This window comes from Chenopodium album, chromosome 25, assembly GCF_948465745.1.
Source record: "Chenopodium album chromosome 25, dcCheAlbu1.1, whole genome shotgun sequence".
Taxonomy (NCBI): Eukaryota; Viridiplantae; Streptophyta; class Magnoliopsida; order Caryophyllales; family Amaranthaceae; genus Chenopodium; species Chenopodium album.
The window spans coordinates 11,751,414-11,823,502 of NC_137858.1; the positions used below are offsets into that span (position 1 = coordinate 11,751,414).

The window sequence follows — 72,089 nt, forward strand, 5'->3', positions numbered from 1 at the left end:
CTTCCTTTTTCCAAATTCTACCAACTTAGGCACCAACTCATTGAGCATTTTCATCTTAGGTCCCTGTGAGTAAGAGGAGCATAAGGTTTCGAGTCTACACTCTGATTGTAATAGGTGTTACAAATTTAAAAAAAAATAAAAAGGTATTACCTTTGATGCAAGTCGAGAGGTGGTTGAAGTGCCTGGATTTTTCTTCTTGCTTATGTCATGGCCCTCTTTTACTACCTTGGATGTGACCTTCTTTGTAGTCTTTCTATTACCAACCCTGATTGCCTTGTCTTTGGACGAATTTTTTGGGCCTGTCTTCTTCTTATTCAAATTGTTTGTCCCCTCATTTGATTATTTCTTGACGAGGCTAGTAGGTTTCTTGAACCCCATCTCAGCTAGAGTTTTATTCCTAGAGCCCTTAGGCCTTCCACGCGACTTCTTAATCACCAATGGATCTTGTACTAGGACATCACCAGTAGGAGGGCATAACGCTGAACCTAGCCCCTCCATATGATACTCATCTGAACTCGTATTTCCAATATCAAATAAAAGCGATCCCGATTCATTTGTGTCTTTCGGGTACGATAAATCTACACTTTCCTCGAGCTGGTGTCGCCTGTATTGATCAACTTCTGCCCGGAGTTGCGATAATCCATTGGTCACCAACAACAAAGCCTCTTCACTTAACGTAGCTGCTTCATCGCATAGTGTTTCAAAATTAGCAATAAGCTGATTGTACCTAGTTACCTCAGCACTTGTACTAGGGTCGTCGTATGACACACGAACTAGAGTATGCTTTCTTATGATATCCTTCCGCCAACGGTTAACAATGTACTGCTCTGGTAGGTCTACCACAAAATTTTGATCCAGTATCCTCATCATATGCTTGCAAATAATTCCATGAGTTACAAACTTACGACATTCACAGGAGACCTCCTTCGTGTCTTTGTAAAAAGTTGCTGAATAATATCTCCTTCTATCCGTAATTACTTCCTCACTCTTCCCTTCTGGTACAATCCACACCCGGTCTTCAACGAGATATTCAATTGTGTTTTCATTCAGCATCTTTTCCTCCTTGCAGTAGCAATACATCATTCTTGAACATTCAGACTGTATTTCTTGGAACTTAGTATCAGTATATAGCCGCTGGAAAACCTTTTCCAACTTGAAACCGGTTACTAGACGCCTCACATATTTGGCGCAGTTTGCATCGGCATCTGTCTCGTCACGCAGACGTTTCTCCAAAGCCTTTGCGTACTTTTGAGGAAACTCATACAGCTTTGTGTTTCTGTTAACAAATTCGTCAAAGAAACTATTTATGCTCTCAACCCGCTGCGTGGTCTTCATACCTGCCCAAAAATAATCTCTCATATACGCAGGAATCCACATATGGCGCTCATTATACAGACTAGCCAACCAATCATTGCACTCCAATTTATAGTCACTGATGAATGCATTCCAACGGCTCTCAAACTCTGGCACGGTCAAACTCTCATAAACTACTGACTTCAATACGCCTTTGAAATCTTGGTACCTGCAAAAATAAAGGTGAACAAAATTTCAAAAACAATCTTAAATCATCTTTGGCATAAAAATATTTAAAACCAAACATATGTTTCAACCTTTCAATTTTCCCAATTTTTCGGGAATCTTCCTCATAATATGCCAAATGCACCAACGATGTCGTGTAAGAGGCATGACCTCCTCGATTGGCTTACGCATTGCAGCGGCTTGGTCAGTAAGGATGGACTTAGGGGCCCTGTTATTCATACAAGATAACCATTCTTGGAAAATCCATTTAAAGGTGTCACAATCTTCATGGGAAACCAAAGCACAACCCAACAAAATAGATTGGCCGTGGTGATTTACCCCCACAAAATTTACGAAAGGCAGTTCATATTCATTTGTCAGATATGTTGCATCGAAGCATACGACGTCCCCAAATTCTTCGTACGCGGCACGACTGCGAGCATCAACCCAAATTACATCTTTCAGCCTCCCAAATTCATCTACGCGTTTTGAATGATAGAAGTTTGGGTTGGCCAACTGCATTTTTTGGAAATAGGACATCATTGCAGTTGAATCCCCCCCTTGCATTTTCAACTGACGAGCTTTATACACCTCATGCGACAGATCTTTAACCGTTAATTGCACTTTAGCTTGGGTTCTTATCTCATTGCCCAGGCAACCGTGGATTTGCGAAACAGGAACACCTTCGTCAAAGAAGTGTAACAACTTCCTCCTAACTCTTTTAGTTAGCCCCTTCATTCGATATTCTTTTACCATATTGGCCTTTCGTGGTGTTGGTGTATGATTAGAATGCTCCAACTCCACTCCCCTCACCACCCATTCGCCTTGGCGATTCACACTTGCATACAACTTTGCCGTACACTCACACTTTTTTGACTTCCGCTTACGTTGACTCAATTCATCCGCACACACAACCCCATCTACTGTTCCTCCTGAACAGGATACATCCATAGCCTTAGCCCTCTTTCGTGCTTCACGCAACGCCCTCATGTCTGGTCTACCCAACACTCACACCTCCACGTAGTGGAAATACGATCTCTTCCCTCCCCTTTGGAATAAACACCTTGTGCCCTAGTTACTCCAAAACCCGTTTGTTGGGCGTATTCTTTGTAGTAAGCCTCTACATCTTGCCACGTCTTAAATACCATTCCCACCTTTGGAGGTTCAATCGAGGATGCGACACTCAAATGATTACTGTCAACGACTGTGCCTACTGTGTCAATTGTGTTAATTGGGGATTGGAATTGTAGGACATTAAGATCATCACACCCCTGGGTCATTCGTGATGTTTGAGTTTGGCCATCACCCACACCGGAACTTGCATTGCAAGGACCATCATACCCGTCAGTTAATATGTCTTGAACATCCATAGCTCACGTTCAGGTACGTGCCAAGTTAACCTGTTCAACATAATAAATTTCGCGTCACAAATGTGTGCTACCTTGATCGGTTCCACAAATAATAATCTACAATTACCTAGCAAACCTAGTACTACAAACAAGATTCTATACTTGATTATAACCATAAAAATTTATATACATACGCCACTAATGCTATGGATGCTTTCTAAGTTAATATTATTTACGATTTTATGTTTGACAATAAACACATTCCTACCAAATCCACTTATTGACGTTTACTTTTTTCAACTTACATTGTAAATCAAGAAGGAAAACAATTGAAAAACATGAAAAAAAATTATTAGCACTTAGAATTCGAACATCGGACCTTCAAGTCCTAAGAAAGCCCACACCCTTAATTCTATATGTGCTCTAAAATTCCTTTTATTTGTATTTGAATTCTTACTCTTGAACCCATTGTTGAAATGGTTCGTAAATTTGTATTTAAATCCTTACAATTGAATACATTACTCACATAATACATAACAACTCCTCGTGTTTAAATCAGATCATAAATAATAAATGACACTTAAACTTTAAACGTGCTACTTTTTTTGGGACACGATAATCGGGTTCTAGGAAAATTTAAAAAAATAAATCAAATTTCTTTTAGACTGGAAAATTTCAACATAAATATAAGGCCTAATATGCGACCAATAACCACAATTAAGAGGTTTGAACATATGTAACATAGTATCTTAACAGATCGTCTTAAGTTTAGATATCAACGCAATTAACATAGTACACAAGATTGTAAATTCACACTCAAAATCGAACTACCATTTTATCATCCACACCCGATTGATTGAAACTAAGATACGTAACCTAACTATATTTAACAACATACTTAAAAAATTATTATTAACAACAACATGTAAGCAAAAATCAAATTTGAAGGTAATACCTTATAAAATTAAATGTATGTATTGCACTAAACAATCGCAGTGAACAGATCTGATTGTGCTTGATCAAAAACTACAGATACATCGACTATAGATCCAACTTTTTTTTTTTTTTTTGTGTTCCTGATTTTTGGTTTTCTCCAAACTAGTTATCCAAGAAAGGGTTCATGGAGCAATACTTATCGGGGCTTGTTTAACTATCAACCACACAATTAATTTCAAAATTTCAAAATAAGCTTCTCTGATAAGAAACATGAGTATAATATCAACGGCGTTAACATATTTGAATGTCGACGTTAACAAATAGTTGACATCCGTGAGCTTTGTCATCAACGTGACTCATACTTGCTTAATGACGTGAACTTACATGTACAAATGACTCATCCTACGGTATTGACGAACGCTGAGTTGGCGATGAAGATTAACAATCTGAAAAAATCATAAAGATCAACCGGGCAGCCCTCATTAAAAATTAGCTATTGATGGAGTGTTCAATGGTGAGGCTTCTAGCGAAAGATCAATTTGCTTAGCTTATATAATAGGCGGCGATGGCTTTGAGTAAATTTACTTGCATTTTCAGGTAAGTTTTACATTATTGTGAATGTTTGATCAAATTATGAAATTATATTGCATGTTTATAAACAATGTATCTATCTTTTTTAGATCATTATCAACGTAATCATTTATATTAGTGATACTCCGTAGTATAGTCGTCTTAATGTTGACACTATTAGAGTTCATACAAACTAGACTTTACTAGCTAGGAAATTTCGCTATTGTTCTACTCATCGTTGTAATTTTGTAAATTTGATTATAGTGAATTTTTTTTTTTTTTTTTTTTTTTTTGTAAATTTTGAATAATTTGATGGGGAAAATAAATTAAAAACGCGATTTAAACTGTGTCTGCATGTTCTACAATAGTAGCAGCATTTCGAGGAAATACAAGTTTATAACAGTTATCAACATATGTCGTTTATAACATGGGCAGCACCGTCTTTTCCCCAATTAAGTGAGGGGCACGGAGGTCCTTTTGTAAAAAGCATGTAAAGTCCCCGTAATATGAACACCGTTTTACGAACTTGTGTTGGGATTTATTTTTGACGGAAAATACAATGCTATTTTTCCGTTAAGTCATCTCCTTCTTTCTTCTCTATTTTGAGAAAACCCTATTGAGAAATTGTCCAGTAATTGGGTTAATTCATTCCCAGAACTCGTCAATTCGTTGAAGGTGCAGCGCAAGAGTTGTGGAATTCAGCGGAGGTCAGGCAACCCATTCCCACCGCCGTACTGAGAACACCCTTGGCAATTGTAGAAATGGCGAAATTCATTCCCAGAAGACTTTGATCCGTTCAAGGTAGAGTTGCAATTGTCCAGTAATTGGGTTAATTCATTCCCAGAAGTCGTCGATTCGTTGAAGGTGCAGCGCAAGAGTTGTGGAATTCGGCGGAGTTCAGGCAACCCATTCCCACCGCCGTTAGATCAAGTTAGTTCGAAATTTATTCAGGGCTAAATTCTGTTACCCAGAATCGCAGCAACGGGCATGTTTTCCCCGAAGAAGGTACTGTACTGAGTGTTAAAGTAACTTAATTTTTGATTATCGGGTTGGTTTAGAACTGATATATGGACGCATGTTGAATTTGTTATTCAACTATTATCGACTTTAAATTTATATGTTATTTCTTCGTTATGATGTTTGATGAATGCATTGTTCATATATGAAAGCGTAGCATGATTGTTAATGGTTGTTATTTTGAGGTCCTTTTATCTGTGTTTGTAGGATGACAGTGTGGAGGTAAGGAAAGGTACGAAGAGGAAGTTCAATGTAGGCAATGGGCAGGATTTGACAAAGGTATATGAAATGTGTAAATGAACAGATTGATGTGGATTTATGTTTGTGTGATTGGTAATTGATTGGTTCAATTGATTGGTTCCATCTATTTGGTTTTGATAGGAACTCAGACCGTATACTGTATCTGAATTAAAGTCTTTATCCCCTTATTTGTTTGAGGTATGCATCTTATTTGTACCCTAGTTTAATCCCTCTTATTTTGTGTATACTTCCAATGTGATAGGGTAGTTATGGTTGTGTTGTAGGATGATTCGTTAACTGTTGGTGGAATTGTTAAATCTAGAGGCGAGGTGTTAATGCAACGAGAAAGAAACAGTACAAGGGTTAGTTATGAAATTAAAGTTTAGTTTTTAGTTATTTCATAGTTAATTATAATTTGATTTATGTAACGTATTCAATGCAGCCACCCAACACTAGTTGTCGGATTGAGACATTTGCGAGAATGTGTCAAAGTTTTGATGGTAGGAGAAGGTGTTGGGTTGTAGAAATGGGTTTTGGGGGGTTGTTGAAGTTTGTAGGAGACATGCACTTGCCAAGGCAATTGTCTTATTGGTTGTTGACTCGTATAGACCCATTTAATCGCACACTTAAAAGTGTAGACGGGAAATTGTTTAATATGTCAAAGAACCAAGTACATTGGGTGCTGGGTATTCCTAACCGGGGTATTGTAGTTCCTACGTACAAGTCATTGTCAATGGATCAAAAGGAGAAGATTGATGAGATAATGGCCAGGTATGGGAAAAATTGGGTTAGTAAGTCAAGCAAGAGTGGTCGGCAGTATAAGTCATGTGGAATCCCTGTGACCAGGAAGTTATTGGAGAGGATGGAAGGGGAGTGGCAGCAGCATGAAGGTGAGGAGTTCAAGTTGTTGTTTTTATTATTGTCGTTAGAGACGTTGTTATGTCCCACACAATCATCAAGGTTGGCTTCAGAACTTGTTCCTGCACTCACCTGTGCTAGTAGAGCATATGAGTATGACTGGTGCAGCCTTGTGCTGAACAAGCTTATGGATAGCGTAGCTACATTTGCGCGTAGATTCTACTGTCATGGCTATGCTAGTGGTTGTGGTGGTTGCCTCATCTTTGTTGTGGTATGGTTATTTACAGAATTTGTGTCTTTTAGTTAAGTATTTTCCATGTCTTTTTTTAATGTGATTAAGATTTCTGCAGATCATGTACTTGGATAGGCTTGATAGACAACCGGTCCACTGGGGGGTATTCCCAAGAATAGAAGTTTGGAGTATGGACCAGATTGGAAGGGCTGTTAAGGCTGATCGTATGCCAAATGGTGATTTCGGCGGAGTTGGGGTAAGATTGTATGTCATTTAAGTACATTTCATTGCTCATCTTGGTGTCTCTACTGACAGTTATATCATTGCCAGACCTTGGATGTGGCATACGGTGAGAAACATCCTAGACTGGCAAGGGACACAGATGGTCCTGAGGGACGTGTCGAGGTAATGTAGGCTTATAGGATGTGTGTTTCACGTGGAATTTCGTCTTGGAGACTTAAGTATTTTGGATATGGCTTCTTAACAGGCTATGACTGCTTCTGTTGCTTTAAAAAGTAACAACTGTGCTCCGAGACGCATGTCGAACACTAAGAACCTGAGACAGTACAAGGCACGGGAATCTGATCGATCGGCGATGTGTAGTTGGGACTGTGAACTGGATACCGATTTAATGAAGTTGAATGGTCGCAATCCAACCGGTTTGGTGGTTTTGGTAGGCTTTGAAGTGGGAAAAATAAGGAGGTATATATAGTCGTACTTGTTATTATGTTTGTTTAAGTTCCATGTTGTTGATCTCATAACAGGTGTTCATTAGTTGCAGGTGGATGTACTGTGACGCTTTTGTTTATGTGAAATTGGTAATTTACATTTTAGACAATGGTGCTTTGTAATTGTATTAACCTTGGCTAGTTTTGTATATTTGTTAGAGTTTGTAAATTATTTGGTTATTCAATTCTATGTAGGTGAGTGATATTATTACCCGGTTTCCTTCGAACTCTGGTTGGGGCCTTGTTAAGTACCCCTTCTCGTTGGTGAGTGTGATGACCATGGGGTATTATGCAGTTCTTTTTCTTTTGTTTATAGTAATTTGTAAATGTTAGTAATGGTGACCATGGGGTATTTTGTTCACAGGCCGTATTTGTAACATTCCCGGGGGGTGCAGCATTCCCAAATGAAGGCGTGTTCCCCTTCATGGACCTAGTGAAATCTTTCTTTATTGATGGTTGTTGCTGTGTAATGGCTATTGTCTCGCATGTGAGCCTATCTGTTCGGATTCATTTGTCATGTATTTGATTGCTGTTGTTGTTGTTGTTGAAAAAAGAATTGCTTTTTTGTTTCCCAGGTTGGAGATAACTGTCCGACTCTAGTAGATTGGGTGTTGATTCTCAAGAATTGTTCCGTAGGAGTGGTGTTACATAGTACGGGTTCTCCAGCAATGAGTACGATCACATCTGAAGTGAGTTCATACCCACCACCATTTGATCTACTCCTGTAATTGATTTGTACTGACATTTATGTTGTTGGTTCTAGGGAGCTGTATTTGAGGAATTGGTGGTTATATTGAACAACATTTCAAGGTTGAGAAGGGTTGTGATCATGGTCTCGGACATGGTATGCGTACAGTATTGATGGGGTACTATTTCCCTTATCTTTCATTTACAATTGCAGTAGATTAGTTGTTGTTTGTATGAGTAGTTTTTTTCTTCCCTTAATTTTTTTCGTTACAACACCTGAGTGCTGCTATCTGAAGCCCGAGTGTACACTATTGATGATTTTAGTACTTTATTCGTTGGTAATTTGGTTCAGTCGGCTCATTTATTAGATTTTTGCTCAATTTAGTTATTTTCCATAGTTAACGAATAGGTACTCCATTTGACGTATAGGGGTGTTATTATGTTCGTAAAAAGGAAAACGAGTTAGTTTCATGCTTTATTTCGGACCAAATAGTACTCAATCTCTTTCAGTTTAGTAATATGCGTGGAGTAATTATTGGGCCCATTTTTTGTGTTTGAGCATTTGGTTGCTATTGCCTTGGGCCCATTTTTTTGTTTGAGCATTTGGTTGCTATTGCCTTGGGCCCATTTTTTTGTTTGAGCATTTGGTTGCTATTTCCTTGGGCCCATTTTTTTGTTTGAGTATTTGTTTGCCATTTCCTTGGGCCATTTTCATATTGCAATTTATGTTTACTGACAGTATTGTTTCTGAATTGGGCTTAGTTTTGGGGTATTGGGCTTAGTTTATGGCTATGAATACATTGGTCTTAATAACATAATGATGAACAACCTATAGGAATTTTAACATAATGAAAATTCGTGACACTACGTAATGAGTTGAAGACAAAGAACTTATTTCAAAACAAAATGATATGACATTTTTAAGTCCAAACACTAATGGACTAGGAATTTTAACACATTACATTCCGAATGAAATCGATAAATAAACTAGGAAACTAAATTCAAGTAATTCAAACAATTAACTAACAACGGCCCATGTGTAACAATGACTTTTGCTGCAGCATAACATGTAGGTAGGTTGTTTTTTGAAAGTAATTATCACATATCCACCTTCTTTATTGGCTTTCGAGACCCCGGACACGCGGTAAGGGAACAGACTGTGCAGTATTAACCGTGCCATGTTGACCGAAACCCTAGTCTCTGTTAAGACAATCACATCAGGCATATGTAATTCAACTTCCTCTTTCAAAGAATGGAGAAAACCTTCTCTGCTCATATCCCGACAGTTCCATAACATAAACCTGGTGTGGGTTCCCATCCCCATCTCCATCCCCTGATTATCTCTGTTGGTAACATGGACATGTAATGTTGCCACTCTACCATCCAAGTTGTGGGCTGTATTAGTAGCGGTTGATAAAACTAATCGCGTCACTTCTAATGGTGCTGCCACATTGAACAACTTAAAGTCGTTTCTGTAACTTTGTAGCTCCATTGTGTGCTCTCCTTTTTGCAACAAACATAACTCCTTAATAACTGGTATCTCAGAACATGGGTCCACCACATCCCTTACAATGGATGGTAACACATTCTCAGAACCAGGACCCTTTACACCTCCAGTACTTGAAATTAACCACTGCACAAACACCTTGAACACCTTCGGATGTAATGCAAGGTCTGACAAATCCGGTAAGTGGGCCGGCCTGACTGAATTACCCGGTGTTATTCTGACCAAATCGCCTACAAAACCTTCTCCTGATGTAATTATCCTAGCAGCTTCAACTGAGGACATTGCGATCAGCGTTACCTTACCGTCCGCCGTTAACAGAGGGTCCTTAATAACTGCAAGAACCCCCCTCTTCATTGGCTTTTCCGTGTACAAAGTGGGATTACAAGTATTCAATACATTGAGTTTTGTTGATTGCACAATAATTGAGGATTTTGGGGCTTGTGATCTTTTTTTAATGGTTTGTTTATACTTATTGCCACATATGTTGTGTTTGAAGGGTTTTACAAGTGACACTGGTATTTTGAATTTTCCCTTCACCATTTTTTAGTATCAAGAGAGTAATATAAATTGCTGACCTAGGGTGGTTTGTTTATATAGGGTAGCTGAGAGCGGGAAAGTGAAGCAAATTTTGGCGCAAAATCCCTCATACAATTCAACCTACCCCGCCATACAATTCAACCTACCCCGCCTAATTTGTATGATGACTCATATATGCTAGTACATATATGTATATGTCACTTTTCAGTAACCCAAAACCAACTAGGGAAGTACTAGTACATCAAACTACATGGATTATAATTAATATACGACAGCAATATTTAGCACCACTAATCGCTATGATATTACATTTACATATCACTAAATGGATTATGGTGTATTACAAACATAATATTTTCAACTAACTTTAAGAAGAGTTAATGTACTAGAATATTTAAAACACACTGCGTAGACTACAATTATTCGTAATACTACCGTATTACAAATAGTTAGATAAATGCGGATATTTGACGAGAGTCAAGACCTGTTACTGCACATCGTTATCCTCATCGATGCCGTCGTAGCAGCTTAAGTAGCAAGGGAGGAGGGAATTTTGTAGGCGGGGCTTTGCAATAAGAAAATCAAACATGAAACAATCACAATCAGGAAAAGTCACGTACTGATAAGATAAATGAAACAATTGGTTAAAAAGAATTTACCACAACTTCAACGCCTAAGCAATGCCCAATTTGGTTTGATGACATCTTGTAGAAATACGGAGTTGTTGTTGTGTAGTGGAAAAGCGCTGCACCACCAACCCCATTAGAGGTTGTTGAAAAAATAGAGTAATCTGCACCCAAGCCCCTCCTCACACTGGTCAAGTTACTTCCAACAGATCTACAATTGGTTACAATAACAATTTTGGGAGAAAACCTCTCCAACAAGTGATTAAATTTCGGTACAAACGACCGGCTGTGAATCCCCCTTGCATTCCAACACACTACGGTGTCATAAGCCTCGAAACTTTGATACCGTGCTCCGACGCTTGATCGGAATCCTCGTATTGAGACCCTGTAGTTGCCGATGCCAGATCTGTTGCACATTGCGACAACATCACACTTCACCATGACTGTATTCTCTTGTAGGTTGAATACCCGAATATCTTCTTGTTGTGTGTCAAACATGATTGTGTTATCCCCCTGAGTAAGCAAGAATGGCATTACACTCCACACAGTAGCCATTCTTGTGTGCTCTTTTTATGCACTTAACTCAAAGGGGCTAGTTATGTCTGAAATGCTTAGTTTGGTGTGGGGACTGGTTAATATATTTTGATGGGGAGTACTATGTTTTGTCCTACTCGACGTTGTGTACTTTTTAAATAAATTCAAGTGCAATCTGTAAACGATTTATAGTCTTTTTTTTTTCCTTTTTTTTTCTTTGCATTTAAACTTTTTTTTCTCAACGTTTAATATTTCATTTTCTTGAAAACCAAAATAATGTATATTTTAAAAAAAAAAAAAAAATCACGAAATTTAATTAATGCAGGGAATTAAATTATCGAGTACATCAAAGTACATGAAACAAACACAGGGTGCCAACATTAAAATTACTTATCACATGGACAATACTAATCCATCACAACTACAGCGAATATAATTTAATAGTGAAGACATTAATTAAAAGCAAAGCCGGGTACATCCAACTATCTCCGGCCTAATTAGGACATAAATTATAAAACAAAAGAGTCTACCACCAATTAACTCCGGCCTCCCCCCTGAAAAGCTGGACCTCCTGCTGCATCATGTCGTTTCTCACTGACCGTGGCCCTACATACAAAGTTTAACACCAGATCAGATTAATGTTGTGCAATAAACCAATTTATCCAAATGGACTGTAAATACCATGAGATTAACATCAAGCATGCATTGGGCTGCAGCAGGCTGGAACCGTGGTCGTGCCTTAACATAAGCGTAACGCCAAAGCACTGCAGCTCCACCGGCGTAGAATCTCATAACAGAGTGAGCTAAATTGTAATTTCCAGGTAGCATTCGCACAATTTCATTCAAATTGGTCACTGTGTTTCGGACCTCAAACAGAACAACAATCAGAGGACGATACATTTTCCACACCTCGGTAAAATTTGGAATAAAGGAAGGGCGAGCAATGTCCCGTGCATTCAAGCAAACTAGAGTACTATTTGGTGGGAGGCTGGGAATTTGAGGGGCTGGGGATGTGCTGTACGTTTCAATGACAGCAGTTTGGTGTTTGGGTTGGTCGTTGTGAAATTGAGAGAAGACCATCAAATGAATGACATACGGGAAATTGGTGGGCAGCATAACGGCTTGAACCGCATCAGTGAAGGAGGCCATTTCGACGCGCAAATCACCATCATGAAGGAAGAACGGTGGAGGCGTAAGGTCGAGAATGGGATAAGGGTCGAGCAAATGCAAAAGATACGAGGGAAACAACCTTTCCGCACCATCAGCTCTGGCTGTGGCAAGGTGATGATCCACCAGGTGGCCATATACCAGTGAAAGGGAGACAGAGTCGTGAATACTTGGTATATGACCTGGACAGCAAGGACCACGACCATCAGTCCTCACCATTCGCAGACTAGTACCTTCCTCGAACCTCTGATCAGGATTGAGATAGATCTTCCACAGAGACTCTCTTGTTGCTGGGTAGGTGCGGGTGTTAGTTTGCCAGAAGTAGTCGTATTCATTGGGGTTCATTTCAGGTATAATACCAGGTTTTGCTTGTGGCGGTTTGTAAAACATAATAACAGGGCTGCCTGTAACGGTTGTTCGGTACACAGCCATTTTTGGGTTTTTTTGACGTGGGTGTGGTGGGGCTCCGTTGAGGGTCTTGTAAAATGAGTTGTAGGAAGATGAAGTGTTAAAGTGATATTAGCAATTTTACCCAATTGCTAATGTGTTATTTGCAGTTCATACCAAATGAACAAAGCTGTTCGCAATTTGAAGCTCACAGACCTCACATAATTGGACACGTGGATCTACGAATTTTAATCCCACAAGAGCTTTTGCAGTACAATATTAAAAAAAAAAAAATTAATCCAAAAAAAGGGCAAAAGCTTTTGCAGTACAATATTAAAAAAAAAAAAATAAATTAAACAAAAAAAAGGGCCAAGACGTGATTGATGGTTGATTAGTTTTGTATGAAGAGGGGTTGCTTTATTGATGTTGTGACACGTGGAAGACATTGGTTGGTAATTTGGCATTGGTAAACCTTGATTATTTTAGTTCAAATAATTATTCAGTTTTACTACACTTTTTTTTTTAGACATAATTACCGGATATGCAAATTACAACCCTCGAGAACCTCGAAAACCGGATTACAGGCTAAAACTTCAAAATCGCAATAGTTGTAAGATTCGATTTTACCTGTTAAGAAACCAATCCATCAGCTGTGATACGAAATGTACAACGCCGGCCTTGTATGTTCCGGTTTTGGCTTTTCAGAATGAACAACTCATGATTCCACGACGTCGAAGAACGATATTGTTTAGACATAAAGATTTTGTTTGGCATCAACGATTCCCAAGTCGCACCCAATGCGGCTTTCACCTCTCTACCTGAAGTTAATGCTCGGTAATTGAGGTCGCATATTTCCGACGACGGATGCGTTACATCACATACCTCATTCACAACAACAAATGCTAGATTGTAATTTGATGCAATATCTTTCATTTTGTTTGCAACGCGTTGCAGCAACCTTTTCCTAATTGCAAAACTCGCCATTGTATTATCGTGATAATGTCTGAATAAAACAGCAATTGAATCTAAAACCACTACTCGGGTGTGCCGGCAGCCTACATGGGATTCCACCACAATACGTTCTACCTGGTTCAGTACCAGGAATATGCTTTGCACATCATCTATTTTTTTTTACCTTCACTAACCTAAGAGGGTGTTCATCTATGAGATGATTGTTGAAATATGTACTTCCAATTTGTGCTAGGCGCTCTGCAGGGAAAATAGATCCGGCTTCCAAGTAAATTGATTGACCATATAGCCCCTTGTATGCAGGGTCAAACATGCTTGTTAGTAGTAGTTGCAAACATAGTTGAGTTTTCCCCACCCCGCTTTCTCCAAAAATTTCTGTTACCTGACCGACTTGTATACCTCCTTCTAATGCTACGTCTATTGGCTCGCAATTTGTTAAGCATTTTTGATTCATTGCGTTCTATGGGGTTTTGGAAATAATTATAGGTCTATGCGTGGTATAATATTTAGAACTCAAGATGATATTGGTCCATGTTCTAATAGCAGTAGAGAAATTGAAAAATACAACGCTCATTGGCCACTAGTTCAACCAAAGCCGTGCCAAAAATTTTAAAGGCCACCGGTGGTAAGAGGAAGCCCCGGTTTCTCAATTGAGATACCGGGTTGTGTCTCAAATGCCTTTTTTGGCAATTAATTTACCAAGTGTGTGGGCCCCTTTGCTGACTTTGATGAGAAAGTAGCTTTTATTGTGTTAACGGTGTGACCTACGGCAAATTCTTTTTAATAAATGTTTCATTTATTCTTCTTCATCCTTCCTTCTTCTTCGTCTTCCTTCTTCATTTTTATACAACAATTATGTATAATATCATTCCCGACCCATCCATTATTTACTACCACGTGGTAAAAAAAATCCCGACACTACCACATCCATTATTTGGTAAGGGGTAAAAATGGAAAATCAAAAAAAAAAATGCGAGCGATACCTAGTAAAAGGGGAGCGACGTTTAACAACTCCTTTTTTATGTGATTTCAAAACTTTCCCACCTAAAAAACTAAGAATTATTGACATTTAATGACAAAGAATTAGCCCATTAGTTATTGATTATTATCATTATTATTATAATTATTAATATTATTATTATTATTATTATTATTATTATTATTATTGATTATTATCATTATTATCATTATTATTATAATTATTATCATTGTTATCATTATTATCATTATTATTATTATAATTATTATAATTATTATTATTGTTATTATTATTATTATTATTATTATTATTATTATTATTATTATTATTATTATAAGACCAATCTCCTAACCACAGTCATCTCTTCTTCTATTTAAGTTACCACCAGTTGACACTATACCTCACTAGATTTTAAATTAACTCCACCAAATCCTCCTAAATACCACACTACTCAATATCCTGTTATGGCCTCCCTATACCCTCCAGGCTTTTACGAAGCCTCTATGGAAGAGCAATCCACACACTATTACTTTGAGATCAACTACAGCACCGAGCCTGAAATGAACTTCAATGACTTTGTGTATTTCTACCCAACTGGTAGAAACCGTAGGCACGTGGTGAACGAACTCATCCTTCGTGACTTAGTTGCGAACCCTGAGGAAAGGCAGAATAGGATGAATAATCTGCTGATGGTGAATGCGGATGGGGTTATTTTCCCGGCTCACCTGCCTAATATCGCTGATGTTGTTGGACGCACTGATGTTCAAGAAATTATAGTCCAGCTTGAGCATGATCCTGCATTTGAGTACGAAGGTGTAACTAAGATCATTCCCAAGTTGCTGACTAACAAAATCGACCCAAAGCCAGTGATCCCACGTGCAGGACCCATTTACACCCTCAAAATGCATAATGCCAACACTCATTTTGGCTCGTACTCTGACTCTGTTCAATTTCTGAAGGTAAATCTATTCTGCTAATTTATCCAATTTCATTTATTTTATTTATCTGCTTTAACAACACAAATTAACATGCGTTGGGGTTGGTTGAATTGGCATTCCTCGAAATATTTCTTAGATTGGGTGTGAAATGACTGCGATCAACTTCTCTGTGTTTCGCGATAAATTAATCGACGAAGACCCGTCCAGTAGGTACCAAGGCGTTAGGATGCAGCCTCAACTCGACCACCAACGTCCTCGTCTTCCAATTGGCTCTACATTTGTGTTATGGAATGCAAGGCGCTTCACCAGGCCATCCTTCCTACTTCATTTTCGTGAAGTGGTTAACACGCACAACCCAATTTTCATTGTGTTGACTGAGATTGGGGCTTGTAGAAGAAGTTGTAACAGGGTGTTAGGTAATCTAGGTACGACGATGTGTTGGAAGGTTGACGCCGGCGGAGGTTTGCTTGGTGGAAGTGCCGTCTTGTGGGACCCAAGGAGGGTTGCAGCAAGCGTTACGGTGACTAGTTCCCCCAACATCGACCTCCGACTGGTTGGTTCTGTCTACGGTCTTGGGTGTTGAAAATGGGCAAAGTCAACGCGGTGCTGATGTTGTTTTCTTATGTGTTCGTATTATTATCTTATTATTAGAAGTCTCCCTAAGTGATTAGTTCACAGTAAGACCTTTTCAGACTGTATTAGTAAGTTAAGTGCTATTTTAATATTTGCAAGTGTTATGTCTCTTTGTTGTTGAATATATGAAATGCCTTGTGTTATTATAATATTCGAAAAATTACTGCTGGACTATTAACTACTATTAGCAAAGTACCACTCCTCTTAATACAGTCATAAATCAAACACATGTAGATCCTTATTTTAAAACCAAACCGTTGTAATAATTCAAATCCGTTAGAAACCGATGAAACAAATTACAAACCGAAACAGAAACCGAACCCGAAACCAGTTTGCCACCCCTAATTATGAATAAAACATTGACGGTTAAGGACTTCTCACAAACGGAGCGCAAAGTAAGTCATTCGGCGATTAAATTGAAAGGCGATTAAATTGAACTCACAATTGAAGGCAATTAAATTAAATGACATCCCTTCATATCGATTAACACATATCAAAGTTTCTTTACATGAATATACTCCTAGAAATTATGTTCTATTGAAATGAAAATAACATTGCAATTTAAGTACACTTAGAAGTCCGCAAAGGTGTTCCCGCGCAATATAAATAACATAGTCTCCTGGGTCTACGCGAGATGGCAAGTACACATGCTTTTGTTCTTGTTGGATCATCCTCTAACCTATCCCCAAAACGTTCAACCCTTAGCATCGCCAAGAAATTCAAACACACAAGAGGTTTGTTGAGAACAGTACTCAACAGACAAGCACGAAAAGCTTTCAAAATGTCTGCCCCTCGATACCGAAAGGAAAAAACAAAGATACCTTTCTCCAAATTTGAGGTCTTTTATAATATGAAAATTGAGGGTGAATCTTCTTCTTACACTGGACCTGTGACTAGGCAGGATGTGTTAGCTCCTTACCCACCCTTGGGTGAACACAGCCCTCATGTAGTTCAGCCTAACAACCCGGAACCTGTTCAGCCTGTGTTAGTACAGGCTCCTGTGAACAACCAACCTGCAGTGGTGCAGCAAGAAGCCGTTCAGCCTAATGTGGCTGAACCTGTGGGTTTGCAACCACCGTCAAACCTCCCTGAAGGTCCAGCAGCAGGTGTGGAAGAGCAGCCACGTGTGGTGGACCTTAACGGTGCTGATCCGCTTCCACCTCCCCCTCCGGATGTGATTGTGTACACTGTGGTTTTGAGAGGCCGCACTCCGGGTGATGTAGGTGTTCTGTACGACATTCGGAGCAACCAGACTTTCGAGGATCTTGTGGATGATTACGCTTCAAAGCTGGACGTGCAGCCACACCAGATCACATTATGGAAGGATGGTGTAACCATACTGCCTGAGACCTTTGCTGAAGATGTCGGAGTTCAATCTGGAGATATCTTCTATGTGATTGGAAGGGTATGACCTTTTAAAATAGCTTTAATTTTCATTGTGTGTTATTTGGTTGCTAGATTTTGTTTGTTTTGCCGTACTTGTTAAGCATCTGTTGTGAAATTGTTTAGTGCTATTGGTAATCTATGTTCATTGTGTTCATATTTTATGACAAGCAATCGCATTAGGTTCTCTTAGTTCTCTTAATCATCCATGTAATAAGAGTTGTTGTGAAAATCATTTGCAATAAGTTTAGGTTTTCAAATTGTAGAGTTAAAATGTTGACGTCCTAATTTCAATTTGAAAGTATGACAGTATTCAACTCTATGATAACTGCATAAAAATAAATTATAACGATATACTAGTCAATAATAACAGTATTTTTTTTGCTTTATTGTTTTACTTGTTTATATCTTACTCCAACTAGGTAGTGGTGTTTACTTTGTCTAAATTTTCGATGGAATGAGACAGACAATAACTATTTGGGCCGGCCCAATTGTACTCATAATACAATTTTGTATTAGCATTTCTAATTTTACGATATTGTCTTAGCATTTCTAAATCTTACAAAATTTTTTCCAACACTATACAATATTTGGGCCGGCCCAATTAACTGTACACAAAACTGAAAAATAATGTTTAGGCGCCTAATCCAAGCCTTACATTAAACTCATGAGCCCACATGTGAATTGAGTAAATCAAGAATGTTCACCTATTAACTGGGGTGGTCTTTTTTATGGGCAGGCTGGTGTACTCAACACCAACACTAGGATTAAAAGCTTCTTCATCAAAAATACTGGCCATCGTCGCAAGTTCAAGCTGCAAGTTCAGAGCAAACTTGACACCCCTTTGTGCAGGCTGTACCATATTTGGGCTAAGGAGGTTAAGATTGATCCGACCAAGCTGATGTTCATGCATGAAGATGAGGTTCTCACCACGGTAGACACTGTTAGCGGTGTTGGAATACGGAATGGGGACAAGATTGTGGCCATTCCCTATTACGACAACTGAAATTTAAGACTTAGACTAGAAGCCGCAAATATGATCTGATGGTCCCTGTTTGTATTCGTTGTTTATGCCCATTTTGTGTGGTTCATTTTGTAGTGTTGTTATTACTGTACTAAAGCAAACACTTTATCAAACCTTTTGCTTTGGACCACGATGGTATGCACCATCAGGTACATTAAGACGACCTAGTATTTGCGGCGGGGATGTTTAGTGTAAGAAGAACTTGTAGTTCTGTCTTTTGCTTAGTACCACCATGATTGTGTAATATAATGTTGTTGCGTTTTCTCAAGTTGGATGTTGTGCTTTACCAAAAACACTTTAAATGAACTTATACAGGCTATGGTACTTAATTAATCAAACTTGAAAAAACTGTGACTCAAAAACCAACATATTAAAATCAACATATTAAAAAGGGCGTATACAACCTAGAATAAGACTATTATCAACACTATCATACCTTAGTTTAGACATTTAACCAGAAAAGCTAACATATGAATCATACCCCACGACATCAACACTACCATAGGAATCATGCTGTGTTTCAGTATAAATGAAAGCATAAAATCAAACACGTTCATTGCAGGGTAGTACCAAGAGTAGTAAAAGTACTTAAAACAAACTGATTGATACAAACATAAAATGTACTTAACATAGAATCAGAATCAAGCACGGCCCATGCACCTCCGACATAGAATCAAGCACCGCCATGCACCTCCAACAAACAAAGATCAAAACTCAAAAGAGTGCATCTGGGATCAAAACTCAAAAGAGTGCTCAGTGTCAGATGCATGCTCCTCACCCAGGTAAGGATCCACGCATTCCTCGTACAAGGCCGACAGAGTACGTGTTGCTCTTTTCCTCTTTTGCTGATATGAGAAGAAAAAAAAGTAATAAAATAAATTCAAAAATTCCAAACAAAATAAAAAACAAATCAAGGGACACAATACAGATATGCAGAGTACCTGCCTAGTTGGGGTGGTTGTTTTCGTAGGCTGGGCTGATTTCTAGGCACTGTTGGAGTTAGATTTCTGAGTCTTATACCCATTTTCAGCTAATGTATTATACCTGGTTGTTTTAGGCCGACCACGGGGTTTTTTGCGTGCAAGTGGATCCTTCACAGGTTGTTTCGCGGTTGTAGTAGGTTTTTTCTTGGTTGGCAGTGTGTTTGATCCTATCTGAGAGCTCGGTATAACAGGTAGCTCCGCCCGTTTTTTAAGGAATGCGCTACGGCTCTCTTTCACATCCAAATGAAGCTGCTTCAAACTGTTGAGTACCAATTCAACCGTGACAATATCATCAAATGTTGTAGCATCATCACAAATTACCTCAAACTCCCTCATCAATTTGCGATGATATTGAACTTGGGGCAACTCTTCGGGGTCATGGTAAGCTACCTTGACACGAGTATGTTTTCTTGGAAGATCTTTCCTCCACCTATCTAGTATGTACTTCGTCGGGATATCAAAAACCCGGTTCAACTCAAACACACGGATAACATGCTTGCACAAAATCCCAAAGGTCTCAAATTTGCAGCATTCACAAAACACATCTTTTGTCCCATGGTCAAAAATAACCCGAACTGAACGATAGCGGTCCGTTATAACATCCTCGCTCTTACCTTCGGGAATGATCCACACACGGTCCTCCAGGATATATTCTGTCTTGTTGTTACCAATATCGCGCCTCTCATTAGGAACACAATACCCCATTCTCGCACACTCCTTTTGGATTTCCTGGAACTTTGCATCGGTGTAGATTTTCTGAAATAATTTCTCTACTTTGAACCCGCTTACTAGCCTCCGAACATATTTGCCACATCTTGCATCAGCGTCCAACTCAGACTTAACCCTCCTTTCCATGGCCCTTCGATACTTCTCGGGAAATTCATGTAGCTTCGTGTATCTGTTTACAAAGCCGTCGAAGAAGCTATTTATACTCTCTACGCGTTGAGTCGTTTTCATTCCGGCCCAAAAGTATTCCTTCATAAATGCAGGAACCCACATGTGTCTTTCTTCGAAAAGGTCACACAGCCAATCATTATCCTCCAGCTCCCATTTACTCATGAATGCATACCAACGGCTCTCAAATTCTTCAACGGTAAAACTCTCATAAATAAGAGTCTTCAATGGGCTCTTGAAATCTTCATAACTACCATCACAAGCCATAACATGATTCTAGTTAATTCACTTCAACTTAAATAACATAAAAACATAGACAGCAAGACCTATAACAATCAGTTGTACTGTTGAAGTATGCAGGAAGCACCATTACTAGGAAATTAATTTATTCACATGCAAACAGACATGAAACAGACAACTACATGGCCACATAGTCTTTATATGCACTGCACAAAAAAAGAGTGAGTAAATACAAGTTTATAATGGCCAACACTGCAGGAATTGCAAATATTCATATTCATATAATCACAAGTGAAACAAGGGAAGTCAGAATAACACTTACTTTTCACACTTGCCCAACTTCTCCGGAAGCTTCCTAAGGATATGCCAGATACACCAACGGTGACGAGTTGATGGCATTACAGCTGCCAGCGGCCTCCTCATGGCAGCAGCCTGATCCGTCAATATTGCACCAGGTGGTTTATTACCCATGCAGGCAAGCCACTGCTTAAACACCCAGAGAAAGGTATCGCAGTTTTCGTGAGAAACTAAGGCACATCCCAATAGTAAAGATTGCCCGTGATGATTTACCCCGACAAAATTAGCAAAGGGGAGCTCATACTCATTGGTCAGATAGGTGGCATCAAAGCATACGACGTCACCGAACTCCTCGTATGCCACCCGGCTCCTAGCATCAACCCAAAGCACATCCTTCAACCGGCCCTCCTGATCTAATCGATGGGCGTGATAAAAGTTTTGGTTGTCTGCTTGCATACGGTCAAAATATGCCATCATAGCAGCAGCGTCGCCACCTTCCATTTTCAACCTCCTTTCCTTTTGAACCTCATGTTGAAGATCCTTAACAGTAGGCAGATTCTCCTCACCACCCAACTCCGTAGCCATGCAACCATGTATTTGTTTCACTGTAACACCTTCTTCATAATAATCCATCAACTTTTTCTTCACAGAAGAAGTGTAGTTTTTCATTCGATACTCCTTTACTAATTTCGCACCATTGGGATCCAATGGGTGAGCATGCTCAAGTACAACTGTCCTCAAAACCCAATCACCAACAGGATTCAAACTAGCATATATTCTAGCTTCACATTCACACTTCTTCGAGGTCCTCTTTCCCCGAACCAACTCATTTTCTGCAATCTCACCATTCACTACACCACCAGTACCACACACTTCCATAGCTTTTTCCCTCTTCCTAGCTTCCCTCCTCGCCCTCATATCTGGGGGACCCCAGCACTCACACCTCCAATAAATAGCCCTCCTCTCTTTTTCCTTGGTAAATGCACCAGATTGTTGAGTCACACCAAAACCATGTTGTTCCGCATACTCCTTATAATAACTTTCAACATCCTGCCACCTTTTAAAAACCATACCAACTCTAGGTGCTTCAACTGTACAGTATACACTGACCTTGTTTGTTGACACTATAGTTTCAACGGTCTCTAATGTTTTAACAGGAGAGGTGAAATGAAGTCCATTATCAATACATTGGGAGGGCTGAACATAAGCGGTCAAACTATCCAAAGATGGGACTTCCATCTCGGGTGGAGTTTCAGGAACATAGTCATCCACCATAGTCCCCTCACTAACAAGTCCCGAATCTTCATCCATAGCACACACACTTATTCATGCATAGGTTCAAAATAATAGGGTAAACAATTTAAACAACCATTATAAACTAAAAATGCAACAACTGCAGAACACATGACAGTACTCATACACAGGAGCTCCGAACAGAGTAAAATTCAACATATAACTTAACAATATCACATTGAACTACTGATGAACACTGACAAACACTGTTAATATAGAAACCCACAAACATGAACTGGGAACAGGGCAGTGGTCAATACGTCAATACATTGAAGCAAAACTCAGCTAAAATGGAAAACACAAATCGATCTGCAACTTATTAGCAATTGGCAAATAATTTAAGCTACACAGCAAACCAAAAATTAACAATATTGCAGACAAACCAATTTCAATAAGGGGAAAACACACTACTCAATTAACTCCAACAATCTGAAGCAGACAAACAACCATATAACGGTAAGTTCAAATAAATTGACCAATGAGAAGGAAAACATACCTGAATAGTGAGGATAGCAAGTTCGAATTGGATTGAATTCCAAATACTCAACCCAGAGTTATGGATCTCCGCATTCAGCGATTACACACCCGAGTTGTGCCGGAATAATCAACAAGAATCAGATTAAGTTTTCACCCCGTCAATTTTGAGGATTCTCTGGCCTTTCGTCGCCGATCTGTTTCACCCCGACAATTTTGAGGGCTCTCTGACCTATGTATCTCTCTCTACAAGAATCAGATTAAGTTTTCTCTCTCCTGCAGACTAGGATCAACAAGAAAAGGGAGACGACGTTACACACCACGTTAATTTACTACCGTTATAAAATTTATTATAAAATATTAGAAAACGGAGTCCAAATAAGAAATCAATTTTTTTATTACCGCTTTACGGAAGTGAGGGTCACGTGCAATGTTATAAACATCTTTTGTTTATAACTGTTATCAATGGGGACTGCCTCCAGCATTTCCACTGCTCTTCGTTCAAGTTTCTAAAGAACGAGCGTAACAGCAAATTGTTTGCCTTGGCTAGATCTTCCAAGAAAGATATCAAAATTCTGTTTTGAATTTTACTTTCTATTAAGAAAAATAGAAAATCAATACGTGTTCCCTTAAAAAAAAATATTTAAAATAATAATAAGTGTTCAATTTGTACGGACTTATTTAATTAATACATTAGTTTTTATGTTTTTATGTGTTCGTTTCTTTACAAAGAAATTTTGTATGAAATGTATGTTAAAAGCTCGCTTCTGCTATTATTTTCAATGTTTTTTTTATATTTTTTGTTCTTTAGTCATTTCACTCATTTGAACTTGTTTAGAAGATTAAAGTGCATCAAAGAATAGTTGAAATAGAGATTAGAGAAAGTTAATAAGAAATACTAATCTTCCCAAAAAATAAAAAAAGAAATAAAATAAAATAAAAAGGTTGCACATCTACTTCAGAATTCAGTTGATAAATACAATAGTTTTCAAGATAGACGAGAAGTTGTCAATATTGGATTGACCGATTCAAAACACACAAAAATTGATACGGAATAGCTTTTGAACTAGTCTATGATATAATGATATATCTTCAAAACAAAAAAAAAAAAAAAAAATAGAATTAGTCTATGATATAAAACAATTCGGATTATTAATCTTGTTATGATGATCTTGTACGGTATGCATATTGTATAGTAACTAAAATTTAAGATTATAACATGTTCATTAGTACTCCCTCTGTGTTTTTTTAAGTGATACATTTTCCATTTCCGGCTGTGTTTTTTTAAGTGATACATTTCCTTTTTTGACAAAACAATACATTAAAATATTATATCTCTCTCCTTAAAACACGGAGGGAGTACTTAAAATGGTTTTGTGAATAGCCTCTATATAATATTTGAAGTTCTTTGCATTTTCAAATTTGATTTGTTTAAATACTATCTTGTATTTTATTTATAAGGATGAATTTTGGAACTCCATATCTTTATTTAAAATTGTGAAAAGAAAAAAAAAATTAGTTGAGTGGAAAGGTAATTAATTTTTGCCGAGGTAAATCCTTATTTTTTTTCTAGTTCATAAAATGTTTGGTTTTAACCGAGAACCATAACTCGGGCTTTGATACTATATTAAATTTAAATAAATTAGAAATGGACCTGAGCAACCTAATAAATCAAAAAGAACCAAATGATATTTTATACTATAACCAATTATACGAAAATATTAGCTAGGGATAACTTCTTTATTTGATGATAACCTTTTTTTTTTTTCAATGTGAGACTAATCATATCATAGGGTGGTTCAAATGGTTTTTCTACAAGTATAAGGATTATTCCTTGATTCCCATCATACAATGCAAAAATCATGTAATATTCGTATAATAAAAAGGATTGCAAATAAGGGAGCCCAAGTTATTTTCATGATAAACGAAAATCGTTTATCTAGTGGCATTTCTTTAAATAAATCAGCAAAATATCCCAATTAGCATGACATTTTTGTAAATAAGTCAACATTAATGGGACTCGCATTAAATAAAAGTTGTCGACTTATTTACAGAAATGCCACTAAATATACTTGTATTTTCTCATTGCAAATGTCTAAAACCACAAGAGTAAGTAATAACTAAAAATCTATTTATTGTATGGTAGGAAAAAAAAAATATATGATTGTCACTTATATATTTTTGAACTTATATTTGTTTTATTTTATTAATTACTTGGGCTTTATAATTCTTTTGTAGTAAAAATTCTTTAATCCCTACAATAGTGTGTGTAACTTAATTGGGAAAGTTGTCTGAAAGACAATAGACATGCACTAGAAATGCTTCAAAGTTGCTTTACATGATGAGTTCGTTTACTTTTTGAATTAATAACGCGAGTTTATTTGACCCATTCACCCATACATATAAAAAGCGAAGATTCTATAGCTAGTGTAAAGTTATTATGCAGGCCCCTACAACGTAAACAAGGTTTTAAGTTTAATCAACATTCAACAATGCATGCATATACATGAAAAACGTACCATGTGGTTTTATCTATCAACCATGTAATACATAAATATTTTTTAATTAATGAATTTATTAGATCTTAAGTGTAAACAATGACATTACTAGGAAACTAACATGAAATTTTGTCATTACCCTATATATTTTGGAGTATAAATAGAGGTTACTAACTCCTTCACCAATAAGGCAATAAGCCATATGCACTCTCCACAAACTATTAAACACCCATCGGGCAACTGCAAATATTAGGTTTTGCGAGCTCAAGTGTTGATATAATTATATTCGCTAAGTATGGGAGGGGGATATAATGATAAGAATCCAAACGATGTCAATCCGAAATCAAAGAGGGGTGGCATACTTTGGAGGATATTGTGTTGTTTTTGCGGAGAAGACGCTTAAATTCATCCTATGTGAGTGAAGATGCATGAAGGCTAGCTCTTAGCTAATTAAATGGAAGTCCAAGCTTCCATACTTATTTCTTTGTTCATCTTTAATACTTGACTACTTGTAAAGTAATTTTGATTATCTTAATACAATCAAATATTGTGAAAGGTTTGATATGATCATTAATTGTTATACATTGATACTAATATTATTGCTCTTGTCAAAAAAAAAAAAAAAAAAAAAAAAAAAAAAAAAAAAAAAAATCGCATGTCTTAAAATAGTATATATATTAAATTTATACTGCTGGTTGTATGGGATATACTATATTTAGAGAATGAGGAATAATATATCTTGTACTATGTATTTCATCTTTATTTGCTTTATTAAAAATCTCTTACATTATTAAACTCTTTTAATACCATAGAAATTGTTTCTGGAAAACAAAAGATGCTCCTGGGAGTTCGGGTAATGAAATCAAGATGTCTTAGAGCTGGGCTCAATAAATGTCTGAATTTCCCTCAGCTATGCCTTGTTGTCCGAGAGCTAAGCCTGCAAAACAAAGAGGGTTAGCTGCCCGGGGGTGTGACCCGGGAACGCCCCTCCAATGCTAAAGTCAGTGAATGTCTCTAAGAGAGAGAAAGTAGTGAGAAAAAGAGTAATTAGAGAGAGAAAGTAGAGAGAGAGAGAGCAAAAGTCTCCTTCATTAATGATTGGAGAGCTATTTATAGTTGTACTTTCAGGTGGCATGAGTTGTACTTAATTTGACAGATTATGGGTAAATCTGTACTTTGCAACCATTTATGATTGGCTGGGTCATGGAGGGCATTTTTGTCATTTGAGGTCACTGGGCTAAGGACAAGGGACTAAGCCCAAACAGAAATGGTAATCTAATTTTATATATTTTTTGTGGCCGTAATATTTGACTTTTGTGGTAACTAGCTACTGTATGTAATTACATGTTCCGCTAATCATATTGTTAAAATAATGTCTTTTCATGAGGCTATGTTTTCTTACACAATTGAATTGTAATGATGAGAATTTGCATCGATCTGCCTTTTTAATTAATGCACTCTTTTAATTTTATGTACTTAAGTCGAGTTTTCTTGGTCTAAGAAGAATAATAAGCTTTTATACGTTCTTACTCGGAGGAGCAAATTTTGTTCATTACTCTCAAATGATTTCCCTAATCAATAAGCCTTTGGCTTAGTAACGGCCTAAACACAGATCTATAATAAGTTTTGATAAGTTCAATAAAATCTAATAAGTTCTTATAAGCTCAATCAGGTTTAATAAGTTTCAATAATTTCAATAAGGTCTAATAAGTTTAATAAGGTATGATAAGTTCAGATAAATTTAATTAAATTCGATCAAATAAATTTAGGTTAAATAAAGTAAAGAGAATACACCTTAACAAAGAAATCGGAAAAAGAAAAAGAGGACATGTCATTTGCGGTTTGTATTATTATATATACTCCATACTAAAGGTCTGTTCACATTTACATAATTTCAGTTCAGTTCAGCTCCATTCAATTCAGTTCAATTCCTAATTTCCCTCTCTCATAAAATATTCATTTCAGCTCAGTTAAGTTCAACTCTAATCAATTCAGTTCAATTCAGTTCAGCTCCAATCAGTCTAGTTCAGCTTAGATCAGTAAATGTGAACAGGCCCTAAGCATAGTATTATTACTACTCCATAGAGCAAAAGAGCAATATTGTAAGAAGTACATTTAATATTCCCTTTTCATACTAATTTAATGTTTTCATGGGTCCCTTCGTAATCTTTGGCAGCCACAAGTTATTGTTATGTGAGATATTTTTATAATTGTGTTTGACTTTAATTGATTAGTATATGTATGAAGTACTCAGTATATAGACGATGTACTGGTGCGTGGTAATCGCTGACAATTCAGAATAGAGGTGTCAATTTGGATGATCGAGTCAGGTCGGGTCAAATTTTAAAGTTGAGTCATACTAAATTATCGTGTCCATGCGAGTCCAACTAAATTAAATACTTTTTGAATCAATTTCGAATCGGATTGGGTGTGTTTCCTCTAATCCACAAGATTATCCCTAATTATTGAATGTACTATTTTTATGGGACAAAAAAAAAAGGATGTACTTAGCAGTATTTCTAGAAGCACCCTGATTAAGTCTATAATGGTCCAAAACATAGTCTAATCTTTGTCCAAGTTTTCCTCAAAAAAAAAAAAAAAAATTTTGTCGGAGTTCGTTGTCTGACTTGTCTCCATATTAAAAGCAGGAATTAAAATTTTTTTTTTTTTTCAACTACGACTATATGACGTTGCTGTTGCATGTTGCATCTATATGGAATATGTCTGACGTATATCGAATGTATATCGAATATGTCTAACGTTTACCTTCCTTGCATATTATTTTCAACGATTAGACATATACTACTCACACTTTATGTCAAATCATTGCAAATAATATGAAACGGAGGTAGTAGTTCCGAAAATTTACTCAGTGGAAAATGGACTAACATGAAGAAATTTTTATTAAAAAAAAAGGTAAACATATGGGCAACACAGTATACAGGTGATGTTACTTACAGAAACATGCATCAGATTGTTTCATCTCAAATTAAAATAACAGACGGACATTTGACAGATAGGTACGCCCCTTAAGTCCTTAATCTATCTATTACAACTATACTCGATAACTGGTTATGTACACCCAAATTACCCCTACTACTGCATCCAACAAGCCGATACTCGATACTCAGGAATGAAGTTGCTGCTCTAATCTGCATTACCTTGTTATATAAGGATTTTGTTGCAGAAAATAATACCAGTGCATTCAGGCTGAACCAGGGAGGTGGGCTTCACCTCCATCACCAACTGCATAACGAGATTTATCCGTGCTTAGACCTGATGAGTGAAGGTGCTTTCTTTTCTTCACAAGCTGTAAAGCAGTTTGTCTGTCCTCTTGTGCCTCAGCTAAGTCAGGCTGCTCACATCAGTAAATTAGTTAATGGATATACTAAGGAAACTCAAGCTTGTTACACCACACTGTACTTGATTGTTTATATAAGCAGGCATGCAGCCATGTAAGAAATACAGAAAATCTAACCTTAATGGCCAAAGCCTTGTCGAAGGTTTCAATTGCACTATCAGGCTCCCCAAAATTCAACTGTGCTCTACCAAAGGTCGTCCAAGCCTGAAAGACAAATCTCGAAACATTATCAGAATGCCTCATAATTAGAGCCAGAGGCCAGAAAATGGATATGGAATTATGGATTTCCTGCAATATCTAATTATTAAAAGCCAACTGCTGATGACAGCATAAAATTTGCAGCTAAGCAGGGAACTGGTTAATTAATCCATTACTTTTTTGTTTGTCAAAACTTTTGAAGTGAAAAGAAAGAAAATTCAATTAAAAACAGTAAATCACTAGCAAATATTTCGGCAATTTTTTTCCCGCCTATATCTGTACGTATATTTTCTTCCCTTCCACTTGCCAATCATGTATAACTTTTCATCAAAACACAAGGTATGATAAGTCTTCAATAGCTTGATCAGTCTAGTTCTTGTTTCACATCCCAATTTAATGATATTTGCTTGCAAACGTAGTAGGGAAATAACATCAGAAGAAAAGGAACTTTTCCTTCATATGATGAATGACTTCCTAAAAGGAGGAATCTTTGTCAAAAACCAAAAAAGAAAAACAAACAAAAATGCTTTCTTCTAAATCTCACATCTTCCAGACTACCACGACTGATGTTGACTTCTGTTACTATCAAAGAACCAAGACATCTTCCTTACTAATCTCATGACCGAAAAGCATGGACCAACCACACCAAAATTGCTTAGGAATGCGTGCTCCTACTCTACTTAGGACCTCAATTATGTGAACCACTGGCTCAGATCATGGATCCCCTCGAATCATGGAGTGAAGAAGAAAATTAATAATCTACGACCAAAGAAAACATAATTTTATTTTTTTAAAATCTGAAGAGGGGAGGGGGTACTGGGGTGTAAGGAGAACAAAATAAGATCAACTACCTCAGCCCATGATGGGTCCAATTCAGTGGCTCCTGCAAAACAAATCAAAAAAGTGAAGTCAAATCAGCCCATGCTGTTATAAGCAATATTATTTTAATCACATAATACATACACAAGAAGCTCACAGGTAAGATACACAATCAAGCATGAAATGAATTCTATTGGGAAGCAGAAAGTGTATATACCAACAATGAACAGCAGAGCAATAGCATAAGCAACACTTGGATACATGCGGACTATAAGAGAAAATGGATAAATGAGGAACTGAAAAAATAAGCATGTAAAAGCATTTTGACACGGAAAAGTATTGTGTAGAACGGACTCACGTGAGTCCAATCATACAAAAAAAATTTAATCACTAAAGTGGCAAGTTTAGCATAAGGAAAATGAAGGTGGTGTGTTTGAAGGTTATAAACTGGACTCACATGAGTCCGTTCTACGCAAAACCTTCTCTTTTGACACAGGTTACATAATCTAACACCTAAAGTACAAAATAACAAAAGAAAACAGACAAAGGAGAGTGTATCGCACGAGTTGCTGCCTTCAAAGCACCCCAGGAATCTCCAACTTCAAGTAATACTTGAGCCTTCTGTTCGTGCAAAACAGCCTTTTCGGGCATCAAAGTTATAGCAGCCTCCCACTTTCCCAGTGCTTCACGGTATTTACCATCCTTGAAATTAAGGGTGGGGAAGGCAGCATAAGATTCCAACTTTAAATAATTTTATCAACAGCATACTAAACACCAATTTTAGGGGCAAGAGGATAACTATAAATTCAAAACACCTATTGCAAAAACAATCATGCTGGAATAGCAATTAACTTATTGGAAGAAAAACACAGACAGAAGTGTATAGATAAGCCATAAACCAGAAGCCATTACACCAGAATAGTTAACAAAGGGCCCAGAAGTTCACTGCAAACAAGTTAAAATGTGCAAAATGCTAATAACAACCAAGACAGGTATGAAAATAATGAAACAAGTCACAATTCATAATTCCAGTGAAAAAAAAAATATTCAAGATGAATTACAAATATTAGATGAAGTCAAGATAAGCTTTCATGCCAATCCCACAGGAGCAAGAACAAATCTGAAATGAAGTGTAGATTTTTTTAGCAGAAAACAATGCAATCAGCTTGAGGATAGTTTTGAGCAAATCCGTTACAGTTCAATGTCTCTTTACAGTTCTTCACTATGTTTGCATTGAATAAAGTTACACGTTATAAGAGTGCTATTGAATAACCAAATGAAACTCTGTACAGTTCAAATATTTCAAAATCCCAAGTACATTTTTCAAAAAATTGAAAATAAAGTAAATGGTTGGTTGATATTCAATATCACACCATGCCACACAGGAGCTCCAATGTTCTTCAAAGAAAAAAACACAGACAAGATGTGGCCCTTCTAGCTCATCCAATATAGATAGGGCCTAGCCTAGGGATCATCTTGTAAGAGGCCCTTCTAAGATGTAAGTTCAGGATAATCACACTTCTAAAACCATCTCTTTTCATTTATTTCCTTTCCAAGCCAGGCACCCTTTTAAGCAAGTGATGTTTAAACAACCTCCCCTTAACTCCCCCTAATATATGCTTACTAGTTCCAAATAGTCATGGCAATTTGATTTTGACAACCTTTCACGGCCTCTAGTGCCCACACATGAGTCAATATCAGCATCCCATGAATCATAATGCTCTCGTTCATAATGCTATCTACCAAATGACCTAACACAAGACCAAGTTAACTAGTTACACCTTAAATAGGCTGAATTTAAGGCCCTTTTGAGCCAGAATCTAAATTAGGTAGAGGGTCTACACCTATAAAATCTCTCAGTTGATTTATTTCATATGGAGCACTCCTTACTTTGCAATAGCACATGCTGCAATACAATCATATATTCACATGTAATCTAATGACAACAAGAAAATAAGGAAATCATGACCAATATGTGTATTATGTAAGCATAACCAATTAGAATACTGTCTTTAGCAAGTCCTTGGAGATGATGGATCCCAGAAAATGAAAACCATGAAGATCTCCTGTGATAGGAGCAAAAAATGTACAAATTCTGATCTTCTAGAAGATTTCAAAATGGGCATATATAAAACCATGAGAAGTCCATGAGGAGAGATAAAATGATGAGGTGAAGAATATACTTCATAGATGTGGTGAAGAAATTTGATGTATGAGGATGATATGAAATCCACAATATTACAAAGAAACTTCCAGAATAAGTTTATGTCTTGGCCCATAAAAACCAACCTTCACATTGAGGGACATCTCCCAAGAGTGGAGTTTAAAGCAAGAAGAATACTCTAATGGATTCTTAGGTTTAAGCCGCTTATTGGGGAAAGACGTATATCAATTTCAAACTATGGGAGACTAGTTGTTTGTACTAGCAAGGATTGACAAAAATCAACTTGGATTAAATTGGTTGGCAATTACCAATCAAGCTCCTTGATTAAGACTAAGAGGGAGAATTGTGAAGCATTTTCATCTATATGAACTACGGAGTATGAAGGTTCTGTATTAGTCAACTGAGCATGTTCATGTCATTTCCTTTACCATGTGAGTTACACCGTTTTGACCTGTTTCACAAGTGGTTCATGTTGAATCTTATCACCTCATTCTCTTCTTTTAGAGAAAAGATCATAAAAGAAGCCATTATGGGCTTCAGAGAATGCCGTATCTGCTCCAACGAACTCGTTTATACACAAGGGATACTTAGTATCAACACTATCTGTGATTGATAGCAAATTTTACTCAATTTTCTTGCAACCTTCAAGACGCCTCTCTATATTATGCATATTTCTGATCATTTTTAGTATAAGGGCCAAATTTTGAATCATTAAAATTATAAAATATAATGTCCACATTCAATTATGATTCTTCAGCACAGTGGTAACACATCAAATTATCTCTAATACAACTATCTTAAAAAGGGTTATATACTTATACTATCTGAATTCAAACTACAACTTCATAAAACTATATTAATAAATTGACCCAGAAACCCCATCAACCCTAGTAAACTAAAGAAACCATCTTTCCAATGAGATAAAGCAGTATTAACATTTTACATAGAATTGAAAAATAACAAATTAATTTTAACTTCAAAAAAATCCCAACAATCAAAAACCCAACTGGCCAAAAAAAAGGGGAAAATCAAACGATAACACAAACTAAAAATTTGCAAAATTTCACATTTAAAGTAATAATTACAGTAAATTGCAGAAACCCAAATAAGCAAAAGATTAAAAAACTAAAGAAGAAATTACCTCAGCAAGCTTGTTGCCTTGTTCATGGAAATCATCAGCAAGAGAAGAATCAAGGGTTTTGTTGGGATTTTGGGGATTAAGTGAAGAAGGAGGAGAGTTTGATTGTTTAAGTTGATCATCTTCTTCATCGTTTTCAAATGGAAGGTTAGGTATGGCTAACCGCTTGCTCCCGCTCTTCTTCTTCCATGTCATCTTCATTTTCGTTGTTTCTGGGATTCTCTTGTGTTTTTGCTCTGTTTGATTCAAGGTTTTCAAGAAAATACCAAACCTTTGTTTTAGAGACTTTACTTGACATAATACTTTATGCGTTTATGGCCTTATTTGGCAATTGGCTGCTGGCTATCGGCTGGTTTGCCTGGTTGGTTTGACTGGCTGTTTGTATTGGCTTTTTTGTTGGTTGTTTGACTTTTTACTAGTCTAAAAAATTGTTTGGTAAAATTGGTTGTTGGATGTTATTAGTAACTTAGGTAGCCAAAAGCCAAAAACTACTTCAAGTAGCTTTTTCATTTTGGCTTAAAAGCCAACTTTTCAGCTGGTTAAAAAAGTCATTTACCAAACACAAAATTTTGGATGTTTGACCAAATGAAAAAGCTAAAAGCCAAAAGCCAACCAAAAAGCCATTTACCAAACAAGCCCTATAGGTACTTGCTAGCGTCTCGAATCGAATATTTTGACTTTAGATTGTGAGATTTGTGACACATTTTTATTTAGAAACACTAATTAGTACGAAATAACACAATCGAGTGTCTAATTTACAAATATACACTCTTGTTTATTAGCGGCAAGGGTGTTTAGAGTTTGTAACGACCGAGCTAGTTGAGGCAGATACAAATGAATCTAAATCATCGAATTGTGGTACGTGTTGGAAGTTGGTGATGCTTTAATACATGCAATGACATAATAGCAATTTAATTCTTACAACACCACGCCAAGCAAATGAACAAAGACAACACTAGGTTGGAAACTTAAATGTTCACTAATTATAGCTCCTTAAAGAGCCTCATATTGCTCATTTCATCTAATGTTCTAGAATAAATAATTTTTGATAAAATTATTTAATCACCTATTCACTCAATTGGACTTGCCTAAACTTATTAGAATATTATTCCTCGTATCCATATAGAACTGTTACAAAGAAACATAACTATAATGGTGAATAAAAAATGCTTTGTAAATTTTGACAATTCAAATACGGAGTATCACATTTAATTTATGGAGTAGATGTTATGTATAGTCTTCAATATGTGAGTATTTAAAGTGGAAACATTCTCCCACATGGAAAGATTAAGATATGTACTTATTGAGTGTGCTATGTACAATGTTTTGGGCCTATTTGATTGGGCTTTGGTTATGGTTTTGTTATTGGATGATTAATAGTATATTTATCAAACTATTTACTAATCATAGACTAGCACTTAGCTAAGTTTTTTTTTTATTCCAAGCAATAGGTTAATCTTGGGGGTAAATTAGCATTATTGTTCCCACCATCATAATATGGGAGGGCTAATACATTATATGATAGGGCTAATATTAACCTAAGGACAGAGTAAACTTGTCCTTTTTTTTATATATTTAGATTTCTTTTCCAGAAATTTGTATTATTATTAACAGTATAATGGAGATATATTAGACATGTCTAATTGACCTAAATGCCACATTTAGGAACTAGGAAGTCACCTATCCTAAGAGTCTGGTATGTTTACCTTATTTTCATTGATTTTAAGTCCATGAAAAAAATAAATTCTAATAAGGGTTATTAAAGTTTAATTACAATTAAAATAATTTCGAATAATTAGGTCTAATAAGTTCAAGCAAGTGAATATCAAATGAATAGAAAACGCCTTGAGCCTACAAAATCATTTCCCCCCTCTTTTTTTTTTTTAAAAAAAAAAAAATTAACATTTAATATCCAAGCACACTAAAATTGAGTGAATCCAAAGTGTTAATTTTCTTATATACATATTATATTGCATTAACATTATTTAAACAATAGAAATAATATATATTTATTATATTGTTAATAAAATATATGGTCCAAATTATTATTATTATTAATTTATTATTAGCAGCTACCAATCAAATCCTTGATGGTGACCCTAATTAGTAATTAGGGTAGGACTAATAAATAATGATACTTTGTTTCAAAAAAAAATAAAAAAATAATGATACTTTAAGGCTTTAAGTAACGTCACATGTTGACCAATGTGACCATATATGATGTATCAATAAAAATTAAGCACTGTCGCGTTACCAGATTTCGAAGGAATCCATAAGAATTTCTAAAATAAGATTTTAATGTGTCAAGTATAATTATTTTTATTGTGCAAAATTTACCAATAAATCAGAGTGGCGCAGCGGAAGCGTGGTGGGCCCATAACCCACAGGTCCCAGGATCGAAACCTGGCTCTGATATTAATAGAGAAAGCTTCCAAATGCCATCATCTTTTTCTGCTGTATTTTCATGATTTTTTCTTCACAATTGCAGAGACAAAATCATTAGTGTCATTGTAATTGTAATTTTTTTATTTAACATCTAATACAGTGATTCACAATGATTTATGCACTTGGTACATCTTATAGCTAACTATGTAGGTTTCCATTGTTAGCTCAAAACAGCCCAACTCAATAGCAACATGAAATAGAAGCTGCTAGGAATGTGAATATGTTGCATCTTACAAATAAATATTTTATAAAAATCAAAAAAATTCCATCAGATTACATTTTCAAAATTTGATTCACAGCCCATCGTGTTAAGATTTCCCAACAATGTGCATGCTCATCGCCGATCATATGAAAATTGCTGAGCTTCATACCAGCAGGACACAATCTTACAGCCATAATTGTACAACGAGGAAGTCTCACCATGTGATTGACTGGGATGCAGTTTTCTTTTCTTTCAGATTCGATTTTTGGAGCACACTTATGCAGTCGAAATAACCATCATCTCAGGAATTGGTATCAACTAATTGCAGGTTAACAGCCACCAGCACCCAGACCTGCGTCACATATAAAGTCCATCCTCGTGACAAAAACTGACAAGTAAGCTCATGGAGAATCTTGATCATTAACTCTTAGAAATTTGAACCACTTCCAATTTGCATAGAGATTTGCTTCATCTTCAAACAAAAGATCGCTATTTGGAGGCTCAGTTTTACGTGTTGTGGAAATACTAGGAAGCTTCCGTCTATATTTCCTTGCCATTTCTTCAGCCTCTGCAAATACTTTCTGGCCATAGCAAATGCATATATAATTTTTAGAATGATATTATGAGTGCAAGATGATTAGTTACTGCAGGATACCAAACACAAACAAATTTAAGTAGATGTTTAAGCACCTGTTTGTCTGATATCAAGAGTCCAGGCTTGCTTTCCAGATCCGCGATACTGCATAATAAAATGCAGAAGCCTTAAATTCTCCAGCAACTTGTGCTTTATACACAGATAAGTAATCAGAATATTTAACAAGAGGTAGCTTAAGCTACCATCTACAATTGGTATTTGTGGGGAAGTGGGGAACTACCTGTACAGACCTTTTGTTGCTCCACTATCCCACTCGGCTTTAGTTTATGTGCAAATTACAAGCTCTTTTTTCCTCTCCTGTGTTTGCTTATCAGCCTTTTAAAAAATAAAATATAATATCCACTCAACCTATGATGAAATGCATACCCCACTGACCGTAGGCGCGACCAAATCAACAATACAGGCCTGCCTGTTTATTATCCTCCCTTTCCTGCTTAATCAGCATATGCTAATGTGTCATACAGGTACCTTGTAATTCCCTTCCCACTTAGCAAATTTTTAGTTCAACTTGTCGAATGTCTCCCTATCTGATCCAAATCACATCTCAGATTAAGTTTAAGGCGGGAACCTCCATTTTCCTAAACTCTCTGTTCACTAGTCCAAACAAGGGACACGTTTCACAGAGATCCATTAAAAGAAGACTATCAATGTGGTGATAAGGATTGGCTATGTCAATATCAATCCTTGAGGTTATTAATTAGCTGTAATTATATTGTAATTATCTTAGGAATTATTTTCCTATAAGAGAGCTAGAATTATATTCTTGTAACTGAAAATAGCTGGACTTTTAGCGTATTACTTTAGCTTGTAATTGTTATACATACTTTCCAAGTAATGAGAATAACACAACTTTTCTCAATATATCTTTTCATATTCTCTACATGGTATCAGATTATTTGATACTAAAACCCTATTCTCCTCCTTCTTTTCCTGCTTCTCCAATGGCACAACCACAAGCACTTGTTGCAAATGTTATTACCTCCCCCTTTCCATCTACATGGCTCTTTGACAGTGGTGCATCACACCATGTCGCAAACGACCTCAACAATTTGGCTATGCATTCTCCCTACAACGACACTGAGGACCTAATCATTGGAGATGGTACAGGTTTAAAAATTTCTCACATTGGCTCTCTTTCTTTTTCTCATTCATCCTTTTCTTTCAAACTAAATAACGTTTTTTATGTTCCTTCAATGGCTCGTAATATCATTTCCATCTCTCAATTTTGTATTGACAAATGACAATAATGCATCCATAGAGTTCCTACCAACATCTTTTCTTGTAAAGGATCTCAAAACAGGGGCATGTCTTTTCCAAGGTCCAGTGAGATCGGGAATAAATGAAATTAATTCCACCCTACCTCAAGTTTTCCCGAGCACATAACCTAATTCACTCGATTGGCACCATTGCTTAGGGCATCCAGCACAAAGAGTATTTAGACAGCTTATATCCTCAAACAACCTAAATGTTTCTAGCATCTTTTTGACAAGAATGTGGCAACTTTTTGAGGAGAATGAATTAAAAAAATGGGGATTAGGGTGTAGTATAAGCTAAAGTTAATCCTAACAAAAAGTTACCCTAAAATGGGCAATGTACAGTAAAATCATTGTACGCCAAGTGGATTTAGAACTTTTATTTAATTTTTCATATGCTGAATATAATGTTCTTACTTCTTAGTATGAAATTCCCAATATGAAGTATTGGTGCTGTAGAAGTTAAATGGACTACGAAGTAAATATCAAGGAATTACTTGCTCACCTGAGAGCAATCTTGTCTGGAAACAAAGATCTTATAACTAGGACCTTGACCTTCTCCCCCACTGCTAATAAATCACTAACTGAATCAAATTTACCACGAGTGATGTTGGATGCATGCAGCAGTCCACTGTAATACAAGAGACAAACTGCATTAAAACAAAACACAGTGTAATAAACCATACAACACAATGTCAGAGAGAGGGGTAGGACTGTCAAGATGCGCCAGTAAGTATACAGTTCAATGCTTAACAAATCAGTCTTTTGGTATTTAGGTTAAAGGGGGAAAGAACTTGAAGCTAAAATTGAAAGGAGACTTGCAATGCAACAAAAGTACAATAATGTGAAGATAAGAAAGCAATCCCTGCATATCTTACCTTCGGTTTGTTTGTCCTATCTTCACTTGGGCTCCATAAGGGAAGATCTTCCTAACAGTTCCATCCAGAAGGGTTCCCTCTCGTAGGTACAACTTTTCCTAGCACATGAAACAGCAATCTCAGAGACCTTTCTTGATCTGTCAAATTGGGGAAGCATGCAACAAATTGTATCAGGGAGAAAACAGAGAGCATAAAAGACAGTTATGTAAAACATACCCAAGCTTCTCGCTCACTGAGTACCAAGTCATTATTATCTTCATTTATTCGACTGATTTGCACATGTATCCATTGCCCTACCTGCAACATACACAAATTGAAGTTTCAAAAGGAGGGGAAAAACCTACTGGGACATTATATACTAAAAGATAAAACAACCAAGCAATCAATAATCTATTTAGTTGACAACCTTCAGACAAGTTAATAAACACATTCACTTAAAAGATGAGAAATAAGCACTAAGAAGATATTTAAATATTACAGTTAATAATCATGATACGAAGGGGATTAAGGGAGATTTGCAAATCCAAAAACCTTTTTTTTTTTAATCATAACTAGATTGTATCCGTGCTAACGCACGGTATATAAGATGTGGAAGTTATTAGAAAAAAAAATGAAGAAGTGAAAGTTATTTAACTGGAAGTTATAGCCAAAAAAAAAAAAACCTTTAGGAGGTTGTGGTCGAATTACTCTGCAATTATATAAAAGATTTTTTTTTCTTTTCTTGAGAGAAAAACCTCAAAGCCTAATTTAATAATTTCATCAAAGATGGAGATTTCAAAATTATAGTGGCAAACTTTTTTTTTTTTTTGAAACCCTAGTGGCAACTTTTTGACAAGAATGAAAAAAAAAAAAATAATAATAAGGGGGGGAGCACTTCAAACAGTAAAGAGATTAAGAAAAGCAAACACTTGGTAACAACAGGGGAAAAGCTTAAGGATACGGCTACATACATCTAACACTACATAGCTGAAGCCTCATAAGAAACATTTGGGCAACACTATATGGAGTGATGTAACATATCCAGAAAAAAAACCCCACTGACTGTGAACATTGAGTACTATCTACATTTTAACATTTGCTGAAACCCCCACTGACATTGAAAATTGACTACTAGAAGTTTTCGAATTTTAACTAGTACCATACCTTCTCTTTTAATTCAGTAAAACTGTTTACTCTATCAACCAACTCAACCTTAGGGAGGAAGGCTCGCAAACCCTGAAAAGCAACACAATTGCAAGTCAATAAACAATACATTTAAGCATTGTGTGACACAATGAAAGCAGGTACCAACCTCAATTCTTGTTAGCAGGCCGCCTGTATTCCACTCTGTAATCCTAACCTGAATAGGTTCACCTAGTTGTTTTATCTGCCCAAATCAAACGGATATTTCAAAAATAACATTTGGGCAACACTATATTTCAATCAACTAGCAATTAATAAAAACAAAACGAATTCTATAACATTATCTAAGTAGGCATAGATGATTAAATCCTGCCATTTAGTGCCCCCAATTTGACAAAATCACAGGCGCAATGTGATCATGCCTTCTCTTTAATACACTGATTATACAAATTAAACCACAAGATTCTCAACAGTACACAGACAGATACTAATAAATTGCAAGTTAGAGCATGCTAGAAAAAACACCAATGTAAACAGAGTGATGCATCATAATTGAATGACAATGGTAAATCAATTTTCCTTCAAAGAGATTCATGAATCAATAAGGCGATACATGGAAAAACGCACTATCTATTAATAATAAAACAATTTTCTCAAAAAAAGTGAGAAAAGAACCTGCCTCACACGATGCCAAGCAATTCGTCTGAAAAAACGTCGAGTTGAAAGTAATGGCCTGCCACTAAGTGTTCTACCAAGAACCTCAGCAAATAAAACAGTTCCAGCATCCACGACAGGCCGGCCAGAAACAGGTTGTCCACTTATTGCATCTTCATTTTTGACAATCCCCATCTTCCCATTGGCCATAAATCCCTCAGCATTCTTATCTAAATCACATAACAAATAATCCATCTCTTTGTCATACAATGGAAGCACCTCCTTGGTTAACATTGTGCCCAACAAATCTGCCCCTATATTGACATCTAGCTTATTTTCATTACCAGAAACAACTACACCAACAACAAAATCACCACCCTTTGGCTCATAATACTCTACAAGAACCTTTTCAGTTTCTTTCTCACGTCTCCCTCCATCTTGTTCTGCTATTTCTTCCTCCGTATCATTTGACTTAAAGAACTTTAGAAAAGGCTCCAATGCCTCATCTTTATCCGATTTCTTAGGTTCACTCCCGATTCTACTATCAGAGGCACCATTGACAGGTATCGGCGAGGGCTTGTTTAGCAACCCTAGCTCTTCAGTATCATGAAAATTCCCATTTTGAGACTTTTCAGAAAGCTGATTATCTGACAATTCTTCTGAGATACCCTCAGCATAGCAGTAGGCAACCTGGGAAGCTTTCCAAATGGAGTGACTCCTAGTAAGTCCCAAACCTAGTGGGAAAAGATGCTTCCCCAATAAAACTCTTTTAGGGTTTTTACATAGTTCAAACTTGCAAAACGAAGAGCGAGCCGGACCTAGGAACGCCTCACAAGGAACGGTAAGGTTGTAGGAAGATGAAAGACTAAACGGGGTGAATGGTTTCATAACAACAGGCATCTTATATTGTTCATGAGCTCACTATGCTAGTTCTTCTAATTTCCTAATAACAACCAGTTCCACCCAATTATACTTGCTTCAAAACCCAACTCAACCGAATCATTCGACCCAAAAACCTCATTAATTTTATTGAATTTGATTATTTTTCTTCTCAATTATCTGAAGAACATTATAGATAATACCACAATGTCAATTTCTCACCAAATTAAACCAAATTTTGCATATGAAATGTAATAGAATAAACCAACAATACCCAGTATAAAAAAAATGTATTAAATAAGTATTAACAAGAAATTAAAAAGTATAATTCATGCCCAGTAAACATAAAACTCACAGATTGTATTAAAAAGCAATAATTTCCCATTGACAACATGATAATCCAGTGTATAAAAAGCTTAATAAAGCAAAAAAATTAGGAAGAAATTAAGTAAAATTGAGCATTAAAAATGAATTTTAACAATAAAATGCTACTAATATTAAAGGAAAGAGTGAAGAATTAAGACCTGAGCGCAGGGAGGAGAGAGAGCAAGAAGAAAGAGCTGAAGCTTGAAGAAAGTTTATCCAAGGGCCAGTGGTTCTGAATTTGGACACGTGATTTTAATTTTTGGGTGAGTTCAAATTTTTGAGAATTTTTTTTTGGGCTTTTAAAATTTGGACGATTATTTTTCATTCAAGGTAGTTTTGAATTTTGGGCTCTAGAAGTAGAGTGTCATTAATAGAGGCTATAGAGCTTAGATAAAGGCCTGCAAGGCCGCTATCTGATACACGCGATATTTTGATTTTATGTTTGTCAATGCATAAGTTTTTTGTTTGTAAAATTATACAGTATGAAGTAAAATTTATTTTGAAATTTGAGATTAAAGGTAATAAGTGAACAGTATAAAACTTAAAGATGTTGCATATTTTGGAAAATAAATCACTATGGTTGAATAAAAGTTTAAGATCCATATCGATTTAATTAAATACGACCTTACCTAATAATTTTATTCATGTTAAATAAAGTACATGCCTGAATATAGTCAAAGTCTTAGATCAAATTGGACTAATATAATTGGTAACCTTACAAAAATGTAATCATAAAACCATTTTTTTTTTTTTTTTTATCTAATTTCAACTCATTAATAAAAGTCATACAATATCTGGAAAAAAAAAATAAAAAATCAAATTTAACGCACATAGTCAATTGTATCAAATAGAGATGTTGCTTAAATACAATTGGTAGGAAGATCTACCACCAAATGCGAGTTTAAGAGGACATATTCATTATTAAAAATAGCTAGTTTTGCAAAATAGTCTCTGAAAGTCAACTCTAATAACAATTTAAGATAGAAACAATGTCTATAATTACATTTATAAGGCTTTTGGTCCCTAAAAAAAAGGGCTTTTGACAGGATTATTGGAAGCAGAATGGAAAGGAAAAAAATAAAGGCGTGAAAAGAATCTTTTAACCCTTATCTAGCCTTTTTCATTTGTTTGGTTTAACAATGAAAAAAAAAAAAAAAAAAAAAAAAAAAAAAAAAAAAACTATTTAAACCTAACTCTCTTTCCTTTGTTAGTGGAGGGTAAGGAAATTGTTACCGCGACTTCGATTTTAGAGTGGTAACAAATAAGTGAAAACCATTACCCCAAACCATTTAATCGAACACTCGATAACAGTTTTGGTTTAATTGAATGTATCCCCCCCCCCCCCCCAAAATAAATAAATAAATAAATAACGGTATTAAGAGAGTGAAAAGGATACAGTAATAGCTAAAAACTTAAAATACATTGGAAAGTGAAATCCACATAGGATTTGCATAAAAGTAAAGAGAGAAAGTAATAAAAGTCCATAAAAAAACAAAATTTACATGGGGAAACTAACTTTGCACAAATATTATTGCAAATTGAATAGTATTTTAATGCAAATGTGATTATCATTTTGGGACTAGATATAGGCATAAGGGCCATTCTTTTAGAGACGGAGGGAGTACATAAGTTGTTTTAAGTTCATTTGACTTTATTATGAGATTTATAGCTAAGCAAAAAAAATTATATGGTCTTGCTAAATACATCTCAATATATGTGTTTTTCAGATATAAACCTTTATTAATTTTTTCTTTATCGATAATTGAAAATCTCAAAATTTTAAATCACACATTTACAAACATATCTAGAATACATCAATTATAAGACCATCTCCAATGGTGAGACTCAACTTTGAGTATTGAAATACAAAATGAGTTGTTTTTTACCTCCAATGGTAATACCCAAGTACCTAACCCACTTCTCAATTTAACATGAAGTCTAATTTTCCAATGGTGATACTTTCTAAAGTATACTAATGTCACTTTCAATTTATGCCCCACCAAATCATATTATAAGTCTTTTTTAGAAAAAAAATAAAATTAAAACTTAAATAAATTACAAACCATATTACTTTTTTTTTTTATTTTTTTTTTAACACAAAAGGGAGCATATCATATTATATCACAATTCTTCTGATGGAGAATTCCAACAGGGCAAAAGCAGACCAGGCAGAACCATGGCCAATGGGCTCCAAAGTAGGAGAGTTTAGCTTACAATCCAAGTAACAAAGATAAATAAACTTGTAAAAAACTAAGCAAACTAGAAATAGGGATAGTAAACAAAAGATACAACCACATTGACAGTAGGTATAAAGGAGCAGCAGCCAATTGGAGAAGTAGAAACTGGGAGCTGAAATGCTAGCAGCAGCAAGAAGATCAGGCTGCCATATCAGGGATTTCAGCTGCATAAACATCGAAGCAGTCTGCTGGAGGATAGGTGAATGGAACAGTTTCCCCAAGCTTGAACTTGTTCCTCCCCATATTGGCTAATTTGTCTGCAACTTCATTAACAGTTCTTCGAGCATGAAAAATCTGGACTGTCCACTGCCTATCCAAAAGAGAAGCAACATCCCTTATAATGTTACCCAAATCACCATCCTCAAAAGCTTTAGGATCCTTGAGCATCTTGGTTAGAGCTTCAGCATCCGTTTCAAGCTCTAAGAGTTTAACTCCCTTACCCCAAGCCTGCAAAAGACCTTCACGGATTGCCATTAATTCAGCAGCTGCAGAAGAAAGGGCATTGAAACGCATTGCATAACCAGAAACCCAAAGCCCTTTTTCACATCTTATCACTCCACCACCACCTGCATTGTCTATACTCATCCAAGATCCATCAGTGTTCAGTTTATGATATCCCTTATGAGGAGGAGCCCACCTTCTAGAAGCTTGACCCGAGGAAGAAACAGTCTTATCCTGGGATAATTGCAAACAATAATGATAATCCACAAAGAATTTGTTAAATGTGGATTGGATTAACATCATTTTCTGATCAAAAACAGCCATATTCCTTGCTGACCAAATATGCCAAATAGCTATAGAAAAAACTGTTTTCCAGCTACCAACACACCCAAAGTTAAAGGCCAACCAATCAGTGAAATTGGTATTGTAAAATTTTTGTAGATCAGTTTTTAGGTGAGTAAAGTGTTGAAAAACAAGAGACCAAAAGGCACAAGAATTAGGACAATCCCTGAAAACATGCAAGGCATCTTCCAAATGATGCTCACATCTCATACACATGGGATCAAAAAAACTTATTTTTCTTTGAAGAATGGAGCCAACAGGGAGAATATCTCTAACCAAATTCCAAAGTAACATTTTATACTTGTAGGGGCATTTGATTTTCCACAAAATTTTCCAAGAAAAATTACAAAGAAAGGTGGAGTTTAGAGTAGTAGGAGGAAGAGTTGAATTATAAGCAGATTTAATGGTAAAGGAAACCGATTTATCTAGAGTCCATTGAAGTCTATCTTTAACAGAAACAAGCTTAGGAAGGGGATAGGCTAGAATAAGAGAACAGATAGAGGAAGGAATTATATGTAAAACATCATTCAAATACCACTCATTATTCCTTATAATGTGAGAGACACGCCAATGACCTTTAGAGTTAGGGATAAAAATATTAGGAATAAGATATAAGGGGCAATCACCTATCCAATGGTGATACCAAAGAGAAGTATCATCACCATCACCTATATTAATAATTATCCCTTTTTTCAAAATATCCCTCCCTGCCAAAATATCTTTCCAAATTACAGAGTTGGAAGTCTTAGGCTCATAATCCATAAAATTAGAGTATTTTAAATTTTTTCTTTAGGATTTGCACCCATAACTTATTATCTTGGGTCATAATTTTCCAACCTAATTTAGCCATAAAAGAAAGGTTCCATCTAGTTAAATCCCGAATACCCAAGCCCCCCTTAGCCATAGGGTCACAAACAACCCTCCAATTTATTCTAGGAATAAATCTAGATCTATTAACTCTGTTCCAAAGGAATTGTTTACATTTTCTTTGAAGGTCACAAATGACAGATTTAGGCAAGATGTTGGTTTGCATAGCATAGACAGGATAAGAATTAAGAACCGACTTTATCAGAGTCGATCTTCCGGCCATGTTTAAAAGCTTTGCTTGCCACCCTTTAATTTTAGAAAAGGTTTTATCTAAAAGAGGAAAGAAGTCACTTAAATTCAATCTTTTATGGGAAATTAAAATCCCAAGATACTTTCCAAAATTAGTGGTATTAGAAATTGACAATAATCACAAATAGAACGTCTCACATTATGATTCATCTTTTTAGGAAAAATAGCCGAAGATTTTAGAACATTAATAGAAAGACCGGAGATAGATTTAAATTGATCAAGGACTTCCATCATTACTTTGATTTTTTGAGTAGAAGATTTCCCAAATAAGAAAACATCGTCAGCATAAAAAAGATGAGAGATATTAATATCCTTGGCAATTTTCAAATGTTTCCAATCACCCCTATTGACCCTATCTTGAATCATGCAAGAAAGACGGTCAAGGCATAGGACAAAAATATAAGGGGATAGAGGATCTCCTTGGCGAATACCACGGGAGGGGGTGAAGGACTCGGTAATCTCTCCATTCTAAAGAAGGGAAATACTAGGAGAACAAATACAACTTAGAACAAGATTAACAATATTGATAGGGAGATTGATGCTTAAAAGGGTATCCTTAATAAAATCCCATTCAAGGCTATCAAAAGCTTTGGAGAGGTCAATCTTAAGAGCCATAAGATTAGCTTTCTTAGAAGCTTTATTAAAATGGTGAGCTACTTCTTTGATAATTATAATGTTCTCTTCAATAGTTCTATTAGGAATAAAACTAGATTGAAACGGACTTCTGAGATCATTCATAAAGGGTTTCAACTTATTAGAAATACATTTAGTGATAAGTTTGTAAATAGAATTACGAAGCCCTATAGGTCTAAAGTCTTTCATGGAAACAGGGGAATCACATTTAGGGATAAGAGAAATATAAGAATTGTTAATAGAAGGAGGGATAGCACCTTTATTAAAACAATCCGAAATAAAATCAAAAATAGAAAAATGAAGAGAATCCCAATATCTTTGGAAAAAGATGGGTTGGATACCATCCGGGCCCGGGGATTTAATAGGATCCATTTGAAAGAGTAAACATTTGATTTCCTCAAGGGAGGGGGGAGAAGAGAGACTAGGAGAAGAGAAACCAGGGATGTTCTTGGGGTAATGGAATGAAGTCAAGCAAGAAGAGTCAATAGAATTGCTTTTAAAAACCTGAATAAAATAATCCCTAGCAATTTGTTTCAAAGACAAAGAATCAGTAATCCAAATACCACTATCATCCTGTAAAGTTAAAACCTTCCCCCTAGTTTTTTTAATGTTGGCCATTAGATGAAAGTATTTAGTATTCCATTACAAACCATATTACAATATTGATAAAAGCTCACACTTTTTGTCAAATGAAACTCAAAGTTGATTATCTAAACTTAGCAACTTTCTTTTTGAGTTGCTAAGTTTAGATACTACTCCGTAACTTATTAATATCCTTTGCAAAAATTACTCTCTCTCTCCTAAAACAACTCCCTCAAGTCTCACCATTGGAGAAGGTCTAATGAAACCGATGAAATAGGGGTATATTCCATAAAAAGTAAGTCAATGTGTCACTCTACATTACAAAAAGTCGGTAGCAAAATCAAACATTTCCTAGATTTCTAGTCAATCTTGAAAATGTCTTGTATGCCAATTGTTTATATCCACGTGGATTATACAGCTATTTGAAGTAGCTTCCATAATCTGTAAGAAAATAAAACCCGATTATTACTATTACGCAAACTTTTAAATAAAACGGATGTTCAGTAATTACTAAACATCCGTTATAAAGTGATAATAAAATGTGCAAAAGTTACACTAAAACGCACAAAAGTTACCCGGACATATATAAGAGTTATTTATGCTTCATTGATAAATTTGACAAAAGTGACCCTAAATTTGACAAAAGTGACACTAAATCTGACAAAAGTGTACCTGATATACAGTAAATTACTGAAAATCGGGTGTATACAAAAGTTTTCCTTACTATTAACTATTAATACCTTACACACACACACAAAAAGAGGAGGAAAAAAAAAATGCCATATCAGCGCCAGCCCATATATGGCTATGACCTATTGCGTGTAGGCCCTGTACGCATCTTCTTCAAAAGTGGTAAATACTAAATACTACTATTGTCCAACTGTCCAAGATTACAACTTACGAAATATGCACACCTATGTGGCTATGTTACGGACATCTGCTCTTTTCTCAAGAATATCAACAAATTCAATAGCAATTGACATATTTATCAAGTGGTGGATTAGATTGCTAATATTGGTCATTTTACTCGTTGATTTAGTGATATTATGATAAGAGTATTAGCTCAAGCTCTTATCAAATATATGTGCTTAGAAAAAATTATACATGTGTTTAGAAAAAGTAGTATAAAAGTAAGTGTAACTTACGAATACGATTGGAGGTAGGCCAGAGAATAGATATATTTTTCTCATAATTAGGACCGATGAAGAGTTTATAAGATTAGATTTAGAATTACACGGTGAGATTAGCTTAAATTAGCAGCCGATCGATTGACTTTAGGCATTGCCATAACCCATCACAAAAGGCACGACGGTCGAATGACACAACAAAAGCATGAGACAATTTTGACATTTAACTTGATGATATACAAATGTGCATGTTACGCATGTATACTAGGTTGTAAACCGTGTTCTAGTCATATTTTTATCCAAAATAAAAGTATAAAAAAAATCTATACAAGTATGACTTAGAACATTAAATTTTTTTAAAAAAAGACATTTGATTAAAATATTATTTGTAAAAACACATGATAATTAATAAGAATGGTAATGCTCATCATAGGTCCGTCGGCCTTATATGACCCCAAGACATGTATGCAGCCTTGAATATCTATAGCCATATTAAAATTACTCTAGCTAATATCCTCGACATCTAAACTTCAAAAATAATAATGGATTGGAAAATATACAAAAGTTACTACATACACTAACTAATTAGATTATTAGTACGAGTACCATTTTAAGAAGTATATTAGGTTGTTATCTATCTAATGCGAGGCATTCTATTAGCACTAATTAGTGATTGGTTGATTGTCCCCACACTCCTGAAGTAAACACTCCAAAGTCCGTACCAGTTACTTACGTTGTCGTTAAGAAATAAGAATATTAAGGTTGCATATATTGCATATTCAGATCACATCACACGTGTACGCGTGGTATTGCACAATCCCACAACTTGGAGTATTAATTATTCTAGTACCTAATAGTTTTCACTCATACGAAACTACACGGAATAAACCTAATAATGATTTATTCATACATAAATAGAAAGTTTTGGTGCTTCATTCAACTTCATTTCCTTTTACCCTTTTTTTCCTTTCTAGCTTCTCTGCTTAATTCCAACCTTCCTACATATAACCAAAAAAATGTTAAAAATGGAGGCAAAGAAGATTATGGAAAAGGAGACTGATATTAGGTCATTTTGCTATAAATCTAACAAGGGAAGTGTTTTTCCTGCTAAGAGGAAGCTAGTTAAGCGACTCATTTTCGATCAATTCGTCTCTTTTTTCATCTCCTGTTACCCTGTTTCCTCCATGCAGGGTAACAACAACAACGACGACAACAACAACAACAAGAAACATAAGGTTATTCCAGATAAATAGTATCATGAATACTAGTTTTGCATGATTTTTATTGTACCAAGTTTTTGTTTACGATATTATTATTAAGCTCTAATATCATTAATGATATGGTATGTTGTGCCCTGATCAACAGTGGACCAACTAGCCTTTTTGTTTTCTTTTTGCCCTTTAATTAGATAGGCAGGCAATGAATGTAGTGCTTAATTTGTTTTTGTTAGATGTTTGTTTTTGTTAACTTGTAATGGATTGAATAGTAAACTTGGTACTTTTTGTTTTAGTGAAATGAAATTCTGTTAGTTTTTTTTTTTTTTTTTTTACAGTAATAGTTTAATTTCCTGGCAAATTTGAAGGTTATGTTTTTACTCTGGTTGACGGAAGAAAGACCTGTACAATTATTCAAAATTAATAATCATGTTGTGACGTTAATAAAATCTGAAATGTTTAGGTAGAAGTAATGGTATAAAAAGAGAGGTAATGGAAATATGGGAGAAGATAGGGTGCAAAAGTTGAATTTTTTTGAGATTAATGACAGGTTGGATTTTTATTATCAGACCGCGCAAAGGTTGAATTTTTAGTTTTCATTTTTCCCACTAAATTTTGTCACTCATAAAGTCATAATTGGCTTCAAGTGTTGCATTAGTTGCACGTACATTACCATTTTTTTTCTCGAAAGTGTAAATTTAGTAGGTCAACTCTTTAATATAATAATCATTCTACTCATTCCCTAAATCCCTTCAGATAATGTTCCAAAAGTGGGAACCTAAATTCTTCTCCTTTTTCCTTTTCATTATTCAATATATATAAGGAATGAAAGAAAAAATGTTTACACCTAATTAACCTTTGACTGTCTTTCACTTTAAAAACTTTTCGTTGAGTCAACTAGCATAAAAGTGTAAGTTGTAACGCATTTGCCATTGTAATTTATAATAATAGTAATAATTTTTTTTAATCAAAAGACTGATACATCATCTCATTTTAATTGTTCTCTTAGTACGTTTATTATATGTCTCCATTTATTTGTCTCATTTTTGTTATAAATTAGTTTAGATTTCAAATTATAAAGAATTTGAGACAACTTATGTACTATCTCTATTTCTTATTATTTGTAATAAAAGAATATTTTATGTCTTACAAATAATGTCCTTTGTTATAAATATGATCGGTAGTATATATTTATCCTTTAAAGACTTAAGCAATCATGCTCTAAGTAATGAAATATCCCTATGGTACAATATAAGCGTTGACTCCTGCATTCATTATTTATGATATGTAGAGCTGTCAAAAACCGACCCGAACTGGTGAATCCGAACCGTTTCGAACTGTTCCGAAAAGGAACCGAACCGCTATGAACCTGTTATTTTAAAACCGTAAACCGACCTGACCCGATTTTTTAAAACCTAAAACTGAACCGATCCGAATGTTTGAGAACTGTTAATGAACCATACCCGTTATCAAGCCGAACTGATACAACCCGAAACCGAGAACAACCCGAACCGAGTACTTCCGAACCCGATAGCAACCCGACCCATTGTAAACCGAAACCGATTAAACCTGACAAAAACCCGATAAACCCAAATCGTTTACAACCTGTAACTTAAAGGTGAACACTATATTGTATTAAAAAAATCTGAATCAAAAGCTAACTCTAGATTTGTTATTATTATTTGATCCTGAAAATCTTTATACAGAAAATGGACTTAATTAAAGCTAAACAACTAATTAATAATCCGTATGATCTATTGGAATAACTAATTATAGAATGTTGAGGATATACTAGGATATATACGTTAACGTAACCCGTTTAAAACGGGAAAAACCAGTTGTCAAACCGGCTAAGTTCAACTCGAGCCAATTATGACCTGAACCGATTACAACCCGACCCGATTAGGACCCGATATGTTTTGACCCAAAACCCGCTTTAAACTGACAAACACCGTTTTTAAGCCGGCCGACTTTAACCCGAACTGATTATGACCCGAACCAATTATAACCCGACCCGATTAGTATCCGACCCGAAAAGAAACTGTAATAAAAACAAACCTAACCGAACCGACCCGAAATTATTTAAAACTGATCCGAACTGACCCGATAATAATTCCAACCCGTTAAAAACCGATCTGTTGTAAACCGAAAACCGATAAACCGAACCAAAAACCGAACCGCAAACCCGATTGACACCCCTAATGATATGTGGTGGTCAATTTTGAAAATCTGTACATCATTCATTTTACTTCTCTAAAAACACGGGTTATATTATAACCAAAGTAAACTACTCATTTTATCGCAGTATGGATTTAAGATTACATTTTCTTAGGACTTGTAATGCAAACTCTCTCTTAAATGACAAGTATGACCAAGACGAGCTTAATTAGCACGACTCCGCGGATACAATATGGGAAGGAAATTAATTATCGGAGACAGTTTAGTACGATATCATATACGTATACTTTATGCATTTTACGAGGATATAAGAGACTCCTCCTATTCCTATATGATTTGAGACGGACCATATGACATTGCTTTTAAGGACTATAGTAATAAGTTGGTGCCCAGCCCGCATCTTTAGTAGTCAAAGACCTCATATGATAATAATCACGTATTTCACGTGCACAGCCTTACGGCTTTTCCCCACAATTTTTAATATCAAATATTTTATTGTATTTAATTTCACACCAACAATATTAATCCAACTAGTAGTGGCCGTGGGGTATAATTATTGGATTTAACTTGTCCAAGTTTCTTTATTTCTTCTAAAGTGTTGTTTACTTTTATACTTCAAAGTTGAATTTTGACGATTTTGTTGAATTACATGTGCTAATAAACTTGTATATAATGTTAATAAAGAGGTACAATTACAACAATAAGTGTAAAGATAATACGAGTGATTTACAAGTGGATTAATTAGGACTAGTACACTAGTTGTTCCCTTACCCTCTTCCATTGTAAGGAGTCTTGATCATCAAAATGGATTGAGTAAAGTTTACATTTATTCCTAATAACTTTTTGACTATCTTTCATATTTAAATTTCGTTGGGTCAACAACATTTTAAGTTGTAAATCAATATTAATCTATCTTAAGAATATCATTATAGTTTTGAAAGCAATATATACCACCAATCTTATTTTACATGCTCCGATTTTCTTATAAAGGCATTCCAATAAACTTGTATATAACATCATGTGCAATGGCTACGACCAACCGGAAAATTTTATTGGAACATATAAATTACAGTGTTAAATACCACTGTTAAAATAAAGCCCTACTTCTCCTCAAAACCCTAAAAATAGAAAGAAAAAAAAAAGAAAATCCAATATGCCTTTTTTTTGTAAGCTTAAAAGAAATTTAAACTACTTAATATAACAAGTAATGAAAATTCTTTGATCTCTATGGGCTTAAGTTTCGACACCTTAATTAATTTCCAATATGTGAATTAATGCAAGATTATTCAATTCGGATCACAAGATGAGATTCAGTTATTCAATAAGAGAAGGTAAACGTCAACAATTATTATGGATTGAATGGTCCACAAAAGTTGATAAGGATTAGGTTGTCGTCGTCTTCAATAAATGATAATGAAGTTGAAGATGCCTGCATCTTTGGCAAGCAAAGACCTCAAGCACCTTATACCGTGTATACAAAACTTTAGAGAATTAAGATTAGCATAGTGGTTATTGGAGGCCCTCTTTACACTCCTTTTAAGAGGGGTTCGATTCTCATCCTAAACAAGTAGTTTCCCTAATTTTCCCCCTATTTATAATGGAATTCTCCTTACCATAAAAATTTTTTAAAAAAATCGCGCATAGATCAGATTTTCTTCAATCTTTAACACCAGTATTTATAGATTTTCCTCACCACCAACAATATCGCAAAGTCGTATAAGTGGTTGGCCACATCGCATAGTGTGGCAGACTGGCAGGGGTTACTTCGTGAGTGTAACAGGGGTTACTTGGTCAGTGTCAAGATGGTTACTTTGTCAGTGTTATAGGGTTACTTGATTAGTGTTATAGAGGTTACTCATCAGTTAGTATATATAGGGGTTACTACTTGGTCAGTGTTAGATGGGTTACTTTGTTCTTTATAAGTGGCCACGGGGTGTGGCTAACCACACAAAACACGAGTTGCAACATTATTGATCCAGCTTACCAACTAGCAACAGTGTCCGGGAAGCTTTGTATATTATTGTTTTTGCTATGTTATGTGATGATTTGATGAAACACGTTTTATTTTAGTGATTACTGAAATATATATGTTGCTGTTTTATTTTTATAAAAAAGATTGATTTATAAAAAAAGTTATGTGACATCTACAAAGGAATTTAAATTTAACAAATACTTGATAATTGAATCAAACAGAGTAAAAACATGTTTTTAACATAAAAGCTACCATTGTTGTAAATCGTATATTCTTTCATATTGTTATGATTTACTATCATAGCCTTAAACTGTTGCTATTTCTGTAACAATTTAGCATGTGGGTATGATATACTATGTAAAGAAGAATATTTGCATTGCAAAATATAATCATGTCTCCCCTTCTAAATAATAATAAGGTCCCTTTCTTTATTGGTTAAGTTGATTGATAATGACCCTATTTAACAAGGAATCAAAGTCAGAAACTCTTTGTCATAACTTCATAAGCTATTGATATGGCGTAGCCAATAAAACATTTAGTCATTTATTATAAAAATAAAAAATTAAAATAAAGTATGCTCCACCATAATACAATTCAATCTAGTGAACCCTTTGCTCTTTTACGAAATACTAGAGTAGGGGAGTAGACTAATAACGATAACGCGTAGTGAGTAAATCTGACGTGTTTAGCGAATTATCTCAACTTACAAGTTTAAAGGCTCAATTGTAATTTGCATGAAATTGAAGGGGCGTAATTGTATATGTTTTTTTTTTTTGTTAAGGTGGATCCTGACCTGATCTTAACTTCCACGGTTGTTTAGTGCTGTATTTATGGGCCAGACATTTAGTAGTAAAGGGAAGGGTAAGAGAAACACTACCCTCAACCACCTTCCCTAGCTTTGTAGGATTTAAAACCCTATCTATGATATGAATTAAGAAACTTATCAATTGAGTCAACACTTTGTTGGAGTAACATAATTATACGTAGGGATCGAATATGGATATTAAATTACAATGTATCAAAATCTTATAATTAAGATTATTTTTCTTATATACAACTAATAAAGTTAAACTTTAGTCAAATCAAATAATTAGATCAAATTACATCAAACTGGATCTAATAAATCAAATTTGATCGGACATACTTTAAAAATTCAGACCAAAATATCTTTTTTCAGGTGAAGTAAACAAAGCCTAAAATCCTAAATAATGGATTCAAGCTATAATCAAAGCCTAATCATCCCCCAAGAACTACTTTAGAATAATCCAATTAACATCCAAATTGATTACATAAAGTCACACTCTCTCTTATCAAATGGAATAATAATCGTTGGTTTCACTACCTAGCACTCCAAAAACATACTAACCGAATAGTTAGTCGGCCACTTGGCGAGCTGTGAAAGATGACACGGTAGTAATTCTACTTTTTAAATTAAAATAAAATAAAATTAAAATAAGGCGCAATCTTAAATCTTTCATAAAAAAAAAAAAAGTGGACTACGTTATCTTTGACGCTTGACAATAGTCCTTTTCTTTTAGAATCTCTTTTATATATTCTAATTACTACGAGTAGACTAGTAGTATATAACGCACTTTTAATTATTGAAAATGTCATACTCATGAGATGAAAAAAACAGTTCATCCTCCCTTTTCCACTATTTTCACATTCATTAGCGTCATTCATAAATTGACATAATTATACCATTACCTTCATTCTCTGTTTATGAGAAATTACGTGTCACTCTCTAAGTCTCTTTCCATCAAATTATTTGACTCCGTATTATACTCATAAAACACTTTTAAACACATTAAAAGTGATTATTTAATCATGTTCATCAAAAAATTATGTCATCATTGACGTAATTTGTAAATATATCTTCCTTATTTAATTTATTAATTTTCCAAAGAATTAGATTAATATCAAAGTATCAAACAAAAAAAAATAATAATAAAAATAAATAAATTTCAATTGTACCATTAGCATTCCATTGTATGCAAAATATATGCATCATCCCATGAAACGACTTTATACCATAGAAATGAATGAAATTTCCACAAAATTTCATTGGTAATATATTATTTGTTTATATATATATAAATAAACTAGTACAACTTCATTTTCTCATCACTACCTCCCTCATTATCTCTCCCCTGCTTCAATTCCTAAAGGCTAAAGTTCTAACCCTAGAAAAACTATTAAAAAAAAAAAAATGGTGAAGAAAATGGAGAAAAAGAATGAAGTTAACTTGAAAACTAAAAAAGGAAGTGTTATCCCAGCTAAGAGGAAGCTTATCAAACGCATCATTTTCGATCAATTCCTTTCTTTTCTTCTCTCCCCTTCTTCCTCCAACTCTGTTTCCTACGCCAACAACAACGACGACGACAACAACGGCGCCAATAGCAGCAACAACGACAACAACAAGAAGAATCATAAGGTTTTTCCGGAGAAATAGTAACATGTATTACTAAATGTGCACGTTCAAGATTATTGTACCAAGTTTTGTTGTACCCATTCTGTTTTTTTTTTTTTTTTTTTTTTTTTTTTTTTTTTTGGGTAATTCGTTTGAAGCTCTGCTTTTACCCATTTCGTTTTATTTAAAAGTTTGTCTATTCATTAATCATAATAGATAGAATTTGGACTAGGAAGTAATAGTGTAACAACATTTGGATGATAGCCTAGTATAGTAAGAACTAGTATGTTGCTTAGTGATTGTCATGATTTGGAAAGTTGAATTAATAATATAATATCTTGGATAATTTTTGTGAATTGGGGTTTCTATTTATAGGCTTAATAACTTTTTATAGAAAAACTTTGTCTATCTAGTACATAAACATCCTTCATTTTTTGGGAAATAAAAGATCTTTGCAAATTAAAGAGAATAATACGCTAGATATATTTTTATTAAGAAGTATAAGTGTAATTAAAATGACCTAATAATGATTTGAGTCTTTGAATCTTATTTGGTAGTACCAGATTTGTGTTTCCAATAGTTTCATTAATATAAATTAAACAACCCTCAAAAGTCAAATAACTTAGTAATGGTTGTTGAAGGACATTCTATCATAATACTCGTACTACTTAATTAATTTGATGTAAATTGTGGTCCATGATAGAATGAACATAACGTCAATCACTATCACTACGTTCACAAATTGTGAAATAATAATTCTAATTGAATTTTTAAGGTGACAACCTATTTCAAGCAAAGAGTATTTTAATATCTCATTCAAGCCATTGCCAAGTCACTAAGTCATTAAACAATCAGAGTATTCGACACCTCTTTTCTCTTCTAGGCTTCTACCAATCACGATTTACCTTATAATTTCCACCATCCTTATTCATCTCAATTTTTCTTTATTTTATTTTTGAAACCTTATTCATCTCGAATTATTCTACGTGTTAAATAAACTCATAAAAGTGACAACTCTACGACTCTTTGTAATCTAATATTTTATCTCCTAATATCTACTCTTTATTAACTCGACAAGTAAAATGACACATTCAAAGAAACAAAACAAGAATTAAATTGTATATTACAATACTTCTTTCATTGTCTAGTAATTTTGTTTGCGAACATTTCAATGGCATGCATTGACATTTTTTTTATAAAAAAAGTGTCTATTTTAGGAGATCCTTTCATATGTAATTGTCAATTTGTCATTGACATAAAAACACGCTTAAGGGCCTGTTCATATTTACTGAACTGAGCTGAACTGAACTGAACTGAACTGATTGGAGCTGAACTGAACTGATTGGAACTGAACTGAACTGAACTGAACTGAACTGATTGGAACTGAACTGAACTGAACTGAACTGAATTAAGCTGAAATGAATATTTTATGTGAGAGGGAAATTAAGAGCTGAACTGAACTGAACTGAACTGATTGGGATTGAACTGAACTGAACTGAACTGATTGGAGCTGAACTGAACTGAACTGAACTGAAATTAAGTAAATATGAACAGGCCCTAAGTTGATCCCAAACCCCACTCTTTATCCATCAATTTCTAAATTTGTTTATTTTAGTAGGATTTTTTTTTTCTGTTAATTTCTTTACTTTAAGACTTCACTTTCTCTCTAGTCTCTACTATTGATACTTTAATCCTTTGACTTTTTTTTTTTTTTTTTTATATAATTTTTAACACATCTTAAAACATAATTATATATCTTCAAATTTGTTTTTGCAAAATTGTATAAAATGTGCTATTCCAACGAATCACGAGGGGAGCATTTTTCTAGTATAACATCAAATTACTTACGCAGAGTAATAAAATGACGAAAAATAGTGAACTTAGCACATTTGACTTGGAAGTCCAAAAACTAATCAATATACAAGTACTAGTAGCTTAAATCAATTATCCGTACACCGTTATTCCAAGGTTACCCAAAAATAAGTTAATCACAAACATGCACTCTCCAACATCATTATCTGATTAACAAGCAATTGTATTAATTAATTATCGGAGGAAAGCTAGATAACATTAATAAGTCTAGAGACTAATTAGCACAAAGAAGAGGTTAATGCAAATGAAGGGGTCAAACTGGTGGGCCTAAATATGAAAAAGATATTTGAATGTTACCAAATACATGTCCCTTTTGTGCATGATCATGTTGTAGCTAGAAATTGAAAGTGCTAAAAAATAGTGCAATTCTATGCATAGGGAGATAACTTGAGGTCCAAGGTTATTTTCATATATACTCCCTCTGTTCACGACTTTATATAGATGTCTCAAAAATATTGTCTTTACCTTAATTGATAAAAGAATTCATTTCTCAACCTCATTTGCTCTATTTGTACCCTCATTCATATTCGAGTTTATAAAATTGAAATTTTGAACAATCATTCGGGGATAAAGAAGTAGATTTTCCAAGTACGAGTAGCTCACAATTGAAAATGTAAAGGGACATTGAAAATTAATGTTTGAGGTTTATTTTCAAAGTTCCAACATGCTTAATAACTTTGTACATGAGCACTGCACCCATCTGCCAGCAACCCTTTAGGAACAGCCTGATCGATACGACACAACATGACCCCGTTTCCTACCTCTAATTAAAATATCATCACGGCTCACCAAATCTAGGCTAATTAATGACAAGAGATTAATGACACAATTGCTATGAAGGGGTCATGCTGGTGGGCCTAAATGTGAAAAAAGGTATTATATGAATTTCCTCTTTAAGGATGATCATGTATTCATGTTGTGGAGTTGCTAGGAAAGTATTAAGGAACAGTGCATTTCAAAAATTCCATGGTTAGGGATGCTCAAGGATATCTCATGGGTGACAAATTAGCGGTTGATGATGTGATTAGGGATGACAATCCAGTCTGGATCCGACCCTACTCCGCCCCGATCCGAGGTAAAAAAATCCGCTCCGAGTCCGAGAAAAAAGTAATCCAAGTTCGACTCCGTTAAAATAATCCGACTCCGAGTCGGAGGAGGGTTGGAGTCGGATCCTACAAAAAATCCGACTCCGACAAATGTCCGACTTTGACGGATTATCCGACTCCGACTCTAATAGATAGTGGATTTTTGTGTTGGTCATGGTGGCATTGGGTGTGGGCTGTAAAGGACCAAATAGCCCAACATCTCAAAGTATATTGAATAATGAAAAAAAAAAAATTGGAGTCGGGTCGGATCGGAGTCGGAGGTCGGATTTTGAAGTCGGAGTTGGATGTCGGAGTCGGATGTCGGATTTAACCTCCGACTTCCTGTCGGGTCGAAGTCGGATTTAACATAATCCGCTCCGAGTCCGATCCGTTGCCATCCCTAGATGTGATGGTTTTAAAACGTGAAAGATGAGGAAACTAAACCTTAGTTTGACATGATCATCATCAATCTCTCTCTTTTTTTATTTTTTTTAAAAACAATCTATTATTTTCCTATATCTGAGAAAAGATGTACAATTATAACAATAGCTTCTAGAGTAGGTGAATGCCAAATACTTGTATTAAAGATAGATTAGCTTATCAGATAGATTTGCATCTCACACTCGTGAAATCGCAAAAAAGCTGTTATAGGGGTGCATATTTTATTACCCACCTTATCCTTTCTACTTTTAAGAAGTTTTATTTAAAGAAAAAATTGATTCTAATAATCTCACCTTTATCCGATTTGCTATTAATAATCTCACCTTTTAATTATTATTTAATAATCCTACCTTTATAGTGAATCTTGTTATATTTGATCCCTTATAATCAGTAACCTTTACATTGGATAAACTCTTTTTTCTTTTTATTTAACTAACACATGTCACTAAGTAATTAGTCAATATTTTTTTTAAAAAAAAAAAAAAAAAAAGAAAGCCTAAAAAAAATTGAAAAAACAACCAGCTCATCCCAACAGCCCCTAACCCCCACGACCACCGTAACACCACTCCTCCGGCAGCCCCTCCTCCGCACTCACATTGCCGGAACTCAGACTCCCACCTAGCAAAAACCGGCCCCCTTTCCATAAAACCATCCCGATTTCCACCCCCACCCACGAAAACAACCCTCTACCCTTTTTCCCACCTCAAAAACCATCCATCTTCCCTTCCCCAACGTCGAACAGCTCCAGATGAACGAGAGTAGATTGAACATGGATTCAGTTAACGCAATCGTTGAAACCACCATTAATGGAGCTCAAAAAACTCAATTGAAATCGTAATTTCAGTATAACAACTAGAAATATAACAACTAAAATGGAACTATACATTTTTCGGATTCAAGATTTTAGTATGAATCTAATTTTTATAAGGGAAAGGGGGGGGCCGGTTTTTGCTGGGTGGTGATAAGGATGGGGTTCCGGCAGTGTAGGTGGGGATGAGGGGTTGCCGGGAGGATTGGGGGTGGTGGCGTGGGGTTGGTGTGTGAACTGCTGGTTTTCTCTTTTTATTTTTGTAGTTACTTTTTTAATTTTAATTTTATTTTTTTATGAAATTCAACATATCAAAACAAGTTACCAACAGGTTAGGGGCCAATAAAAGAAGATGCTCTATAAAAGTGGGATTATTAGATTATAATCCAAAGGTGGGATTATTAAAATTAATTTTTCCTTATTTAAATTAGGTTGACTTTTGAAACTTGTAATTAACGTGTAACATATTTCAATACAAATTATTTTGCATTAACAAGTAAGGGCCTATTCTCATTGAATGAACTCAGTTGAACTGAACTGAACGGAACTGAACTAAAATGAATATTTTATAAGAGAAGGAAATTAGGAGCTGAACTGAATTTCAACCTATGAGAACAGATCCTAAGCAGCAAATGATGTGCTTGAAGCATTTTTTTTTTTAATAATTTTATTGAAATAGTGTATTAATCAAAATATGACCCAAAATTAAATGTAACAATAATTAACGTAATTACCTTTCACGAACAAATTAGGCTTGAGCCATAAGGCGAGCCTAGTCAGTGAGTGTAATCACCCTTCACGAACAAGGATATACCGTGGCACCACACTAGCACTCCAAAAACATAAAATGTATTGTATTTCATTCATTTACCTATTCACATATAGAATACGAATACTCTACAGGAAGTAGGAGGCTAAATCAGACTCTGACAAACAACGACTCCGACATCCAACTCCGAGACTCCGACACCGATCCGACTCCAATACCTGACCTCTGACTCCGATCCGACCCAACTCTGAAATTCGGTTATTTGATATACTTTTGAGAAATTGGGCTATTTGGGCCTTTGCAACCCACACTCAAATCCACGATCCATCGGAGTCAAAGTTGGATAATCCGTCGAAGTCGGGCATTTGTTGGAGTCGGAATTTTTCCTCTGATTTTTTGTAGGATATGACTACATAGTACATATCTCCTCTAACTCGGAGTCGAAATATTTTAACGGGGTCGGACTCGAATTAATTTTTTGGTCAGATCCGGACTGGATTGCCGTCCCCAGACATAAGTCACATAACTGAATGGATCTTGGCCGAGTTATAAAAGATGACACGGTTGCCTGGTAATTTTACTTTGTGAGATAAAGCGCAGACTTAGGCCTTGTTTGGCAATTGGTTGTTGGCTGGTTTGATTGACTGGTTTGACTGGCTGTTTGTATTGGCTTTTTTGTTGGCTGTTTGACTTTTTATTAGTCTAAAAACATGTTTGGTAAAATTGGCTGTTTGATGTTATTAGTAACTTAGGTAGTCAAAAGCCAAAAGCCAAAAGCTACTCCAAGTAGCTTTTTCATTTTGGCTTAAAAGCCAGCTTTTCAGCTGGCTGAAAAAGCCATTTACCAAACACAAATTTTGGATGTTTGACCAAATAAAAAAGTCAAAAGTCAAAAGCCAACCAAAAAGCCAATGAAAAGTCAATTACCAAACAAGCCCTTAATCTTTCACAAAAACAAGTGGATGGACTTGAAACTTTTAGTCCTTTTCTTTTCAAGAATCCCGTACATACTAGTATGAACTAATGAAGTACTTATATTATGCACTTATATTATTTAATGAAGTGTCCCTACTTATGATTCCTCCAAAAAAAAAAAAAAAAAAAAAAAAAGTGTCCCTACTCATGACTTCATGAGATGCAAAATACATTTTGTCCTCCTTTTTCTACTATTTTTACATTGTCTCATACATATTCATAATACAATTATGTTACTTCGTATCAAACTTTACTCCATTCATTCATTTCATCACTTTCACATCAAATTTATTACATTGTAAAATATGTTAATGTAGGTGGCTTTTTTTAATTTATAATTTTATATCTCTCAAAAATTATGACTATTGCTATATAATTATAAAGTTTTTAAACAAACAAATTCCCAAAATTTATTAGGATGATAAAAAGAGTTGAATTTTACATATACAATCCCATGACATAATTTTACACCATAGCATGTTGCTAATGTAGCAATGTGCATGCATAAGAAATTTCCACAAAATTTCATTGGTGATATTTTCGCATACATATTTTTAGTATAAAAATAGCACCATTTCACCCTCTCCCTCCCTCATTATTATTTCTCCCCTTTCCTCTGCTTCAATTCCTAAAGTTCTAACCCTCCAAAAAAAACATCAAAATGGTGAAGAAGATGGAGAAGAAGAATGAAGTTAGCTCAGTTAACTTGAAACCTAAGAAAGGTAGTGTTATCCCAGCTAAGAGGAAGCTTATCAAACGCATCATTTTCGATCAATTTCTTTCCTTTCTTCTTTCTCCTTCCTCCAAATACTCTGTTTTCAATGGCGATGCCGGCTGCAGCAATATCAACAACAGCAACAGCAACAACAACAACAACAACAGCAACAACAACAATCATGAGGTTTTTCCTGAGAAACAGTAACATGGCTACCAAGTGTGTACGATCAAGATTGTTTCATCAAGTTTTTTTTATTTTTATTTTTTTTATTTAATTTGTTTCAGTTCAAGTGATGATCTATTATGTTGTGCCCTGATAATACTCTGTTTTATATAATTGAATTCTGTTTTCTTTGTTGGGTAACTCGAATGCTCTGTTTTTACTCTGCTTGGATTCATATATAAGTATATAATAACTCATAAACGACGGCGAAATTTATGAATAAGCAAATTACACATTGCGAATATTGTAAAATCGATGAAATATGGAACAAAATCTTAAAGCATTGCGATTGTCCAGAATTATTAGTGGCGTTAATTGAATTAGCCAATTCTGTCTAGTAAGTAGTAATAGTGTAACAAAATTTGGTTTTACTAGTAATAAGAACTATGTTCGTTGCCTAGTGATTATGATTTGGGAAGTCAAATTCATAATATATTTGATTATTTTTTGTGAATTGGGGCTTTTTTTTTATAGGCTCAATACCTTTTTATAAATTTAGTTAGTCCATCCAATACATAATTATGCTTTCATTTTTTTTTTTTTTTTTTTTTTTTTGAAAAATAATTGTCCATTTTAAGATTGCAAACAAGATAGGTCTTTTATTAATATCATAAGGGTAATTTAAATGTCCTAGTGATTGGAGTCTTAATATCATATGGCCATATTTATGTTCCAATAGGTTCAATATAAACATTAAAAGTCAAAACAAATATGCAATGGTTCTTTAATGACTTTCTATCATATTAATTTATTTGATGTGGATAACTATGGTCCATGAAAGGATTAAAATCACACAAAGATCACAATTAGTATGTTAAAAAATTGTGACATAATTTGATTGAAGTAGATTATAGATTATACCTAAAAGGGTTGTGATTATATAAATTTGTAACACGACAACCAATTCCAACCAAAGTTAATTTTCTAGTAAACCCGTTGGAGCCATTGCCAAGTCATTAGGCAATCCAGCATTGGACATCTATCTTCTTGTTCTAGGCTTCAATCTAGCTACTTTGTATCTCACGGCTTCCACGGATCTTGTTCATGTTCAATTATTTTATGTATCAACCTTATAAAAGTAACAATCATACTAATAGGTAATTTTTTGAAAACATTACTCCCTCCGTCCCTTAATTACATTCCTCTTTCTCTCTATTATGTGAGGAATTAATGCTAGAAAAGAGGAATGTAATTTAGGGATGGAGGGAGTATTATTTTAATCTTATTTTACTTGTCTTAATGATTTATTAATTAGTTAGATCAACTACGACAAGCAAAATGACAATTAAAGAATCAAAAATAGTATTGCAAAATTGAAAATTAATTACTTGTAAAATACTCCTTTCGTTATCTATGGAGTTTTTATTTTGTTTAAGGAGAAGCTATCAACGTCTTTGTCATTGACATAAAAACACGCTTACCTTGATCCAACCCCAGTTTAGTTGCTCCTTTTATTCCATCATGTTTTCTTTCTACTCTTTTTTCCTACTCCCTTAGCTTATTCCTGTTTGTTTGATCCATTTATTTTTTTACAATATTTAAGACTCATATTGCAACAAGATTTACTCATAACTATATTATTTCTTACTCTGTTTAAATAAGTGATAATTTATAGTCAAAGTTATTATAATTTGACTATAAACGCAATCAGGCAAAAATAGGAACATAGGGAGTACTTGATTGTTGAAACTCCAAAATGGCAAATAATAGTGAAATTAGCACATTTAACTTGGAAGTCCAAGAAGGGTAGTGTTATGTCACTGTTATCCCAGCTAAGAGAAATTAAATCTCATCAAATGCATCATATTAGATTAACTCGTGTCATTCTTAACAACGATATTGATGCATGAAGGATGAATGAATACGATTGATTGACAAGTAACATATTAGAATTTCAACATAGCTTATAGTATTATAACATCATAAAAACCTTAAAGGAGTAACAAAAAAAAAAAGACTAATTACCATTAAGCATAATTTTAAGCTTAGATCTCCATAAACATTAACTCATAAAAGCTACTTATCACAACAGTACAACTACTAAAATTGAAGTAAAAAACTAATCTAGATAGCTTAATAGTAGTTATCCTTACATTGTCATACCAAAAATAAAGACAATCACAAACATGTACACGTACTCCAACATATCATTAATTTAAATTACAAGCTAAAGAAATGATTGATTATTGGAGGAAAAGTGAACATCAATAAGTCTAGAGGGTAATCAGCACGGAGTAAAGATTAATGACGCATTTGCAATTGAAGTGGTCATATTGGTGGGCCTAAATATGGAAAAGATATTTGAATGTTACCAAATGCACGTTCCTCTTTATGCATGATCATGTTGTAGCTAGGAATTGAAAGTGCTCAAAAATAGAAATTCGAGAGAAATCAAGGTCTAAGCTAAGGTTATTTTAATACTGCAACTGACGAGAAAATACAAGTTTATCTTGATGATAAAAAATTTTTGTTTATCTAAAGACATTTTCGTAAATACATCAACAAAAAATCTCAGTCAGCATGACATTTTCGTAAATAAGTCAACATTTGTGGGACCCGTATATTAATAACAGTTGTTCACCTATTTACGAAAATGTCATGTTGAGTTGTTGACTGGGATACTTTGTTAATATACTTACGAAAATGTCATTAGATAACCAAATTTTGTTTATCATCAAGATGAATGGGGGCTCCCTCGCCTCTGACCACAACTTTATATAGATGTCTCTAAAATAATGTCTTTTATTAATTGGCAAATTTTTATTTCTAACCCTATTTGCTCTATTTATACCCTCATCAATAATCAAACTTAATTGGAATATTGAACAATCGTGTGGGGACGGGGAAGTAGATACTTTATTTGAAAAATTAGCTACTTCCTTCGAAAGCTAAATAAATAAGGAGAGAACCCTTGATAATTCTCATCATTTTCTCACTTCTATCTGATTACATTACCTCCCTCCTTGTCTCTCTCCTCTTCATCAAAAACAAAACAAGCAGAAAAACACGAATATGGCTAGGAAAATGGAGAAAGAGGGTGAAAATACCACATTTTACTTGAACACTAATAAGGTGAGTAGCTTTTGTCAAAAAAAAAATTATAATAATAAGGTGAGTAGTGTTATTCCAACTAAAAGGAAGCTTGTGAAGCGACTCATTTTCGATCAATTCGTCGCTTTCGTTTGCTCTCTTTGTTCCTCCGCTGACTCTGTTTCCGTCGTTGACAACATCGGCGGTGACGGATACGGTAGTGGCATCGGCAGAAGCAACAGTAGTGGTGCGGCCGGTGGCGATGATGGTGGCAACAGCAAAAATAAGATGAATCATCAGGTTTATCCGATGGAATAGTAACACTCCATATTTATATGATGGGTTTTTGTTCACAGAGCTAAATAATGACATGTTGTACCAATTTGTAATTTTGAAGTATTTTGCCTTTTTTTTCGGAGATTAATGTAGATTATTTGTTAGTTTTTGTTAAAATGTACTGTATTTGGGTGATTTGTTGTTCTCTTGTGAAATTTAATGTTTTATCCTTTTGGGATCTCTTTTAATTTTTTATTTTTGTTTAAATTGGTGGGTAATTAGATGCTCTGTTTTTCACTTTTTACCCAATTGACACTAGAGCTGCCCGTTGACTCGGCCTGATCTATCCCAAAAAAGAATATGGGTTAGAGTAACCCAAAAAAAGAAGTGTTTTTAAACTCTGTCGAAAATACCCAAGTTAGCCCAAAAAGTCAATCACATTTATAACAAGTTTGGGTATGACATTTGGGACTTAAACCAGACTTGGCCCGATATCTAGTGCAAGTATAATTAGACCCCGTTCTTTAGAGCTGCTCTGCTCTATTTTCAAATAATAATTAATAATAACAATATTAATAATTAATATTAAATAACTACAATTAATATTGTATTGATTATAACAATTAATTATTTTGAATAATTATAATAATTATTAATATTACAAATAATTTTAATAATTATTAATATTAATAATAATTAATATTTATTAATCATAATAATAATTAATGATAATAATTATCACTAATAATATTTGATAATTCAAACTATTAAGAATTAATATTAAATAATATTATTAAATAATAATTTCTAATAATTATAACAATTCTTTCAAAATAAATAAATAAATAATAATAATAATAATAATAATAATAATAATTAATAACAATTTCTTTTATAAGTATTTGATATTAGAATCACAATGTGTAGAAACATTTTATGTGGGTATTGATGGTTAGTTTATTAAGTTGAATTATTTTTCAAATCATTCTATACAATTTAGGAATTTAAAAAAAAAAAAAGAAAAAAAGAAAAAAAGAGAGGTTGTTTTCAAGTAGTACTTTGTATATCATTATTATTTTTAGTGTTGAAAATATATGATTAAGACAAATTTATAAGTAAAATCATTATAATAATAGTATTGCAAAATGACATTTAAAGAACCAAAAATAGTATTGCAAAATTGAAAATTACTTGTACAGTACTCCTTTCGTTGTCTATGGAGTTTTTATTTAGTTTAAGGAGAAGCTATCAATGTCTTTGACATTGACATAAAAACACGCTTAACTTGATCCAACCCCACTCTTTATTTGTATGTTTATTTTAGTAGGATTTTTGTAACTACTTTTATTCTATCATGTACACGTCGTTTTTGCTCAACTCTTTTTTCCTACTCCCTTAGCTTATCCCTGTTTGTTTGATTCATTTTATTCTATTTACAATATCTAAGACTCATTTTACAAAAAGATTTACACATAACTATATTTTTTCTTATTCTGTATAAATTAGTGATGATTTATAGTCAAATTTATTATAATTTGACTATAAAAACGCAATAAGGCAAAAATAGGAATATAGGAACATAGAGAGTACTTGATTGTTGAAACTCCAAAATGGCAAATAATAGTGAAATTAGCACATTTAACTTGGAAGTCCAAGAAGGGTAGTGTTATGTCACTGTTATCCCAGCTAAGAGAATTCTCGTCAAATGCATTATATTAGATCAACTCGTGTCATTCTTAACAACGATATTGATGCATGATGGATGAATGAATACGATTGATTGACAAGTAACATACGGAGTATAAGAATTTCAACATAGCTTGAATATAGTATTATAACATCACAAAAACCTTTATAAGGAGTAAAAAAAGACTAATTACCATTAAGCATAATTTTAAGCTTAATACTCCATAAACTCGACACATAAAGCTACTTATCAAAACAACTACTCCGTATTAAAAATGGAGTAAAAACTAATTAAGATACCTTAAAATAGTAATCCATACACTGTGTTGTTCCAAGTTCACCAAAAACAAAGATAATCACAGACATGTACACTCCAATATATCATTAATATAATTAACAAGCTATATTAATGATTAATTAGTGAAGGGAAAGAGAACATCAATAAGTCTAGAGGCTAATTAGCACATTGAAAAAGGCTAATGACGCATTTGCAATTGAAGGGGTCATATTGGTGGGGCTAAACATAATAAAGATAGTTTGAATATTACCAACTGCATGTCAGCATGTTCCTCTTTATTTCTTTATGCATGATGATTTGGCAACTTAAAATTTGCACAAAAACAGTGCAATTCTATGCATATGAAGGGAACTCAAGGTTATTTAGACTCCCGTAAAAAAAAAAAAAAAAAAAAAAAAAAGGTTATTTAGACTAAAGGTGTTAATTTGAGTGTACGAGCCAAGTTTGGTGAAGGCGGGTTGAATTTATTTTAAATTTGAGTCAAGTTGAATTCTTAATTTGTTTTTCCAGTTGATTAGAATCGTTTTTTGACACCTCTAATTTTAATACTTCGCTGATCAGTTCACAATAATTATGACACATCATCATATACGGAGTGGATTAAGATTGAGTAGAGAGGTTAACGGATGTATTAAAAAAGAATAACTTTTGTATACATCCGGTGTACAGTAATTTACTGTACATCGGGGGTCACTTATTATTAAATTTAGGGTCACTTTTACAATTTTTTGGGTAACTTTTATCAGTAAAGCATAAATACTTCGTAACTTATATTTATGTCAGGGTAACTTTTATTTATATTATGGTAACTTTTGTTCATTTTAGAGGTAACTTTATAACGGATGTTCAATATTTATTATTGTACATCCGATTTATTTAAAAGTAAAAATGATAATACGTTAAGATGGAAGTTAGTTAGCAAATTCAGTTGATTCTGGTAGGATTATATAGTCAAGCTAGTGATGTCATTGTTTTTTTTTTCCCTGGAAAGGGTAGTGATGTCATTAATTTGCCGACTTTGTACAATGTTTAAAGATGGGCACGGGCCGTGCCGGCACGCGGGCGGCACGGGCCCGGCACGACTCCGGCACGGCCCGGCACGGGCACGGTGGCCGGCACGGCACGGCACGGCGGCACGCCGGCGTGCCGTGGGCCGTGCCGTGAACAACTTTTTTGGGACCGGCACGGGCACGGCCCGTGGCACGGCGGGCGGCACGGTGGCCGGCACGTGGGCCGGCACGCCGGCACGACCCGCCGGCACGGCACGTGGCACGGCCAGGCACGGCACGGCACGGCACGGCACGGCCCGTGCCACTAGCCGTTGGAATATGGCCGTTTATGGCCGTTTTCCAACAGCTATAAACGGCCATATTTTCCACCCCATTTCCCACCCAAATCCCCTATAAATACCTCATATTTTCCTCCAAAATTTTCACAATTCATCAACTCATCTCTTCTCTCTTATTCTCTAATTTTCTTACTCCCAAATTCTCAATTCTCAAATTCCTAAAAAACATACAATCTTCCTCTCTTTTGTGAAAAGAAAAAAAAAATTCCTACTCTCTTATAAATTTTACATTTTTAATATTATTAGTCTACTACCAAAAAAAAAAAAAAAAAATTGTTATATTTACATTCGGGAAATTAAAATTTCGGGAAATTATAAATTCGAGAAATTATAAATTTGGGAAAGCATTGAAGCGTCATTGTAAGATCTAACTCAACTTTTTTTAATTTGTTATTGTTATTGTTATTATTATTGTTATTATTATTATTATTATTATTATTATTATTATTATTATTATTAATTTATTATTATTATTATTATTATTATTATTATTGTATACTTAGAACTACTTAATTATATAAAAACTACTTTCTATTTTAATTGTGGGTTATTTGGATTGTTGAAATCTGTCTAAGGCGGGATTTGGGCTCTGGACAACGTCGCTCCTAACCTCTCCTACCTGGGATCTCATTGATTTAGATAATCTACTATTATTATAATTATTTTTGAAAATTTATTTTATATAAAAACTACTTACTTATTAATTCTCATTGATCTCATTGTTGTTAATTGTTACTTTGTTATTGTTAGTTGTGTTATTATCATTAATTAATCATGGCATCAAACCCGAACGTTTCCTCCTCCTCTAGAAAAGCCAAGTCAGCACGTAGGGAACCACCAAACCCAAACACTTCAATGTCTATGCCCCCCCCTAACATGCCCTTTCCCTCTTCTAACATGCCCTTTCCAAACACTTCCACCCCTTTCTTTCATCCCCAAAACATGGGAGGGCAAGAACAAATGGATGATATGGCTCCTTGGACCCAATTTCAACAAACCCAATATCAACAATATGAATTTCCTTTTCCTCCTCCTCCTTCCCAAGGTAGCCAAACACAAGCTTCCGGGTCGAGTGAACCATCCACTCACATGCCCAACACCCAAAATCCTAACATATTAGAGTGGTGTACCGAAGAGGATTTTGCTCAAACCAAAAGAAAGAGTGAAGTTTGGGCACATTATCAATTAAGTAAAGATGGAAAAAAATGCAAGTGTCGGACTTGTGGTAAAATTTTCTCGGCCGATACCAAGGGAGGGACGGGACACCTTAGTAGACATACAAAAAAATGTGGTGGACCATCTAGTGATCCAACCCAACCTAAAATTTCTCAATTCCATCCACAAGGTTTCATTTACAATTACGAGAGAGATAGGGATGAACTTGGGAGAATGATTGTACATGCAGAACAACCTTTTCTTTTCGCCGAAAATGATGCCTTCAACAACTATATTAACCGAGCACTACAACCAAAACACAAAAAAATCTCCCGAAAAACCGTCCGATCTGCTGCCATGAAGACTTATCTAGAGTACAAATTAAGATTAGTAAATGAATTAGCTAATCTTCCTAGTAGAGTTTCTTTAACCGCCGATGCATGGGATGGTGGGTACGGACTTCACTATTTATGTGTTACTTGTCATTGGTTAGATAATGAGTGGATGTTACAAAAACGCATCATTCATTTCAAAATGCTTGAATACCCTCATACCGGTCTTAACATTGCACATCATTTAATGGAAGCCATTGATGCATATAGTCTTAGGGATAAAATCATGTCTATGACTTTCGATAATGCAACTTCTATGACATATAGTGCGAATTTGGTCAAATCCCAATTGCACGATGTTATATTAAATGGAGATGCACTTCATGTTAGATGCATTTGTCATGTTCTTAACTTGTGTGTGAAGGATGGAACACAAGCAATTGGTCCATTTTATCACAAAATACGGAGTGCTATTTGCACTATTAATAGCTCTAACATGAGATGGCAAGAATGGAAAGGTTTTTGCAGGCAACAACGGATTAAAACCATAAAAATAGCACCGGATTGTCCAACTAGGTGGAACTCCACCTATGAAATGTTGAGTCGGGCAATCGAGTACAAGGTTCATTTAACACTTTTTTATAATATGAAATATCCACAAAATGCTTTACTTGAAGATGATTGGGCTAATTGTGAAAAATATATGCAGTTTTTACAATTACTATATGGTATGACACATTGTTTTTCTTCTGTATATAATCTTTGTGCTCATTCTTTTCTTAGCAATGCATGTTTACTTGCACAACTTTTTGCGGAACACCGATCAGAACATGTTTATCGTGGATATCTTCCATCCATGGAGGATAAATGGCGTAAATATTACACCGATATTCCTATGATTTATATTTTTGCTTCCATTTTAGATCCTAGACAAAAATATGATGGCACCTTTTTATTAATTGATATTTATTATAGTAACATGAATTTTGAAGATGATGTTGAAACTTTTAAGAATAAGGTGACAGATGAGTTTTTTAATTTATATAATGTTTATGAAAGTAAATATGGAACCGTGTCTCGATTTGCCCCTTCTCAAACATCCAAAAATGTAAGTAAACGGACCAAAGGTTTATTTGCACAAGCTGCTAACTTGATGTCTAAGTATTCAGGTACAGAATCATCATCATCTA

The 72,089-nt window shown here is 34.9% G+C and overlaps 7 protein-coding genes and 1 non-coding gene across 9 annotated transcripts; 2 read left to right on the forward strand and 6 right to left on the reverse strand.

Annotated features, from left to right (window-relative positions):
• Positions 1–339: 339 nt before the first annotated feature.
• On the reverse strand, positions 340–2,508 carry LOC145613685 (protein FAR-RED IMPAIRED RESPONSE 1-like). The gene is made up of 2 exons (XM_081668766.1): positions 1,664–2,508; positions 340–1,522 (listed from the first exon to the last, which is right to left on the reverse strand). The coding sequence occupies exons 1-2, from the start codon at positions 2,506–2,508 to the stop codon at positions 340–342; spliced, it is 2,028 nt and encodes a 675-aa protein (XP_081524892.1).
• A 1,860-nt stretch (positions 2,509–4,368) lies between these two features.
• Positions 4,369–7,499, forward strand: LOC145613686 (uncharacterized). Its single transcript, XM_081668767.1, has 10 exons — positions 4,369–4,400; positions 5,029–5,080; positions 5,133–5,303; positions 5,598–5,669; positions 5,772–5,828; positions 5,915–5,992; positions 6,073–6,759; positions 6,839–6,976; positions 7,051–7,125; positions 7,208–7,499. Exons 1-10 carry the CDS (start codon positions 4,369–4,371, stop codon positions 7,430–7,432), a joined length of 1,587 nt encoding a protein of 528 aa, XP_081524893.1. The 3' UTR covers positions 7,433–7,499.
• Positions 7,500–13,523: 6,024 nt separating this feature from the next.
• Positions 13,524–13,877, reverse strand: LOC145613687 (DNA repair protein XRCC3 homolog). The gene has a single exon (XM_081668768.1). The coding sequence runs from the start codon at positions 13,875–13,877 to the stop codon at positions 13,524–13,526; it is 354 nt and encodes a 117-aa protein (XP_081524894.1).
• Positions 13,878–19,802: 5,925 nt separating this feature from the next.
• LOC145613688 (protein FAR1-RELATED SEQUENCE 6-like) lies at positions 19,803–20,963 on the reverse strand. The gene has a single exon (XM_081668769.1). It carries the CDS (start codon positions 20,961–20,963, stop codon positions 19,803–19,805), a length of 1,161 nt encoding a protein of 386 aa, XP_081524895.1.
• A 291-nt stretch (positions 20,964–21,254) lies between these two features.
• On the reverse strand, positions 21,255–22,544 carry LOC145613689 (protein FAR-RED IMPAIRED RESPONSE 1-like). The gene has a single exon (XM_081668770.1). The coding sequence runs from the start codon at positions 22,542–22,544 to the stop codon at positions 21,255–21,257; it is 1,290 nt and encodes a 429-aa protein (XP_081524896.1).
• Positions 22,545–28,394: 5,850 nt separating this feature from the next.
• On the reverse strand, positions 28,395–33,471 carry LOC145615195 (small glutamine-rich tetratricopeptide repeat-containing protein 2-like). The gene is made up of 5 exons (XM_081670266.1): positions 33,182–33,471; positions 30,440–30,578; positions 29,909–29,940; positions 28,977–29,063; positions 28,395–28,853 (listed from the first exon to the last, which is right to left on the reverse strand). The coding sequence occupies exons 1-5, from the start codon at positions 33,377–33,379 to the stop codon at positions 28,704–28,706; spliced, it is 606 nt and encodes a 201-aa protein (XP_081526392.1). The 5' UTR covers positions 33,380–33,471; the 3' UTR covers positions 28,395–28,703.
• A 2,050-nt stretch (positions 33,472–35,521) lies between these two features.
• Positions 35,522–35,593, forward strand: TRNAM-CAU (transfer RNA methionine (anticodon CAU)). Its single transcript has one exon. It is a non-coding gene; the product is annotated as a tRNA-Met (tRNA).
• A 260-nt stretch (positions 35,594–35,853) lies between these two features.
• Positions 35,854–41,444, reverse strand: LOC145615122 (protein PIGMENT DEFECTIVE 338, chloroplastic-like). 2 transcript variants are annotated; one of them, XM_081670200.1, is made up of 8 exons: positions 40,409–41,444; positions 39,903–39,977; positions 39,755–39,826; positions 38,828–38,908; positions 38,612–38,709; positions 38,239–38,364; positions 36,516–36,564; positions 35,854–36,406 (listed from the first exon to the last, which is right to left on the reverse strand). In XM_081670200.1, the coding sequence occupies exons 1-8, from the start codon at positions 41,285–41,287 to the stop codon at positions 36,227–36,229; spliced, it is 1,560 nt and encodes a 519-aa protein (XP_081526326.1). In that variant the 5' UTR covers positions 41,288–41,444; the 3' UTR covers positions 35,854–36,226. The 2 variants fall into 2 exon arrangements, with proteins under 2 accessions (XP_081526326.1, XP_081526327.1); XM_081670201.1 differs by having other exon boundaries at positions 36,315–36,406; positions 38,235–38,364.
• Between the last annotated feature and the right edge of the window lie 30,645 nt (positions 41,445–72,089).

Coding starts and splice junctions, on each gene's coding strand:
- LOC145613688 (XM_081668769.1), bottom strand. CDS start 20,963: ATGGCTTGTGATGGTAGTTATGAAGATTTCAAGAGCCCATTGAAGACT.
- LOC145613689 (XM_081668770.1), bottom strand. CDS start 22,544: ATGGATGAAGATTCGGGACTTGTTAGTGAGGGGACTATGGTGGATGAC.
- LOC145613687 (XM_081668768.1), bottom strand. CDS start 13,877: ATGGCGAGTTTTGCAATTAGGAAAAGGTTGCTGCAACGCGTTGCAAAC.
- LOC145613685 (XM_081668766.1), bottom strand. CDS start 2,508: ATGAGGGCGTTGCGTGAAGCACGAAAGAGGGCTAAGGCTATGGATGTA. Junction 1,523..1,663: donor CCTCTTACACGACATCGTTG/GTGCATTTGGCA, acceptor TTATTTTTGCAG/GTACCAAGATTTCAAAGGCG.
- LOC145613686 (XM_081668767.1), top strand. CDS start 4,369: ATGGCTTTGAGTAAATTTACTTGCATTTTCAG. Junction 6,760..6,838: donor GTTGCCTCATCTTTGTTGTG/GTATGGTTATTT, acceptor AGATTTCTGCAG/ATCATGTACTTGGATAGGCT. Junction 7,126..7,207: donor GTCCTGAGGGACGTGTCGAG/GTAATGTAGGCT, acceptor GCTTCTTAACAG/GCTATGACTGCTTCTGTTGC.
- LOC145615195 (XM_081670266.1), bottom strand. CDS start 33,379: ATGAAGATGACATGGAAGAAGAAGAGCGGGAGCAAGCGGTTAGCCATA. Junction 30,579..33,181: donor AAGGCAACAAGCTTGCTGAG/GTAATTTCTTCT, acceptor CTTAATTTCAAG/GATGGTAAATACCGTGAAGC. Junction 29,941..30,439: donor TGCTTTGAAGGCAGCAACTC/GTGCGATACACT, acceptor TTTGTTTTGCAG/GAGCCACTGAATTGGACCCA.
- LOC145615122 (XM_081670200.1), bottom strand. CDS start 41,287: ATGCCTGTTGTTATGAAACCATTCACCCCGTTTAGTCTTTCATCTTCC. Junction 39,978..40,408: donor CTTGGCATCGTGTGAGGCAG/GTTCTTTTCTCA, acceptor TGATTTGGGCAG/ATAAAACAACTAGGTGAACC. Junction 38,909..39,754: donor TTACTGAATTAAAAGAGAAG/GTATGGTACTAG, acceptor TGTATGTTGCAG/GTAGGGCAATGGATACATGT.